Source organism: Carassius auratus, chromosome 47 (genome assembly GCF_003368295.1).
Source record: "Carassius auratus strain Wakin chromosome 47, ASM336829v1, whole genome shotgun sequence".
Taxonomy (NCBI): domain Eukaryota; kingdom Metazoa; phylum Chordata; class Actinopteri; order Cypriniformes; family Cyprinidae; genus Carassius; species Carassius auratus.
In genome coordinates this window covers 10,644,053-10,704,525 of record NC_039289.1, presented here as the reverse complement: position 1 = coordinate 10,704,525, position 60,473 = coordinate 10,644,053, and the positions used below count along the sequence as shown (strand labels likewise).

Here is a 60,473-nt window from a genome sequence, read left to right as displayed (position 1 = left end):
TTGTGAAATATTTCATATTTTCATCATTCATATATATGTATTGAAAATATAAAGTGAAAATACACCTTGGGAAAGACTGTTTCATCTTTCTGTTTATTTTAGCTTTTATTGAACACAATCATACTTAACATAATACATGATTTAATGATTATTGTACAATGTCAATGACAACTTCATGTTAAGCAGATATGTTTTATATGGGCACAGGCAGTTATCAGCAACAAGAGTACTGTAAGATTCTGGAAAACCAAAATTTTTATACAATGTGGACACATTTACCTCGGTATACTGAAACAACCATGAGTCAACCAGAATTAGACATTTAATTCCAATTCTAACACCAACTAACTAACACAACTCCATCAAGCATGTTGCAGTTAAGAGGCAAACTCTGAAATATATTTATCCCACTTGCACATAATGTATCAGTGTTTGTGATGAGTCTTCAGATTTCTCCAGACGCATAAGAAGCTGCTGTAGGTCTTCAGGTCGAGGATTGTGTCCGTTATCTTCAAAAACCTTTATTATGCCCAAGAATACTAAAAAAATAATTTAAAAAAAAATCTCAAACTCAAAAGCAACATTTAACAGACAGGAGCATTATATTTAAAGTTTAGAAAAATCAACTCACCGATCACAACAATAACCAGAACAGCAATAATCAGACCAAATATTAGAGTAAGATTCGGCCATGTTATCTGCTCGGGAGGATGCACTGTTGTGTGATTCTGTGATGAAACTGTGAATAAAATGCTGTGATTCAGTGACCTTTACAGACAGTACTGCATTTATTAAGACATTTCATACATATATCTTCAAAAATATATGAAATGCATTTAATGTGTTCAACTACAGCGGGGCTTAAGTATCTACAGACTGTAATAAGTCAAATAAGCAATAAATGTAGTAGTCTTACCAACTATCTGTGAGGTCAGGTCAAGTCTGGTACCATTGCTGAATTGTGCAGTTCTGTCCATGTTCAGACAGTAATATACTCCCAACTCATGAATACTGACATTAGTTATGAACAGATGATGTTTCGTCTGCACTGAATGTTTCTGTCTGAATGTATAATTGAGGTAAAATGTTGCTGGTGGGTTTAGAGAAGGAGCGTAATATCAGAACTGGAGGATCTGGTGGATTCACTAACTAATGTCACCTCCTTTAAGTCAAGATTACAGTGTATGGTCACATTTTTTCCGAAGTGCAACACTTGATCTGTTAATGTCGCAGCAGCTTGACACCATATGAAAAGATCTACCAAAAAAAGAAAAAAAAAGAAAATAATCACACTTCAAAAAAAAAAAAAAACCTCTGATATTAAAATATCAAATAATATTAGCCGTTTACAAAGTTATTTTAAAGGATGATAAACTCACAGAGCTGGAGCTGCATAATCCTCATTTTATTAAATAAATTGGTCAAGCACTTGCACGATGTTGCATGAGCAATATCTTTGTTTCACGCCTCGTTGGAGATTTTACCTCTGAGAATTCAAGAGCATTGGAGGAATTAGATCAGGAGGGAAGTTAAAGTTATATTTGCTTTGACCACACACAGTCTTTTATTCTTATATACTGACTGTTGAGAAAAAAAAATGTCATCATTTAGAACTAAATAAGTAAATACTGAAGAGTTTAGGACTGTATCATTATTGCAGTGATTAATGCAAAATGGGATACGAAATATAATGCCACAAAAGTTCTCAATTGGATTCATATGCATATGCATTTAATCCACATCAAAAATGTACACATATATAGTTTGGTCTCATATGACTCCAAATTTAGCATTCAGCATTTTGGTGCACTTACTTATAAGCAGCGAGTAGGTGGTGCTTCACTGCTGTCCAGGATCCTATGTGGGATCCTAAGCACAGTACATACATTTTTGGGTTTGACAAAAACTATTTTAGTTAGTGCGAAAGCTGCAAAATGGCACTATATATGATGTCATGCAAAACTACACCATCTGCAGGAAAAAAGAAAAAAATTACAAAAGCTGTCAGCATCACCTTAGACCCCTGAATGTGGCATATTTGTACCTTTTGATATGTACCACCCCAGTGACAGCTTTTTCATCAAACATGCATTCCCATTGCACAGAAGTATCTTTAGTTAATTATTTATTTATTTTTTTTATGGCTATTTTTAATATAAAAATTAATTTTTTTCACTTCACAAAAGTACCTGAAGGGTTCTTTAGAGAGCCATGCTGCCGGGAATGGTTATTTTTAAACAGCATTTTTTTTTTTTTTTTTTTTTTTGATGGTTAAGTAATTTTAAGTGAAACAACTTTTTTTTTTTACACAGATCTACTTACATAGTGTCAAAGATTTAATAAATCCCCTAACAGATTTGGATCAAAATGGACCATAAATTGTGGTCTTGACTTAAAGGAGGTGACATAGTTGCTACATTTACCAGATCCTCCAGTTCTGATATTACACTCCTTCTCAAACCCACCAGAAAGGAAAGCTGTTTCTGTGCTATTGTAGGTTTGCTGAGTTCCTGATACTCACTGCAAAACATCTAAACAGCTGTAAGTGCAATCAGCATTTATTAATTGAAATGGAACAGAACCCAAACATACATTTTAGATTATAAAGCTAAATTGTCTGTCTGTTGTTGTTGTTTTATTTAATTTCTTTTTTTTTTTTATGGATTTACTGAATATGAAATGTTTGTGTAACACTGAGCAGATGTCCATTTTCATACAGTGTATGAGTAGACATTCCTTTATTTCATGTAGCTTAATAGCACACTTTGTAAAAGACTGGGTAAATGTGTTTGTAATGCATTTTCAACCAGTCGTGTTCATTGCTGTCATTAAAGCAAAAAATAGATTCAGAGCTGCTTTTTTACAGGAAATTACAGTGAAATATTGTTGCCACGACAGCTTCACGTGTTTGATGCTGCTCTTTGACATCATAATAAAAGCACATGATTATAGAGTTGCATTTCTTTCTTAATGTATTTATTTTGTGGTTCAGTTATTAATTAAAGAATTACTTTGGATAGTTTGCCTTAAATAAAGTGTTGAGATGAGCTCACAAAATGTTTCACTGGCTTTGCACTGTGCAAATAATAAACCACAAAGTCTCTCTTCGATCGAGGCAGGATGTGCTAGCAAGATTAGCTTACCACTTACTATCTTGGTCACGTATTTATTCACAGCTCTCGCATATTCTTCGCCTGTAAAGGAAAAAAAAAGTGTTTTAAATTGTTTTGTGGACTAAGAGTATTATGCTCGCTCTCTGTGTGTATTATCTGGGCTATAATCTGTTCTTGAAGACATTTTTTAAAAACTCAATATTTTGTCAATGTCATTTGGCATAATTGTTTTAAACGACTCTCTTTTAAAGTCTTCTCTCTCATCTTGGAAGACTTATCAAGTCAATTTAAGGATTAAATGGTCAGAGACCAATAATGTGACCACATCAAGTCTTTCACATCCTACTTGGCTTTAGTTTTGGCCGCTTTGGTTATTACTAGATGGTGTAGAGTGTGGCCATCTGGTGGTCATTATAAATAATAGATTTAATAATAGAATGTATGAAGAATATATGCCTGTGACTATATTTCATAGGCAAACATCATTTAGGCTTCATAAAAAATCGAAATATTGGAGAAAACACAGAAATCCAACCTGGGATTTGCTCATTGTAACACACACACACACACATGTACACCTACATATATATATATAGAGAGAGAGAGAGAGAGAGAGGGAGAGAGAGAGAGAGAAAGAGAGAGAGAGAGAGAGAGAATTTAATGAGCACTTTAATAACTTGAGCAGTAGCTGTAAAGCCTTCGTTTGCTCTAAAAATCTTTGATGCGTAATGTATCATATCTTATCAAAAAGTGAGAAGACTGATACACAAATGTTAACATCACAAAATGTCAACCACATCAAGCACAGGAAGTCACATTTGCTTTGATCACGTTTTTACTAATCATCTCCACTTTATAAGTGAAGATATTATATTATATAAACCTTAAGGTTTACATTTATAGTGCAGCAGGAGAGTGAAAGAGAAAGCTCTTCAGCGGGTTAAAGTGCAGACCTCCTGTCTAGACGCAACACTTTTTCTGAAGAAATCAAACCACAATGCAAATCCACTTGACTGAACCAAGATTTTTGTACACAACATGGAAGAGTCATGGAAGAGTCACGGCTGTAGGTAATCACATCGTGCTGATATACAACCATATCTCACGGTTCTGAGTGTAATATTGCATTTATACAACAGTTTGACGGCATAAGTGGGTGAACAAAAAAAAGAGACTACAACGGAGTGTCTTTAAAAAACTTATTTTGTGCAGAAGTATTTTTTTCTGCCTCAGATTCAAATCTCAGTTTGACATTTCACTTTTACATTGACTTGCTTCATTTTTAACACTTATGAAAACTCACCTATGACAACAAGGAACGAAACTGCATTTATCAGACCAAACATGAGGGAAAGAGTCTGCAAAGATGACTGATTCTGCTGAATATACTGCACTTGTGTGTAATTCTCACACTCAGTTGGTGGAGTTTGTTCTGTAAAGAAAGCAATAAAGTCTCAGTTAATAATCTCTAAATAACTGCTGTACTGAATGACTTAATTAACAAAAGTGCACTTACCAATGATGTACAGTCTGGTAGCATTGAAGTATTGTGGATCAGAATCAGAATCAGAATGAGCTTTATTGCCAGGTATGTTTACACATACGAGGAATTTGTTTTTGTGATAGAAGCTCCACAGTACAACAGAATCACAGCGACAGAACAAAAACACATTAAAAAAATAAAAATAAAAATAAGTAGATAGTGAATGACAATATACAAATTGACAATTGTAGGCAGGTATATTACAAAAAGCAGTTACAGGTATATTATGTGCAAAAATTAAAGTGTACTCTAAGTATGTGTGTTAGATAAATAAGTGTATGTGTATATAAATATAAAGTGTAATGTGTTCGCCATTATTATCAGCTGTTCATAAGATGGATTGCCTGAAGGAAGAAACTGTTCCTGTGTCTGGTCGTTCTAGTGCTCAGTGCTCTGTAGCGTCGACCAGATGGAAACAGTTCAAAGAGGGAGTGTGCTGGATGTGAGGGGTCCAGAGTGATTTTGACAGCCCTTTTGCTCACTCTGGATAAGTACAGTTCTTGAATAGATGGGAGAGTTGAACCGATGATTCGCTCAGCAGTCCGGACTACCCTCTGTAGTCTTCTGAGGTCAGATTTAGAAGCTGAGCTGATCCAGACAGTTACTGAAGTGCAGAGGATGGATTCGATGATGGTGGAGTAGAACTGTTTCAGCAGCTCCTGTGGCGGGTTAAACTTCCTCAGCTGGCGAAGGAAGTACAACCTCTGCTGGGCCTTTTTCACAATCGAGTCAATGTGAATGTCCCACTTCAGGTCCTGAGAGATAGTGGTGCCCAGGAACCTGAATGACTCCACTGCAGTCACAGGGCTGTTCATGATGGTGAGTGGGGGGAGTGCAGGGGGGTTTCTCCTGAAGTCCACGATCATCTCCACTGTTTTGAGGGTGTTAAGCTCCAGGTTGTTGAGAGTGCACCAGACAGTCTGCTCTTTTACCTCCTGTCTGTAAGCAGACTCGTCACCGTCCTGAATGAGGCCGATGAGTGTGGTGTCATCTGCAAACTTCAGGAGCTTGACAGAGGGTTCCTTAGATGTGCAATCATTAGTGTACAGGGAGAAGAGCAGTGGGGAGAGAACGCAGCCCTGGGGAGCTCCGGTGCTGATTGTACGGGTGCTTCCCAGCCTCACTAGCTGCTGCCTGTCTGTCAGGAAGCTGTTGATCCACTGACAGATGGAGGTGGGCACGGACAGCTGATTTAGTTTGGGCAGGAGGAGGTTTGGGATGATCGTGTTGAAGGCAGAGCTGAAGTCCACAAACAGGATCCTCACATAAGTCCCCGGTCTGTCTAGGTGTTGCAGAACATAATGCAGTCCAATGTTTACTGCATCGTCCACAGACCTGTTTGCTCTGTAGGCAAACTGAAGAGGATCCAGCAAGGGTCCAGTGATGTCCTTCAGGTGGCCCAGCACCAGTTTTTCAAATGACTTCATGACTACAGACGTTAGAGCCACAGGCCTGTAGTCATTTAGTCCTGTAATTTTGGTTTTCTTAGGGATGGCGATGATGGTGGAGCATTTGAAGCATGAAGGGACTTCGCACAGCTCCAGCGATCTGTTGAAGATCTGTGTGAAGATGGGGGCCAGCTGGTCAGCACAGGATTTCAGACAGGCTGGAGTAACACAATCTGGGCCTGGTGCTTTTTTTAATTTCTGCTTCCGGAAGACCTGGTGCACCACATCCTCGCTGATCTGAATTGCAGGTGTGGGGGAGAGGGGGGATGCAGTAGGTGTGAATGGTGAGAGCAGCTGATTGGAGAGGTGTTCAGGATGGGTTGCAGGAGATGTTAGTGGTGTGAACGGTTGTGTGGGGAGGTGTTCAAGGCAGGTGATTGGTGTTCTTTCAAACCTGCAGTAAAACTCCATCAGATCGTCAATTCTCCACAGTGCTGGGGGGTGATGTCTTGTAGTTGGTAATCTCTTTCAGACTTTTCCACACTGATCGTTGGAAGTGAACTGAGTCCGCATTTGTACTCATACAGCAACAAACTCCTAAATCATCAATGGTGACATTATTTATGAACAGATTAGAGTTCACTGCATGTTTGTGCTTAAATACTTTGCTGTAGTAACAAGGATCATTGTTTGACAAAGATTTTTAATTTTGTACTGTAATGAATTGTAAACTACTATGGGGAATATTATTTTAAAACAGTGGCCTGTAATTGTGTGCTGAAAAGTTGTAGTACAGTAATATAAAGGCTCGTTGAATGCAGTAGAATTTGGTGCAATGACATCGATCCACATTTCTGCAGTATAACAGCTCAGCAATCAATAACTCGAGGAGTGAAGACCCTGGCTGCTTCACTGCATAGTGTGCGAAACAAGAATAAGCTACACTCTTAGTACAGCCTTCTACAAATGGGCAGCAAATAGTGGAGATAGTGTTCAGTCCAATGTATACCTAGTGCAAATAGTCACTTTTCTCAGTTTAGTAATTTTTTGTTGTTGTCTCTGTAAAAGGATTTTTTTTTCAGGTGCTGCTATTTCTTTATCTGTGTGTTTGCAGTATTGTTAAACAAAGGTAAGTGTAGCCTTTACCACTGGATATGTAATATATATATATATATATATATATATATATATATATATATTATTGGCTGGAATGAAATATTTATTTACTTTATTATTATCAGCTGATATTTTATATTTAATTGTGCATGCTGATTTTTGTGAGTCGGTCTTGACATCATGTGACTTCACAGAGTCTGAGAAGAAAGAGTCTAAGAAGAAAAACAAGACATTTGGTGTGATTCTACTCGGCCTACTGTGACTGCAATATGAGAACAGGTATAGCCTAAATCTATGTTTTATGATGTGTGTTTTTTGTAGTAATTGCTGTTTTCATTATCATTGAAATGACTATTTCTGTAAATAATCAATTACATTAATATTTTTCTTTGGTTGTTTGTTCGATTGAATAGTTGTTTGAACACATTCTAATTGAAGTGTTTCTCATTTTTAGATTGCAGTTCTGTGTCTGTCCCATTCGAAGCATGATGTATGTCATATTGTGTCCTTCCATGCACTCCAGTCTAGTTGTAATACACTGAAACTGTGATTATATTTGGCTAAATTTTGTACTGTAATGAATTGTAAACTACTATGGGGAATATTACTTTAAAACAGTGGCCTGTAATTGTGAGCTGAAAAGTTGTAGTACAGTAATATAAAGGCTCTTTGAATACAGTAGAGTTTGGCGCAGAGACATTGATCATGACATTGTAACCGCTGTAACAGCTCAGCAAATCAATAACTCGAGGAGGAATGAAGTCCCTGGCTGCATCACTGCATAGTGTGCGACACAAGAAAAAAGGACAAGAATAAGCTACACTCTTAGTACAGACTTCTACAAATGGGCAGCAAATAGTGGAGATAGCATTCAGTGCAATGTGTACCTAGTGCAAATTAGTCACTTTTCTCAGTTTTAATTTCATTTCAAGGTTTTCATGTGTTTTTTCAGGTGCTGCTATTTCTTTATCTGTGTGTTTGCAGTACTGTTAAATAAAGGTAAGTGCCTTTGCCATTGGAGATATATATATACACTCACCTAAAGGATTATTAGGAACACCTGTTCAATTTCTCATTAATGCAATTATATAATCAACCAATCACATGGCAGTTGCTTCAATGTATTTAGGGGTGTGCTCCTGGTCAAGACATTGGGTCTCATTCACTAATTTTTGCGTACAATTTTCTTACTTATACGCACATTTGAACTTCTCACGAGAACTTTCCGCCTAATTCACAACACATGCGCTTGTTCTTAAACTCATTCTTCTGTTAGTGAATTTGGAGTCTTCTAAATGAGCGCCCGCGTGCACGAGGTCAGTAATTAGCATAATTCACGCCCAAACCAGCTCCATATAAGGGCTTTCCACAACGAGGCACTTGTACAGAGAAAGACAATTATGGGACCGAAACAAAAGACAAAGGAAAATAACTTTAGCCATAATGAACTCGAGGTTTTGTTGTCGGAGGTGGGAGCCAGGAAAAATGATTTGTTATTTAAAGCCGCGTTTCCACCGCAGGAACTTTACCCAGGAACTAGGGACTTTGGCCTGGTACTCGGTGTGTTGCAGGAACCAGGAACTAAATAAAGTTCTGGGTAAAAAAATGCCCCTCAGAAAGTCCCTGCTGGCGAGGTGGTACTTTTTCAAAGTTCCGGAACTTTCGGGGGCGGGACTTTGGCGCTAAACATTCTGATTGGTTGAGTTCTTGTGTGTGGCGTCGATACAGGATGGCTGCCTCCGTGACGTGCTCCGCGTATGTTTTTGTGTTTTTGTTAGTTTGTCCTGCTTTAGTTATATTCCTGCCATCAGTTTCACCAGGGATGAACTGCTGAACATTCGGCAGAACGCACCACAAGATGTTTTTCCGGATTTCAATTATTCAGACGTTTTAGTGAACATTGTTATCGGAGGAGCAGCAGCGCTGATCAAATGCTTCAGGACGCGCAGACGGGGGAAGCGAGCGGGAGCACTCGTCAGACTCAGGAAGCGCGGATTTTGAACGCCGTTGCCTAGCATCCATCTTGCAAATCTCCGCTCTCTACCCAACAAAATGGACGAACTCCTTCTGCTTGCTCGGACAAATAAGGATTTCACACACTCTGCTGCTCTGTGTTTCACGGAAACCTGGCTGAATGACGCCATACCGGACAGCGCGCTCCATCTGCCAGACTTTCAGCTGTTTAGAGCGGATCGCGACGCAGAATCAACGGGGAAATTGCGCGGCGGCGGGACATGCTTTTACATCAATGAACGGTGGTGTACAGATGTAACTGTGTTAAAGAAGATTCAGTCTCGAAACACTCTTCATTAACTGCAAGCCGTTCTATTCGCCGCGGGAGTTTCATTCGTTCATTCTGGTCAGTGTTTACATCCCTCCGCAAGCCCATGTGAGCTCAGCTTTACAGAAACTTGCTGATCAGATTACAGACACAGAACAACATCACCCGGACTCTGTTTTAATCATTCTTGGGGACTTTAATAAAGCCAATCTCTCCCGTGAACTGCCAAAATACAGACAGCATGTTACATGTCCCACAAGAGACAGTAATATATTGGATCACTGTTACACCACAATAAAGGATGCATTTCACTCTGTTCCACGAGCAGCTTTGGGACGTTCTGATCATCTGATCAGGATATCTGGTTCATCTTATACCGTCCTACAGGCAGAAACTAAAATCAGCTAAACCTGTATCAAGGACTGTTAAAAGATGGACTAATGAAGCAGAGCAGGATTTACAATCTTGTTTTGACCTCACTGATTGGAGTGTTTTTGAAGCTGCTGCCACCGATCTGGATGAACTCACAGAGACCGTAACATCATATATCAGTTTCTGTGAGGATATATGTATTCCTACAAAGACTCAACTAATTTACAATAATGACAAACCGTGGTTCACTGCAAAACTCAGACAGCTCCGTCAGGCCAAAGAAGATGCTTACGTGAAGGGGGACAATGTCTTGTATAAACAGGCTAAATACACACTGGAGAAAGAGATCAAAGTGGCAAAGAGGAACTATTCTGAAAAAATAAGGACTCAGTTCACTTCCAACGACTCCGCATCAGTGAGGAAAAGTCTAAAGAAAATCACCAATTACAAGAAACCACCCCCCAGCACTGTAGAGAATCAACGACTGGCAGACGATCTGAACGAGTTTTACTGCAGGGTTGAAAGAACACCCATCACCTGCCCTGAATGCCTCCCCACACAACCATTCACACCATTCATAACTCCTGCAACCAGCCCTGAATGCCTCTCCAAACTACCCTTCACACCATTAACAGCTCCTGCAACCCATCCTGAACACCTCTCCAATCAGCTGCTCTCACCATTCACACCTACTGCATCCCCCCTCTCCCCCACACCTGCAATTCAGATCAGCGAGGATGCGGTGCGCCAGGTCTTCCGGAAGCAGAAAAGGAAAAAAGCACCGGGCCCAGATTGTGTTACACCAGTCTGTCTAAAATCCTGTGCTGACCAACTGGCCCCCATCTTCACACAGATTTTCAACAGATCGCTGGAGCTGTGCGAAGTCCCTTCATGCTTCAAACGCTCCACCATCATCCCCATCCCTAAGAAAACCAAAATTACAGGACTAAATGACTACAGGCCTGTGGCTCTAACGTCTGTAGTTATGAAGTCATTTGAAAAACTGGTGCTGGGCCACCTGAAGGACATCACTGGACCCTTGCTGGATCCTCTTCAGTTTGCCTACAGAGCAAACAGGTCTGTGGACGATGCAGTAAACATCGGACTGCATTATGTTCTGCAACACCTAGACAGACCGGGGACTTATGTGAGGATCCTGTTTGTGGACTTCAGCTCGGCCTTCAACACGATCATCCCAAACCTCCTCCTGCCCAAACTAAATCAGCTGTCCGTGCCCACCTCCATCTGTCAGTGGATCAACAGCTTCCTGACAGACAGGCAGCAGCTAGTGAGGCTGGGAAGCACCCGTACAATCAGCACCGGAGCTCCCCAGGGCTGCGTTCTCTCCCCACTGCTCTTCTCCCTGTACACTAATGATTGCACATCTAAGGAACCCTCTGTCAAGCTCCTGAAGTTTGCAGATGACACCACACTCATCGGCCTCATTCAGGATGGTGACGAGTCTGCTTACAGACAGGAGGTAAAAGAGCAGACTGTCTGGTGCACTCTCAACAACCTGGAGCTTAACACGCTCAAAACAGTGGAGATGATTGTGGACTTCAGGAGAAACCCCCCTGCACTCCCCCCACTCACCATCATGAACAGCCCTGTGACTGCAGTGGAGTCATTCAGGTTCCTGGGCACCACTATCTCCCAGGACCTGAAGTGGGACATTCACATTGACTCCATTGTGAAAAAGGCCCAGCAGAGGTTGTACTTTCTCCGCCAGCTGAGGAAGTTTAACCTGCCACAGGAGCTGCTGAAACAGTTCTACTCCACCATCATTGAATCCATCCTCTGCACTTCAGTAACTGTCTGGTTCAGCTCAGCTTCTAAATCTGACCTCAGAAGACTACAGAGGGTAGTCCGGACTGCTGAGCGAATCATCGGTTCAACTCTCCCTTCTATTCAAGAACTGTACTTATCCAGAGTGAGCAAAAGGGCTGGAAAAATCACTCTGGACCCCTCACATCCTGCACACTCCCTCTTTGAACTGTTTCCATCTGGTCGACGCTACAGAGCACTGAGCACTAGAACGACCAGACACAGGAACAGTTTCTTCTCCCAGGCAATCCATCTTATGAACAGCTGATAATAACTGCGAACACACTACACTTTATATTTATATACACATACACTTTATTTATCTAACACACATACTTAGTATACATTTAAATTTTGCACATAATACACATGTACATACATAACTGCATTTTGTAATATACCTGCATACAATTGTCAATTTGTATATTGTCATTCACTATCTACTTATTTGTATTTTTTATTCTTTTATTATGTGTTTTATGTTCTGTCGCTGTCATTCTGTTGTACTGTGGAGCTTCTGTCACGAAAACAAATTCCTCGTATGTGTAAACATACCTGGCAATAAAGCTCATTCTGATTCTGATTCTGATTCACGCAGCATTGGTTGAGTTCAACCACCATTTATTTGGATCAACATTTTCAAAATATTACTGTTACTGTGTCATGAAATTTAATTTTAAAAGTATTTCAGGCGAGAATGTAGTTGTTTAAAACTCAAATCTGTTGTTTATTTATAAAGACAGCGCCTATTTAAAAATGTGTTTCGCCGATCTCTGAGACGGTGAGCTCCACTCGATCAGCGGGAGCTCAGTCCTCATGTATCCGCAGAGAGCAGCCTCTCCTGGGATAGACCTTCTGATATGTGCCGCTGGCTCTGATGTCTCTTTAGTGGTTAAACATAAAATATAATTCAGCTGCGGGGTAAATCAAACAGGTTTTCTTTGGTCTGTATTCAATTTATCTATATGTTAAAATGAAAATAAAAAAGGCAAGTCTATATTTCGTTTCATTGTAATGGCTGTATATAACGTTACACATATCCCTGAAGTAAGTACATTTCTGCAGCTGTTATTATGTTTAAATGAAAACGAAAGGAGGCAGTGGTATTTTATATCCTATTTCGTGTTATTGTAAATATACTGAGGGGAAAATTGCTGTAGCCAAAGCCATCTGAGTTCACGCAGCATTGGTTGAGTTCAAACACCATTTATTCAGATCATTTTCAAATATTACTGTTATTGTGTCATGAAGTGTAATTTTAAAAGTATTTCAGGTGAGAATGTAGTTGTTTAAAACAGGCTTGGAGATAAGGTGGTAAAGGGTGAGAGCGGTTGGTGATGTGGCTTAGGTGTGTGTGGTTCCAGTGAGTTGCATAAATCAATGAGGACTTCTCTGGGCAACCTAAAGCGACTGAGCAGCCATTCGTCACTCTCCGCGAACATATCTGTGCGCTCTCTAAAGACACGCTCTCTCCTTAGAGCACGCGTCGCAATGTCTTCAAGCAGTACCAAGTGTGCCATGCTTCTAAACACAAGATGAGACACATTAATCACCGTTTATATAAGGATAGATCAGGTGATTCTTGTTTGGACCTCTAATATTATATATATATATATTATATATATATATATATATAAAATTGGAACTGTAATTATAATTGATCAATAACATCTAATTATATAGGGTTCTTAACACATGCTTATAAGGCCCCGTTTGTACATGATTATTGCGTACGTGTGGTATAAGTAGTTCTTGAATCTTTTCGTACATTTAGAATAAATTTTAGTATGAAAGTTTTTGATGAATCATGATTTATTTGTGAAAACGTCCGTACGCACATTTCACGCAAAAATCTGCGCGTACGCATATTAAGTGAATGAGACCCATTCTCCTGAACTCCAAACTGAATGTCAGAATTGGAAAGAAAGGTGATTTAAGCAAATTTGAGCGTGGCATGGTTTAATGGTGCCAGACGGGCCGGTCTGAGTATTTCGCCCTGGATGTGCATCCCACAAGTCTCCATCAACCTCAAGATGCGATCCTATCAATATGGGTCAACATTTCTAAAAAATGCTTTCAGCACCTTGTTGAATCAATGCCACGTAGAATTAAGGCGGTTCTGAAGGCGAAAGGGGGTCAAACACAATATTAGTATGGTGTTCCTCATCCTTTAGGTGAGTGTGAATATACTGTATATATAAAACATTTGCCTCTAAGAACTGATTTTCTAAGGCTTGTCTCTTATTTTCAGTGTGTCTGCAGGTCACTGTTGAGGGTAAAGTCGGAGGCGCTGCTGTCTTGCTCTGTTCTTCTGTTGACAATGTCCTTAAAAATGAAGATATAACAGTTTACTGGAGACATAATAGCAGTCAAAATGTATATGACATAATTAAAGGAAAAGGGTCAGTGGAGAATCAACAACCAGCGTACAAGAACAGAGCTGAAACATTCCCTAATGAGTATATGAGAGGAAACTTCTCGCTCAAACTCAAGAACCTTCAACACAGTGATGCAGGAACATATATCTGCTACATCACACAGACCAATCAAAATCCAAGCATGCAGCTCTTTGTCAAAGGTGTGTGAATTATGATAAAATAGTCTATTTTTTAAACAAATTTGTATTTATTTAAATATTTCCAACTTTAATACAGTTTGTTAATGACTGATTAAGCATATCTTATCACATTTTTGAGTCGTATTATATTGTGGGCAATTATGCAAAATGCATTTTAATTACAATTAATATGACAACATGTACAAAGGTTTTATTGTTTTTATCTTTAAATGAAGCCTATAGGTGCCACTTTCAGGCCTATTATAAGTTGGTTATTGAATCATTTTCTGTAACGTTTTGTCTTTCAGACGAAGGAAACCATGGAGCAGCAACAAGAGCAGAGAGGATTGCGTCATTTTTAATTCTGCTACATATTCTGCAATATATATGAACGAGCTGCTCTTGGTAGATGGTGATGGTCATTATGGTAATGCTCTTGCTGCGTATTTTACATATTTTCAGTACATCCCACCGAAATATACACTCCCATCAGCGCTGTTTTGGAAGAGCGCTCTCGCACTAATTTGCCCTGTTTAGATAATCTGGCCTTAAATCACTGCAGGTGGTCCCATGTGAGATGCCATGCATGGTCTTGCTTCCACAGGAGATCTTTAATACATAAAGAGGGCTGTGAGGTTATATTCACATTCATCTCAATGGAAGTTGCTCTGTTGACGCACTGAGTATTCAGACTTTTTAACCCTCATATTGCGTTCGGGTCATTTTGACCCGGAGAGGATATTCTTTCTCCTGAAAATGTTAGTTAATGTAATCGCATTGGACTAAGATCTACTGACTTTGTACACACAGGGTAGAACTGCTTTCACCACAAAAATGTTTCATTTTTGTAAAACACTTTTTATTTTATCCAACATTTTTACCAGTCAAAAATAACCGGCCTACAAAAAATAGCTTATACTAAATCTCTTGTTATGCTATATTATCACCAAATATGGGATTCAGTCATTTTGTCAATGTATTTTATTTTCAGTTAGGACTGGTTTTATATTTATTTTTGGAACTGATTTATTGAAGGCCTCATTAATTGGAGCTTACACGCCTCGGTTTTGGAGCGAAAAAGCATTATTTGTGAATAATTTTGTCTAATATTAAATAAAATATGTTGAAACAAATGTGCACTGTTCTTTACACTTGCATGCTCTAATGTTTAACCAAGAAAACAAATGTTTTGAAATGTATATCTTGTCAAAAATAATAATAATAAAAATAGCACAAAAGAACACATGTGGTATTGCTGTTTAAAAATGACTGGCCTACAAAAGATATTCGCTTAATTTTGGTACTGACTGTTTGTAGGCCTTATTGATTAGAAATCTGAGAAATATTTAGTGTTCAGAAGCATATTGATCATGTTCACATATGTATTTTTGCCTGGGATAACATTCTATATGTGAAAACAGTCAATGGAAACCAAAATCACAAAAACACTGTAGGCTGGATCACACTAAAAATCAATGTAACAAAATAAAGTTACAGGCTGATCCAACCAGCATGAAGTTCATCACAGCAACAGTGTACACTCCAAACCTTAATATCCAGGAGGTTCTCAGTTGGATTTCAAGTGAGGTCCAGTCAATGGCAACAATGGCAGTGTCATCTATAAACTGTGTAAGGTCTGACAGCGACTGAGGATTTCATCCTGGTACATAACAGCAGTAAAGGAACGATTTCCAAACACCTGTAGGCCTGTGGAATACCCCATGGAAATGCCTCCCCAGTACATTACTGACCCACTGCCAAGGTCCCACTAAAGGACATTTAGCCATTACTCCACCCTTAATAAACAGTTTTGACAGTTTGGTTTAAAACATACTCACTATGGCCTGCTGGAGGTCATTCTGTAGGGCTCTGACAGTGCTCATCCGATTCATCCCAGTACAAAGGAGCAGATACCGCTCCTGCTGCTGGGTTGTTGCCCTTCTACAGTGCATCCCTACTCAGCTCTCCTCATGTAATGGCCTGTCTCCTGGGATCTCCTGCATGATCTTCAAACTGTGCTGGTAGACATCGCAAACTTCCTCATGGACGAGCTGGACTACCTGTGCAACCTGCCTGGGTTACAGGTAATGCCTCTTGCCACGGAGAGTGAGAACCCTAACCCTAACCCTAGGCTCAGATCAATGAGGCCTATGATCAATCGGTTTCAAAAATCAATAAAAAAACCAGGCCTAACTGAACGAAAACTAGTTGACAAAAAAGACTGAATCCAATATTAGGTGATAATATTGCACAAAAAGAGATTTATAAGCCATTTTTTCTAGGCCGGTCATTTTAGACCGGGAACACCACAAGTGTAAGTCTTTAGCAATTTTTCACAAATTAAAAGTTTTCTAAACTAATTTATTGGTTAAACATTAAAACATACTATTTTTATAAATAGTGCAAATTTATTTTTCATATTTCATTTAATATTAACCACATTTTCCACAAATAATGCTTTTCTCACTCAAAAACTGAGGTGCATAAACTCAGATTAATGAGGCCTATGATAAATCAGTTCCAAAACTGAATACAAAACCAGTCCTAAATTAAAGAAAATAAGTTGACAAAAAGATGGAAACCAGTATTTAGTGATAATATTGCAATAATAATATTTACAAGCTATTTTAAAAGACCGGACGTTTTTGACCCAGGAAAACCACAATGGTTATAGGAATGTGAACACAACCTGAAGGTTAATGCAGTTATAATCCAAAACAGCGCTGATGGGAGTGTATATTTCTGTGGGATTAACTGAAAATACGTAAAGACGCAGCAAGAGCATTACCATAATGACCATCACCATCTACCAAGAGCAGCTCGTTCATATATATTGCAGAATATGGTGCAGAATTAAAAATGATGCAATCCTCTCTGCTCTTGTTGCTGCTCCATGGTTTCCTTCGTCTGAAAGACAAAACGTTAAAGAAAATGATTCAATAACCAACTTATAATAGGCCTGAAAGTGGCACATATAGGCTTCATTTAAGGATTAAAACAATAAAACCTTTGTGCACCTTTGTACATGTTGTCATATTAATTGTAATTAAAATGCATTTTGCATAATTGCCCACAATATAATACGACTCAGAAATGTGATAAGATAGGGTTAATCAGTCATTAACAAACTGCATTAAAGATGGAAATAAATTAATAAATAAAAATGTGTTACTAGTTTATCATAATTGACACACCTGTCTGCGTGCTTGGATTTTGATTGGTCTGTGTGATGTAGCAGATATATGTTCCTGCATCACTGTGTTGAAGGTTCTTGAGTTTGAGCGAGAAGTTTCCTCTCATATACTCATTAGGAAATGTTTCAGCTCTGTTCTTGTACGCTGGTTGTTGATTCTCCACTGACCCTTTTCCTTTAATTATGTCATAAACATTTTGACTGCTATTATGTCTCCAGTAAACTGTTATATCTTCATTTTTAAGGACATTGTCAACAGAAGAACAGAGCAAGACAGCAGCGCCTCCGACTTTACCCTCAACAGTGACCTGCAGACACACTGAAAATAAGAGACAAGCCTTTGAAAATCAGTTCTTAGAGGCAAATGTCACCTCCTTCCCTTTTATATATATATAAAAAGATAATGAAAACCACAATTACTACAAAAAAAAATTTTGTGCACAATGCTGCACTTGTCAAGAAGACCAACCCACAAATCTCCAACGTCACCTCACTGTACTTGTTCACGCATGTGCAGTTCTCACTGTCAAACAATATAACACCAGTTATTGTACATTCGTGTGTGTATTAATTGCATCTATAAATAGAATTATTAATGATCTACAATGAAATATCTAGTGTCTCTGAGTGTTCTTTTATCCATTTGCAAATCAAATGAAAACACCAACATCGAACAGACGTCTCTGTGGTGTCGGATGCTTAGAAGCTAATTGCTATGTTTTATTAGGGCCCGAGCACCGATGGTGTGAGGACCCTCTTATATCTGCTCCGTCTATTCTTCTTCTTCTTCTTCTTCTTCTCCCAAATTAATCACATTTTTGAGGGCTTAAACATGCTCAAAAAGTCATTAAACTTTGCACACGCTTCAAACCTGGTGAAAATTTTCGTCTGATATAGGATTCAGAAGAGGGTGTGGCAAATGGCTCGACAGCGCCACCTATACTAAGAAAATCAACAGCCTTCCAGCTATATTTCACGTACATGCACGAAAATTGGCACACATATGTAACACACCAATACCTACAAAAAAGACTCTTGGAGCAAAATTCTAAACCCAACAAGAAGTCAGTTATTTTTAATATTATGAGCAAATTTCGTGTACTTTTTGTCATTTCCATGCGTTGTATTTTAACGAACTTCTCCTAGAGATTTATTCAGATCAACACCGAATTTGGTCAGTGTAATCTAAAGGCCTTGAGTTTTCGTTGAAGGGCGTGTCCGTGGCGGCCTGGCGAATTCCGGTGATTTGCCATGAAAAATGAAGTAGCTATAACTCAGACATACAATGTCCAATCTGCCCCAAACATCACAAGTTTGATAAAACTCTAGAGCTGAACAGATTGACATGCCCATATTCCTTTATAGTCATAGCGCCACCTATTTTCAACAGGAAGTGACATATTTTACACTGCGACAAACTACTCCTAGAAATTTTATGACATCAATGTCTTTTTTGTGGTCAGTCTAATCTAAAGGCCTGTGTGATGATCTTGAGTTTTTGTTAAAAGGCTTGTTCATGGCGCTGCGACGAAGTTCGATGTCTCTCCATGGGAATAAAAGATGTTATAACTCATGCATAAAATGTCCAATCTTCCCCAAACTTCACATGTGTGATAAAATATTATCTTTTTTTTTTTTGGAGGGGGGGGGGGGGGTTACTGTTTTTAATTCGGTCTTATTCTTAAGTGGAAATTACTGCTTCTTTACATTTTCTGTACATTAATAATGATTTATTATGCACTGATTCTATCAATCTCAGGTTGTATCTCAGTTAACAGCACAATAATAAAGGCTTTTGAGTTTCTCCTCGCAGGATTCAAACCAACAACCTTCCAGTCAACATCCCAGAGCTTTAGCCAAGTGGACATTATAATCATTGATAATTTGACTTAAAATACTGTTAATGATGAAAAGTTTCACAGGTTTTGAGCAGAATGCATGTCAGACTTGTGGGGGAGTCGTGGCTTAGTTGTTAGAGACTTCTAATCCTAAGGTTGTGGGTTCGAGTCTCGGGCTGGCAATACCACAATAAAGGTGCCCTTGAGCAAGGCACTGAACCCCCAACTGCTCATTATTTTGAGGGTGCATGAGTGGGGGGTGGTGGTGTCGTCATGTGACACACAGCATCCACAACAGCATATTGGCAAATTATTATTAATAATTTATTTTCATTTTTATTAGACACATTATGCATTAACTATTGTATATCATGAAATATCTCGATTCTCACCTTCTTAGATTATGTTAGATAGCATGCGATGGTGAAAGTACCCTAATAATGTAATCTATTAACTATGCATATAAAAACCTGTCTGTTTACTTAAATAACAGATCATATGGGTGTCATGCCATAACACATTTTTTTTATATATGACGGACCTCATATTAAATATGAATTTAACATTGAAAGTTAATGTGATATAAAAATGGCTACTAATCTTTCATTGTACAGAAAGAAAGCAAATAACATTTACATGATCAAAGATCATTTTCACTGACAGTCTAGAGTTCAATCACTCTCAGAAACTCCCATTAAAATCACTGAAGCTGTTAACACTGTGAAATCAATATTTTATTTATAGATTTGTACACACATCTGCACTTTGTTGTTTCTGACGAGAGAATTCACCAGAAAGAGGTATTCAGTCAGCGAGCGAGTGAAGGAAGCACCAACATTTTAGCGATGACTCATCAGAACACCTCTGATTGGTCATTGCTTTCACAAGCTCAACAGAATCATGTGTGATTGTGTAAATCATGCCTTTGAATGGGCATGACACCGGAAAAAACCACATTCATCTAGTTGACTTCTATGCTTCACAGACCCAAAGAGAGCTCGGACTACAACAGGTTTCTGTTTGAAAATGGTCAGAGAGCCTTTATATTTCTGACAAGAAACAGTGCACATGAGTTTTCATATGTGATGGTTCATTATTAGGTCTGATTCTGCATTCTGTCTCATTTGTTTTTGCTGTTGTTTTTTATTGTGTGTGTGTGTGTGTGTGTGTGTGTCTGTATAGAACAACTTGTAAAATTACCATGAAATGATAGTATAAATGATTTAATGAAAAAAAAAAAAACATAGCTAAAAAAATAGCTACATGTATTAAAAGTGCTCATTGACTGACTAAACGTGTCTTATATACTCTTATATACAGTGATTACAGTCTACTGACCCCTGGTGTTCACACAGAGGTTTTTATTTCCTGCTGCTTCACTGGAATATCTTATCTGCCTTGAAGAGATGCTGACGTGTCTTCTTCACCTAAGAGGAGTTGTGTAAAATAAACCTCGATAGTAAGATAGAAAGCCAAACTGTTCCAATATACACATAAATGTTTGTGATGTTCAATGACAGTAAATGGTTATAGAGTTGGACTAGTAACCCAAAGATTGTGGGTTTGAGTCTCAGGTTCAGAAGGGATTGTAGGTGTGGGGAGTGGGAGTTTTCACTTTTAGTAAAATATGAATATGTGTAAGATCAAAAAATGCTCTTTTCTGATTTATGTTGGTGATAGACACTATTGGTGTCAAATCCCCAGAGGTTCAGTATGTTGCTCATTCAGTTTACAATAAAACATGATAATACTATCTTTTGATTATTGTTAAATGTTGCTAATATATCACAAAATGTGATATTATTACATAAGTTATTTGTTTATAAGGCCTATTGGATATACAGTGACTGGTGAATATTTTCACCGTTCAACCTTTCACTGTTTTTTTGGCATATCGATTACTATTGTATAACCACAGTTTTACTACAAATACCATGGTTAAACTATGGTGTAGCAAAACCATTGTTAACTATGGTAACCTTTTCCTTTCCAGTAGAACATCATTTCACAATTGGTATTTATAAAATAAGCAATATTTGGGACTATGTGTCTTTAGGATGTGCACTGTGTGAAAAAATACAACAGCTTGTCTCTGGGGCAGTACCCTCAAAGAGACAACTTTGACCCTTCATTACCTCTAAAGAGTGCATATTTAGTAGCTTAAAGTAGTAATATTGTGCACATTTTTAAATAAGTCGGTCTATGATAGGCCCATACTCCAATATCAAGTGAGGAGATGGATGTCACACTTGTGTAGATGAAAGGCCCTTGAAGACGAAAGGTAATCCACACAAGAGTTTAATAAGAGTCATTAACCAGCCACAGACTAAACAGATCATGAAGTACTTATACAGAAACTAAAAGAGGGAACTAATAAGATAATAAGTGAACACAGGTAAACAGAATGAACTAATCAGACACAAGAGAAAACTATAGATCAAACAGGAAAGACAATGATAGACACCGACTGAGAAGCTGTGATTTTGATGAGAAATTCAAATCAGTGTGCACAGAAATGGTGAAATAATGTCTAATTTTGGTGAAAAAAGTTAGATCGACACCATGTAACTAATAGTTTGTTTTAACAGAAAGGAAGTTAAAGGGATGTGGATTTAAATAACTTACATGGTTGGTCAGGTGTTCTTAAAAAAAATACCATGTGATTTACTTTAGGTCAGACTATGTTTTTGTGAACCGCAAATCCTGTTTGACTGGATCTACCCCATCTATATTTGCATCTGCTTTAAGCAGGAAGACTTTAAGTCTACAGAGTTATGAGTTGAAGCTACTCGAAACCTGACGAGTAGAGCACTTGAACGGTCTGACTCTGTTGATCCAATGCTCAGCAGCATGGGTAAGAAAACAACATCTGATATTTTGCATTGCTGTATGAGACTTGATCTTACGTTGCAGTGTGTTGATGATGAATCTGAGGATGGCTCTTCTGTTTTAATTCTAGATCACAGTTTGAAAATTGTGTTGTTTGGAAACTCTGCTGCAGTCCAGTTTCAACACGACAATGTTCTACTTGGAGAAATGCAGCCAACTATTGACAATCTAGCAATATCCAAGACCGTTCCCTTGCAGATGAAGAAATCAGGACGCCACGTCTCAGTCATTAACCTGATTGGTTTACATGAAACTGCTCTTAATCTGGATCCTCTCACTGATCACATAATGAATGAAAATGAAATCGTTGCTTTCATCTTTGTTGTGCGACTGGGCCAGTTAACAGATTCTGATAAGATGGGTATTGAGTGGCTTCAGAGAGTATTTGGTGACCGAGTTCTTCAGTTTGCGATGATTCTCTTCACCTATGAGAGCGAGGAAGAGTCTGACTCTATAATCGATGACCTGAAGAAAAACTCTGCTCTGGAGCGGCTGATTGAGAACTGTGGTGGAAGATATCACACCTGTAGCAAGAACATGAACAACCAATCAGAGATGAGAGACCTGATGAACAGGATTGAGCAACTGTTTACTGAGAATAAACAGCAGTGTTATACTAGTGAGACGTACAACACTGCGTTAAGAGAAAGAGGAGACATGCAAAACAGGACAGGTCAGTGGTTAGTGGTTAGAACACAGAAATTGATGTTATGTTATTTCTTTCATATTTATTTGCCCCTGACTCATATATAATAATAAGTGTGATGTTTTGTTAAATTAGACAATGTAAGTGGGTTATGTACCAGCCTATAATACATTAGTATTTTAAAGTCGTAGTACAAAAAAATGTACCTTAAAATGAGACATAATGTGAGAAAACTAGTTATACCAGTCTTCAGCATTTTTTTTAGAGCATGGATTGCATTATCATAATTCCAGTGCCGATTTCAATTTCATTTTAATATTTCTCTCTCCTTTTCTGTCCTTTCACAAGACCAACCCACACTTATTGGAAAGAGTGTGGACTTCACCTTGACAACAGAGACAAGAGAGACTCATGTGGTAAGTGTTGAGTGTAAGGTTAAAATAGAACATGAAAAAGGAAGTTACAAAGAATTCCATGAATGCACACATACAGCTTGTAGAAATAGTTTCTAACTGGGTGGTTCCTGATCATGTAGTTTCACTTGACATTTTATGGTTTTGAAGTTAATTACTGGAAAATTTACTTCAACAAATCTTCTTAGGTGTTTTGTCAAAGTAGCAGCCAGGGCTATGAACCGGTTCAAGGAATGAAAACCAAAACAAACAAAAATTTTGGCAGGAACAGAACCAGAAACAGAATTAAATATTATAGTTCCAAACAGAATAGAAAAATTTGAAATTTGAAATGGCCATTAACCGGTTAATAACGTTATTTTATCGTTCCATTTAATATTTAAAATATTTGTAACACAGTTCAAGATATTTTAGATTTAGTCTGAGAGCTCTCAGTCCCTCCATTGAAACTGTGTGTACAGTATACTGTCCCTGTCCAGAAAGGTAAGAAAAACATCATCAAAGTAGTCCATGTGACATCAGAGGGTCAGTTAGAATTTGTTGAAGCATCGAAAATACATTTTGGTCCAAAAATAACAAAAACTACGACTTTATTCAGCATTGTCTTCTCTTCAGGGTCTGTTGTGAGAGAGTTCAAAACAAAGCAGTTTGTGATATCTGGTTTGCGAACGAATTACTTGATGTAACCGGATCTTTTCGCGTCTCCAATACGCATTAATCCACAAATGAATTAAGCTGTTAACTTTTTTTAATGTGGCTGTCACTCCCTCCGAGTTAAAATAAACCAATATCCAGGAGTAATGCATGCACTCAAACAGTACACTGACTGAACTGATGTGAAGAGAGAACTGAAGATGAACACCGAGCCAAGCCAGATAACGAGCAAAAAATTGACTCATTCTCGAGTCAAGATTTGGTTGCATCGGTTCTTTTCCGCATACAGGTTCTTTTGGACAGTTCAATTCGACTTTACATTAAACTGGTTGAAGCTCCTTGGTTCTAGAATCGGACGCGTCTGACAGAAACGGTTCTTGACTCACGAGTCAATCTTTTGTTCGTTATCTGCTCAGTGTTCATCTTCAGTTCTCTCTTCACAGCAGTTCAGTCAGTGTACTGTTTGAGTAAATGAATTACTCCAGGATATTGGTTTGTTTGAACTCAGAAGGAGTGTCAGCCACATTAAAAAAGTTAACAGCTTAAGTCATTTGTGGATTAATGCGTATTGGAGATGCGAACAGTTTCAAATGATTCAGTTCAATTTGGTGAACTGGTTCAAGAAGATCCGGTTACATCGAGTGATTCGTTCGCGAACTGGATATCACAAACTGCTTTGTTTTTAACTGTCTTACAACAGAAACGGAAGAGAAGACAATGCTGAATAAAGTCGTATTTTTTGCTATTTTTGGACCAAAATGTATTTTCGATGCATCAATAAATTCTTACTGACCCTCTGATGTCACATGGACTACTTTGAAGATGTTTTTCTTACCTTTCTGGACATGGACAGTAGACCGTACACACAGTTTCAATGGAGGGACTGAGAGCTCTCAGACCAAATCTAAAATATCTTAAACTGTGTTCAGAAGATCTTACGAAGATAAACGGAGATCTTACATGTTTGGAACGACATGAGGGTGAGTTATTAATGACATAATTTTAATATTTGGGTGAACTAACCCTTTAATTTAGCGGGTTGTTGGCTAACTTTACAAGAGCTCTCTTTTTTTTTCCTTTTCTTTTTGAGTAAAGAAAATGCTGTACTTTATTATTATTAATATTATTATTATTATTAGGCAAATTATAGGCAAATAAATGTTTTTTTTTTTTTTTGCTATTAACCTGTATTTCTTCCACCCAAACTGGTTTCGGAACGGTAATAATATCAGAGGAACACAGAACAGAAACGTTACAATATCGATTCTGCTCGAAGTGAACCGATTTATTTTTTTTACCGTTTTCAAGCCCTGGTAGAAACACTTTTATATATATATTAATATATATATATATATATATATATATATATATATATATATATATATATATATATATATATATATATATATATATATATATTACTGAGACAGTATAACAAAACAACAAAGTTTCTTTATTTGTGCTTATAGGGAATCAAAGAGAAGTATTCTTTAGATCAAAACAGATATGAAAGGAGGAAAGAAATAGAGCATCTATTTCACAGACTTCATCTTGATAAGCACCCCTCCAATCTAAGAGCGGAAGATGTTCTTCAACTAACGACACATTCATTGCAGTCCTACGAGTCTTGTGCTGAGAAGGACGTGATTCAGACTTTCCTACAAAAACTACTGATGATGAACTACAGAGCAAGACACATTAAAACTACAGAAACCCAGCATGACGGACAACAAAGAAACAATGACTTACTTGAAGATAACAGGGAGGCTGATATTTTCAGCGAAATGTCTTTAATTCCCGAAGACACCAACAGGAGTGATGCTATTCACCCAATGGATGTTCAGATGGCCGTGTTTCATTGTGCAGATAGTTTCCTGAAGCAGCTGATGGTGACTAAACTGTCTCAGTGTCAGTACGCTCTGCCTCTTCTTGTTCCTGATCCATTCACTCAAGAAATTGAGTTTCCTCTTTGGGTATTCAGACAAATCAACAAGAGCTGGAAGATGAAAGACAGCAAAAATGAAATAATTGGTCAAATCCAGCCAGTCTGGAAGGCAGAAACACCTATGGTGTCTTTCTTCAGGTTCGGCTCATTGTCCTCATCCAAGTCTCAGCTGATGAACAGTCTGATCAATGAGAGACACAACACGTTCTTCCACAGGAACTGTCCAGGCAGCAGCAGCACCAGACTCCTGATGGATGGAGTGGTGGAGATCACCTGGTACTGCCCCTCTGGGAACGACACAGATAAGTTTACTCAATGTATTGCATTCTGTAACCTTCACGGTGATGCAGGAGACAATGAGAAACAGCTGAAGATCCTCACTGGAATGGCCTCAGTCAATGTTGTTATTCTACCACGACTCGACAAGAGGGACAGATGTGCAGAACAGATGCAAAACCTGTACAAGGGCGGAAAGCCACTTATTTGTCTTTTTACTGAGGATACATCTAGTGTAACTAAAATGAGGAATGGGAAATACAAAATTGGACTGAAAAACAGAAATCAGTCAGATGTATCTGAAGAACTCACACAAGCTATAAATGAATGCCTCTTGCTCTCATCTTCAGAATCATCATCATCATCTGTTTTTAGACTTAAAGATGTGTCCGAGCACTCAAATATCAGAAAAGATGAGGATCTTGACAACGACTGCAGAAGAGGGAAAGAAGCAGCCCAGCAGATGATGGGTTTACTGAAGAAAAAAGATCTGACGGAAATCAAAGAATCGTTTCTGCCCTGTCAGGGGAAGCTGTGGCATCAGTGGTGCGAAAAGAACAAAGAACTACATCGATCTCAGGCCAATGAAATGGACTTGGAAATAAAACAGAAACAAGACATGAGGGCAATCCGTGATCAGCAGCATGTGTTGGACATTGGGGAGTTCATGAAGTTGTTTATTACAGAAATTAATTCACAATCTCCAAATGAGAAGATATTTTTTCTTAAATGGCTCGCAATCCTCCTGGATGAATACACCTCAGTTGACCTTTCTGCTCTACATTACAAGTATGATGAAAAATGGTCAAATGTCTTAAAACTGAAAGAGAATAATGACAGATCTGAGCAGCTGACTGCAGCAAATTTGAACAAGGAACAAACAGAACTGGATAAGATTTCAAAAGAACTTCAAGCTGCAACCTTTGGCTTGGAGCACATCTTAAGGGAGATTGGTCAAATCTATGAATCGTGTAAATCAGTGAATAAGAACAAGGAAGGCCTGCCGTGTGATTATTCTTCTCTCCCGGGTCTTGCTGCAGAGATGATGATCTCTGGATTTCCACTGGAGCTGATGGATGGAGATGCTGCTCATGTTCCTGTGATCTGGGTTACTGCTGTTCTACATGAACTCATCAAGAAACTGGGAGACCAGAGAGTCTTTGTGCTGTCGGTTTTAGGGATCCAGAGCTCTGGGAAATCCACTATGCTGAACGCCATGTTTGGACTCCAGTTTGCCGTCAGTGCTGGCAGGTGCACCAGAGGAGCTTTCATGCAGCTGGTCAGAGTTTCAGAGGAGATGAAGATAAAAGAACAGCTGAAGTTTGACTATATTCTGGTTGTTGATACTGAGGGGCTTCGCGCTCTAGAACTGTCTGGGAGGTCAACAAGACATCAGGACAATGAAATGGCCACATTTGTTGTCGGTCTTGGTAATTTGACATTGATTAACATCTTTGGGGAAAACCCATCAGAGCTGCAGGACATTCTTCAGATCGTTGTTCAGGCCTTCATGAGGATGAAGAAGGTCAGACTGAATCCCAGCTGCATGTTTGTTCATCAGAACGTCTCAGAAGTCACAGCCGGAGAGAGAAACATGGAGGGAAGGAGACGGCTGCAGCAGACGCTGGATGAAATGACAAAACTCGCTGCTAAGGATGAAGTCTTTGATGCAGAATGTTTCAATGATGTCATTACTTTTGACATACAGAAGGATGTGAAATATTTTGCACAGCTGTGGGAGGGCAGTCCACCAATGGCACCACCAAACCCATCATACTGTGAAAACATCCAAGAGCTGAAGAAAACGTTTTTTAGTCATGCCTCAAAATCCGTTGGTTTACAACTGACACATTTAAAAGGTCGCATAAATGATCTCTGGGAGGCTCTACTGAATGAACGATTCGTGTTCAGCTTCAGAAATGCTCTTGAAATTGCAACATACCGAAAGCTGGAGACCGAATACAGCAAGTGGTCCTGGAGTCTCCGCAGAACCATGCTGGATATAGAGAACAGACTTTACATCAGCATAGAAAATGAAACAATCGATGAGGTTTCAGGAAGTGATCTTCAAGGAAAACTGGAAGTGAAAAGCAGAGAAGTAGAAAATTCCATGTCAGATTTCTTTGAGAAAGACAAAGATAAAGACATATTGGTACAGTGGAAAGTGTCATTTCATATCAAAATCAAAGATCTCCGGGAAAATATTGTGAGAGAAACAGCAAGGAAATTAAATGAGATTCTTCAGCAGCGAGATATGAAGAAAAGGATTGATGCTCAGAGGACATGTCATGAAAACGATCTCTTGGAAAAGAGCAAAGAACTTGCGATAAAACTCAAAGACAAAGCAAATGATGAGACAATCTTGAAAAAAGAGTTTGATACCTTTTGGAAAGAGTGTGTTAAAAAGATTACTGCCAAAACTCCTCAAATCAAAAACATTGATGTATTAAATGATATGAAACAACTCCTTAGTAACTATGAAAGTGTCCCTATAAATGACTGGAAGAAGAGCAGGGATATTTTCTCTGTTCAACGTTATTCAGATTATGTACAGAAACTCAGAGGAGTTACAGGAGATACCGTCCGATCAGCTAAACTGAAGTTTGAGGTTGAGACCCAAATTAGAGCCTTAGTCAATGACATCGCTCAACACGCAGACAAAATGATCATGTCATATAACATTTCAAAGACGGGTTACAACAAAACCTACATTCAGGAACTTGCTGATCATATCAAAGCAAGAGTAGTAGATTATGAGCAAGGTTCCAGGAACTTTACGTTCACCAAGGAATTTTACATGGATTTGGTCATGTCAATCTGTAAGAGAGTAAACAAGGTAATTACTGACCAACACAGAAAGTTCAGGGAAGCCAACGATCCCGTGTTATACTTTAAACAGAAGAGCGATGAGTACTTTAGCATTTTCCAGAAATACTGTCAAGGTGCGACATCGGCTGCTATTTTTGGGGAGATCATCTGTCAGAAACTGAAAGAGCCCATTCAACAGAGTGTCTACAAAGATACCGCTAGAGATATGACTAATGAAATCAAAACAAACTGTGAATCATTAAATGGAAACAGATCTAAACTAGAGAAACACATCCTAAAGACTCTGGCAGAACAGGAAAATTTTGTCAGATACTTGAACTACTTTAATCATCCCAGAGACTACTTAAAAAGTTTTGTCAGAGATGAAGTCAATCAGTACATCTCTGATAAGTTTGAAGACAGCGTTCGGCCCAAATTGGAGGAGAACATTAAACTCCTGCAGCAGAAGATCATGGAAGCGGCTCATAGAGCGACTGCACTGGTCAACGCGACCGGCGGAGATGTTCAGAAGTGGCTGAATGATTTCGCTAGTCAGCTCTCAGATGTGCTAATATTCTCTGTAAAGGACCTCAGTGGAGTGAGTCATGAAGGTGTTGATGATTTCAATCTCCTAGAAGATGTCATAAGCAAACTACTTGGTTCGGTATCATCTGAAATACAACATAAATTGAGCACAGAGACATTTCCAGAAAATCTGGAACATAAAGACAGACCAGATGAGATTCTGATTGATCATCTCTGTCAGTGCTGTTGGGTTCAGTGTCCATTCTGTGCAGCCCCCTGCACCAACACTGTAGAAAACCATTCTGGAGATCACAGCGTTCCTTTCCATCGAGTCGATGGACTTACTGGTAGCTGTTATGATGAAACAGAATGTCTCAGTGCAGATTTTTGCACTAGTTTAGTGAGAACTAGTAAAATGTTCTATACAGGTCAGTGGTTTCTGTGCAGAGAGTACAGAAAAGCGGGAGATGTTTATGCAGAGTGGAACATCACTCCGGACTTCTCTGAGCTGCCGTACTGGAAGTGGTTTGTGTACAGATTTCAGGAAGATCTGAAAAACCACTTTGAGAAATCATTCCACATGTGGGACGTGTTTTCATATGAATGGAGCGGATACTCAAAAGAGCAAGCCATCGAGAGTTTGGATGAATACATCTAATGACAAATGAAAATGACTCACTTGCAGTTCTTTGATTCATAGATAACCGCTTAAAACAAGTTTGCAAAATTGAGGGGTTTTGAGTTGTGAATCTTCAAGATTTGTATCTCTATCTATGAATTCCATATATGAATGTTATATATAAAATAGGTATTTAGAAATGTTTTACCCCTTTACTTCACAGCTCTCCATACCTAACATTAGTTTTTTATTAACACTCTTCAAAACTGTGTGAAAACTGATGTGATGTTTGCTGAAATCGTTTCATAAAACTTTAAGATTAATCTAGGGGTGATCCCGAATATTCAGAGGAGCCCGATTCGAGACAAGTCTCACAGTCGAATATTCACAGGCTGTTATGATCATGCCATTTTGGCTATATGTGTGACTGGTTGTGTGTGTGTGGATGGTTACTCTTGCTTTAGTCTTGCTTTACTGGGCCTGGGACAGACAAAACGTCATCAAAGCATCAATATGGCTCAGAAATCAGCAGTGAGAGATGTGGATTTACATTTTTACAGAGTGATCGTGAACATATAGTGGAATAAAATTCAAAATAAAAAACATTAAAGAAATAAAGTAAAAAAAGTGTCTCATATTTTTGTATAAATGAAATACAGAAAAGGAACAAATAAAATGGCGCCGTTACTCTGTTCAGCACATGTGAGCATATGGCACGTGTTAATGCTAACACTTAATTCGGCTTATATTTTTACACAGAACATGACAAATGTGAATATAATACATAACTGGGACAAACACGACCAAAGGCTGGTTAGTGTAGGCTATCAAAGCATCAACGTTGCTCAGAAATCTTAAATGACGCAGCGCTTATTGATGCGACTTACCAGCAGTGAGAGACGTGAGGATCTGCTGGTAATTACGTAACTCCGCCCACAATATCACCCACACAATTGCGAGTGACACAATAGCCAGCCAATGTTGCGTTTCCCCCAATTAATGCATGAATTTAACATCATTATTTAAACTCCGTTACATATGGAGGTGCTCAAATGTCTGATTTCACATATTTCACAACTACTGGTTTTCTCCCAATAAATTATTATACAGCCTATTACGATAATGCTGCACTGTTAAAAATATTCCGTAAAATATACGGTAAAAAATAAGGTAAAACCGTTTTTTGGTTTAACGGTTTAATACCGTAAAAAATACAGTTACACTGTTGTAGGTTTAACGGTTTTACTTTATATTTACATTTTAATATCATAATTTAACTGATATAATATTAATATAGGAACTTATTGAAGCACTGAAATCAGTTTTGTACCTTTGTATTACACTGGTAACCACCAAAAGCAGGTGGTGATGAGAGAGTCACGTGGTGAAACAAAGCCCATCACAAGCAGCTTTTAAATAATAAGATACATAGAAAGTACACGGTGTCATTCACACAAGCACTAAACAACATCATGGTGAGACTCATTAAACTGAAATATGCAATAAACATTAATTTAACAACATTTTATGTAACATAAAAACCTAATAAACATAACAGATGAGAAAAAATTAAGAAGAAACATTGTTATTTCAAAGAAAAAACATCAAATTCAAAAATGCAACGCAGAGAATTATGGGAATGTAAGTTTACGGTTTTTCCCTGTAAAGTTTACAGGAAATTACCGTTAACCAGTAAACGGGTTTGTACTGTAGCATTTTCACAGTTTTTTACAGTTAAAATCACAGTCATTTTTTACAGTGTGTAAATGAGAATCTGAAAAGAAAGCAACTTCAAATAAATATTTTAACTACATGAATAAATCCAACCACCCCTACAGATTCGAGTTAAGTTTCACTATCCATAATCCGTGACTAATAGAGGAGCATCTTGGCGCAGCAATTTAAAACTTTAACAGGACATAAATTGACACGGGTAGAGTGAAAGATTGGATTTTTTCGATCAGGTAGGGTAGACTAGAAGTGATTTAAAAACATTTTAGAGGTTTATATATATCGAGTATCTATTTATCTCATATAAGATACAGTTGCGTCTGTTACACATTTTCCCTGTGTATTAATGTAATTATGACTGTCGAATCTCTGACTTGAAGCTGCATCCGAAAACTTAGGCTGGTGACTTGCTGCCTTGCTGCTGTATCAGGCAATGACTTTGCAGGCAGCATTTTAGCACGAAGGCACCTCATGAAACTAATTTCGGACAGGCTTCTGAGGCAGAGTAATGGTTTAATAATAATAATAATAATACGTTTTATTTATATAGCGCCTTTCCAGAGCTCAAGGACACTTTACAATAAACAAACAACAGTAAAGGCAATTGACAAAGAGAGCAGACAGAACAACAGTAGGCAATTGAGAGTGCAAGTACAATAAGTGAGAAATTGGGTAGATGGGGCAGCAACCAGCAGAAAAAAAGAAAAGAAAAAAAAACTAAGAACTATAACATTCAGAAAATAGGTGTGTTTTGAGCATGGATTTGAATTCAGAGATAGTGTTAACAAAACTGAGTGATCGGGGGAGAGAGTTCCACATCTTGGGCGCAACAACACTGAATGATCTGCCCCACATTGAAGCAAGGTGATGCCGAGGGACAACGAGAAGGCTGGAATCAGCGGATCGTAAAGAGCGAGTAGGGGTTAAGGGGAGAAGCAGGTAACAGAGGTAGGGGGGAGCAAGGCCGTGCAGAGACTTAAAAGCGAGAATTTTGAATTTAATACGGTAAGCCACAGGAAGCCATTGAAGATCACGCATAATTGGAGAAATATGTGCAGAACGCTTGGTGTGGGTGAGTAGTCTGGCAGCAGAGTTTTGAATGTATTGTAATTTGGAAATGGAGCTAGCTGGTAGTCCAATGAAAAGTGCATTGCAGTAATCAAGATGTGAGGTGACAAATGCATGGATGTCAGTTTCAGCATCTGAGATACTGATAAAGGGACAGAGCTGAGCGATACGACGTAGATGAAAGAATGCCAATTTAGTGATGGAATTAATGTGACAGTGGAAAGATAGAGAGGAATCAAAAATTACACCAAGATTTTTAACAGTACTAGATGGTTTGATAAGAGAGCCGGCGATCTCACAGGTGAAGTTAGTAGGAATTTTATTAGTGAGTGATGAAGATCCAGTGAAAATAATCTCAGTTTTGTCCATGTTAAGTTTTAGAAAATTTGAATGAAGCCAATCTTTTATTTCATTTACACAAGCAGAGATTTTGTCAGTTGTGAAAGATAAAGTTGATGTACAGGTAGTATATAATTGAATGTCGTCAGCGTAAAAATGATTATTAAAACCATGACAGCGGAGGATCTGACCAAGAAGTATTATATAGATTATAAATAATAATGGCCCAAGAACGGATCCCTGAGGGACACCTTGCTTCAGGGGGACAGTGGGTGAGCGAAAATTCTGAAGTGAAATGTAGAACAGTCTGTCAGAGAGATAAGAGGAGAACCAGGAAAGAGCAGCACCAGAAATACTCACGTCTGAAAGGTGCATAATGAGTAGTTGATGGGAGACGGTATCAAAGGCAGAGCTGAGGTCGAGCAGCAAAAGCATAGACAGAGAACCAGAATCACCAGAGAGAAGCAGATCATTAAGTACCTTAACTAGTGCAGTTTCAGTACTATGCAAAGGGCGAAAACCAGATTGAAAAGGATCAAAAAGATTATTTTCAACTAGAAAAGACTGAAGCTGGGAGGCAACAGTACTTTCCAGTAATTAAGCTATGAAGGGGAGATTTGAAATGGGACGATAATCAGATAAAACTGAGGGATCAAGGTTGGGTTTCTTGAGAACAGGGGAAACAGCTGCAGTTTTGAGTGACAGAGGAAATGAAGCAGAGGTAAGAGATTCGTTAACGATCTACAGCAAAATATAGAGAGCTTTGGTGATAACTAATTGGATATTTAATTTCTGCAATATTAATTTCTTGCTAGAAATAATATAAAAAGTGGAAAACGTTGATCAAAAACATTCAGTTACACACAAACTGACCACTCAACACAACTTTCAGACGCCATCTTTATTTTTTTTGCATAACTGTCACGAAATGGAACGCACAGGATTGTGGGATATCAAAGGCAGCGAAGGATACATATATGCTGAAATATTTGCCAGATGAAGGCATCTCAGCAGACAGGAACTGAAGATAACATTAAATTTGGATGTGCCTGTTCCTACCTTGGAATGTGTCCTCCAAAGGCATAATTTTTCTGTTTTCTGATGCAGCTGTGGTAATGCATTTTGCCCCGCCACCAAACATATGATTCGACTATCATTCAAACATCGGAAAGATTTGAAAATTCTGATTCGACTATCCTTAGTCGGGAGACCCCTAGATTAATCATTAATCTACAATTCTGTTATCTTCTAAGGACAGATTAAATTCTATATGTTTTCAAAAAAAAATGATAACAGACCAAAAACATTATTTTATGAATTAATTAAATATATTTGTATGACTGTTTTTAATATTATGTTAAGTAAAAAAAAAGAAAGAAAATATATGCATAATTTATGAAGAATAAATGTTCATAAATTTAAGTGTTTGGCCAATATAAAAGCAAATAGGCCTTGAAATCAAAGGAGTCTGTTTAACTATCATGAATGCCCTGCAGAGGCAGCAGAGTTGTTTTACTAAAGCTTCAATACAACAGCTGAGATTTTGGATTGTGGCATCAGATCATGGCTTTATGGTTGAGATTATATCACTACCGTTGGCTTGACATGTTCTTGACAGTGCTTCATAGCATGATTTTGCATTTTCAGGTGGATGGAGATTTGTTGTTTATAAAAAATACCTGTGTACGTGTCCACATGGCCTTAGAGCACTGTGAGAAATTATACATTGATGTATAAAGGTTTTGGAGAAACACCGCACTCATTTGAAATCTTAGCTCTAGACAAAGGTCAGTGACATTGTTTGTTGGCTGTCAATTGACCCAACCAGTGGTTTCTGCTGTTTGGTTTAATGCTTCAGCTGAGTTTAACCACATGGTTTTTGCTGAAACAAATTGTCACAATATATAATATTTAAATAAAAAATATGTAATATAATAAATAATTATTAAAAAAGAAAAAATGTCCATTACTCATGCCAGATTGTTTCCAAAGAACCATTTCGCAAACATACATTTACATACTAAAACCTGACTGACTTATTTCCTGACAATTACACTTCGATATTAACAAAGATCATTAATCATTAAATCTGACATGATGCTTAATGTTTTATTGAGTTCATAGGGTCATAGACTCCTGGAGTTTATATTTTTAACTAATAATGGTGGAAATACTAGATAGTCAACACTTTAATGGATGTTCTCATAAAGAAACAGACTTTATAATCACTTTCTCATTTTTATTGGAGTAATAAGTGTGACAACAAGCCCCAGTCTCTCCTATACTCCTGATTTATCATTGTAAAACAATTAGTTCAGGTCTTGACATTAAACACAATGTAAACCACATGATATGCTGTTGACTTGGCAAATATATTTACGCAGCAATGTAGTGTTGGAGCAAGCGAGGACTGTAATTCAGATCCCTTTGCTGGACTTGTTTAAACACTCAATCACTCAAACCACCAGCACCTTCTTCTTCATCCAGTGACATACTCAGATGAGACAGAGGAATGCAGTGGGTTCCTGTTTCAGTGCTCAGTATTTTTTTTCCCACAGAGTGAGCAAAAATCACATACATCGTCTCCTTACTGTCAGGTTGAGCATTGCAAGACTGATCTGGGATGCCGATGGTCCAGTTACCAGCTCACTTATGACATTTAAAAATTGCTTTAAGGAGGTTTGTGGACAGACTGCAACTGCTGTCCATGCACTATCAGCTTTGCCATTTATGTAAAGGTAAATCCTCAGTCAGTAGGTGCGTTTCCATTACCCTTCAAATTGTGCAAATTGAAATTGCGAACTGAAAATACTCCTAATGGAAATGCCTACATTTTGCAAAAATAATAATATATCGCAAAAAAGTTTTTACGCTCGCGTGGGGTGGTTTTTCAAGTAATGCGAAAAAGGAATAATTTGCAAAACTGCAATGGAAACTTTTTACAAATTTTCGCATTGACAGGTCCCATGGCGTATGTAAAATGTATATGATCATTCTTCAATGTCCTATGACCTCCAAGAAACACGTCTGCTGTGCAGTGTTGCTCTGATACGGCAACTGAAGCTGATTGCAGCCACTCGTTGCATGTGTTTATGTTTTTATACAGTCTATGGTTAATTCCAGCAGCACCACGCACATTTCTGAAGCGGCTCTCTTTGCTGCTTCTGTAAAGATACATGCATACAACCCCTTTGAATAAATGTAGCCAAAATCCCACCAAAATCTGTTGCCATTATTTATTGCGAGAGGCAAAAGGTTACGTTTTATTCGCATTACATTAATTCATGGAAATGTTGTCAATTCGCAATTCTTTTTAAATACTTTTTTTATTGACATTTATAAAGTAGAATATCGCCAAAGTATTGAGCAAATCTGTAATGGAAACGTCTAATGACTGTGCCCTGCAATGTTACCTGTCGGTCACCACACCCACCATTGATTACAATTTAACTACCACCCATGATTGCACCATTGATGAGAACTGCTGTTGTTATAACCACCTATCAATGATCTGTTCTAACACAAGCCCTCATCAATTCTAGATCGCTGGCAACTTAATCTCACTTGTCCTCCTTCCAAGGCTGCATCTCAAAAAGAGACCCTGGAGTCAGAGTCAAAACACATGATATTTTGAAAACATGTTTATAGTCACACATAACAGGTGTTGGCAAATATATAAAAAAAATTCAGCAACCTGAAACAATATCAGCATTTAATCTGCAGCTGAAACCAAATTAAATTAAAGTCTGTTGTAGTTTGTTGGAATAACAGTTCATCAGGAATCCAATATGATTAATGGATGATATTAATGATGATTTCATTTTCACCCAAGGTCTTTTAGTCTTGAGGCTGATATGTGACTCTTTTCTGCAGTAGATCAGCATCATGAATGTGTTTTTTCAGCTGAAAATAAAACCAAGAATTCTGATTGAAAATTACACATATAAAACAACAGTCCAAAGACTAAATCATCTGCCTTTTAGAGAAGAGCATCAGACTGATATTTTTATAAAATCAAACTCCGCCTTTGTTCATAACCCCTCCTCTAGCCCCAGCTGGCCCGCTTTGGCCCAAGGTTTTCGTCGGGCCAAAAAACCCTGGCCGATGGCCCCGAGGAAGCCCCGTCGAGGCACGATCAAGCCCCGGAAGTGACTGTGGAAACGCGACTGGCCCTGGCACGCACTAGCACGCCCGGTCCTAGCTCGATAGTGGAAACACGGCTACTGAGGCTCTCCTATGAGGAGTTCAATCACAGCTGAGCGGACATTTCACTCGCTGAGATTTGCATATGACTCCCAATCGAAGGGTTGTGGGTTCCAATCTCGGGCTGGACGGAATTGTGGGTGGGGGGAGTGCATGAACAATTCTCTCTCCACCTTCAATACCATGACTTAGGTGCCCTTGAGCAAGGCATGAACCCCCAACTGCTCCCCGGGCGCCGCAGCATAAATGGCTGCCCACTGCTCCGGGTGTGTGCTCACAGTGTGTGTGTGTGTGTGTGTGTGCATTTCGGATGGGTTACATGCAGAGCACAAATTCTGAGTATGGGTCACCATATTTGGCTGAATGTCACTTTCACTTTTTTTTTTTTGAATCGTGATTGGTTGACAGCAAATTTCAAATATTAAATGGAACGATAAAATAACGTCATTAATCGGTTATCATTTCAAATGTTCAATTCTGTTCGGAACTATAAAATTTGATTTAGTTTCTGTTTCTGTCAGAATTTTGTTCATTTCCGGTTTTTGTTTTCGTTCCTTGAACCGGTTCAGAGCCCTGCAAGTAACTGTTAACTACTTTACTGCAGTTACCCCTCGTACAGCTTCAACATTTAATCCACCGCTGTTTCAGGTTTGCTAAAGAGCTGCACAAACTCAAGCAGAGAAAGTCTCATGAGAGACGTGAAAGAGCTGCAGGTGAGAACAGACTACCATCATCTCTCACACATCCACAGCGGTTTCTATACACATTAATGTGTGCTCATGTATGATGTTTTGTCTGTCTCTCGTGGTTTCTCTCAGGTTTCTGAAGCGGCTCTGCTGAAGCGTCTCAATGGCAGCAGATCTTGTCACACCGTCTGCAGCTTCTCTCTTCTACAGTCAGTAACAGATGGAGGAGGATCAGAACGGATAGCATGACCACATGATGTAGCCTTTGCTAAAAACTAAAAGTCATATGATAATATTTATACAAATACTACAAGTAAAGCCATATGTTATGCATAATGTCTAAGTTGATACTTGTTCAGAACAGTCACTTTTGCAAAGTCTGTACTTTGTTTATTTTGATTAAAGAAATTATTTTTGTTCAATCAATATGGGCTACTGTCATTACAATATCTTAATACAAAACATTTGAAAAACACAGAAACAGTCTTGTTTGAAAAACATTGGAGTGGATCCCGTGCTTTAACATAGAAATTACAGTAGTAACAGTAAATCATATGTTATTAAAATATATTATTAGTGTCACATTTCTGTTTAATTATTATCTCTACGATGGACAGCCAACTGAATAGATGATATTTACCATCTGATTCTATCCATGCAGTATTTTGATCATGTTGATTATTGTGCTAATTATAGTTATCTTTTAATACCATATTTTAAACATCTTTATTAAAAGCCTGTCGCTTTAATTACATTGAACAAAACTGAAATCTGATCACTGATGACCTCTAGTGGACAGCAGAGGATAAATAACAGATGCCATTTAAAATCAAGCTGGCGAAGATTATTATTTATTTACTTTTATGATCAGCGTTTGTTTTGAGATCGTATCATAAATCCAGATCATAATGATGCAAACAATCATTTGGATTAGAATAAAAACAAAAATGCAGCATCAGTTTCCACGTGTGCGCACAATAAACAATAAGTCTGACCCCTAGATGGCGCCAAATGGAAAGGGATTCACTTTATTCTTATCAGGTCACTTCAAACTGTGTGTGTGGGGGGAGATAATGATATGTGTGTAAATTAAATTGTGCATAAATTATTAAATATTAGCAACATATTTAACGAAGAGCTATAATATTGCACAGACACTTACTGCTTTGTTTTCCATTCACGCACAATCGCAAATGATGTACATAAAGAAGAAAATGAAGAAAGAAACATGAGTGATTTCCTGAGCTTTTTTTTGACAATCTTGGTGTTTATTGTAAGTATTGCAATTTATCTCACAACTTGAATCAGAGTGCATGTTTACAAAGAATGGCCACGAGTTCATCAGGACCTCTGTTTCTTCCGGGAGGAACCCGTTTCCCCCCCACCCCGAGTCTCTTGATATACCACAGATGCCGTCTCAGGATCAGTTCGGCGTTTCTCTCTTCCTCCGGAGCGACTGAGATCAGAGACGCGGGACCAGCACCACTTCTCCGGGAAGTGTCCTTGAATCCGGGCCTGGATCGTGCCTCAACGGGACACGGTCCATTCTCTTCAAACCAAACAAAAATGCACTGGCATCTCAGAATGGGCCTCGGCTTTAAATAGTGCAGATTCTTAAAACAATAAGATGAAAAGGAGGGACAATAAGAGACAAAAACAAGGTGTGCTCTCTGTGAGGAGACAACAGAGGTTCTCGTCTGTGGTTTGGCCAGGTCTTGATAAAGCACCGCTAACTTCAGTTCAACGCACGACCAAAGGAGTTTGTTCTAAACGCAATGGATTTACACCCACCTACTAAACCTCTCTTTAACACGGGTGAGTACAGCCCCGCACATATGGGCCGTTCAGCAGCCAGAAGCATTTGGTTGATGCTGGACCGGGACGTCCAGCAGATGTCTACTGCTGGCGGAGCGCTTACACAGCAGACCTGGCTTTAAAACACACTACAACACAGCTCTGCGTTTAGGGAGAAAATATCAAAATACAAATCATAAATCACAGACGGAGTGAGTTTGCGGTTTAGAAGAGATTTGGGAATCGTCTAAAAGGGAAGGGAATGCCATCAAAGATATGGCGAGCGAAATAAGTTAACCCTTTCCACCGATTTCAGATGAAGGGGAGAAAATAAATACGAATTAAGGAAATTTAATGCAGCCTGAATGCTTTGCGTTTTTTTTTTTTTGTTTAGTTTTTTGCCGCGCATGCGCCGTTCACTCCACGTGCACAGCGCACGATGCTAGTAGTGGAATGGCTTTCAGCTTTCAAAGAAATACAATTCTGAACATAAATCGAATAAATAAAGAGCGCAACTCAGAGTTAGCACGCCTGCGGTCGCTCGTTCTCGTGTGTCCGATTTTAAGTACTTCAATGTGTTGGATTTCTTCTGGTCGTTTCGTTTTTTTTTAAAAAGTCGTTGAATTCCTCGGGCAGCCACAGAATTAAAACTACTACGGTTTCATCCAGCATAATGAACAAATAATACTGTCCATGCCGCCGCGAAAGACTCTCAAGAGGAAGATAGTCGATCTTTGCAAAAATAGAATTTCAAATGCACACAAGACATAAAGCAACAGAGGCAATTTCTACCCATGGGTAACTAACCTTTTTCTTTTTCAACTTTCATTTATTAAACTATCGTATTTATGTACAAAAATGCGCACGTTGGCGTCGCTCGTTTGGACGGACACAAGCGTTGTGTCTCAGGAGTCGGAGTGCTAATTTGTTGATCAGAATACAAGAGTTTATTGCTTATTTCTGCCAGAAGAGACGTCGAGTTAAACACAGGGGTGGATATTTCTGGGCCAGCTCTACGGAGGGCTCTATGCGGTCGAGTGCAAGATCGCTGGGTTTTAGCTGCTGCGTGGAAAGTAGCTCCACGGTTTAGATGCACCAAAGATTCCCACAGCCATGGGATCATAGTTTTGCTGTTGTCTTTGAAGAACGCAGTAGATACTTCTGCTTTGTTGGTTTTTTCACGTAGCACCAATGACAGTCCTCGTCAGAAACATTAGAGCGGGTGGGAAGGAAATCAACGGGTGTGAGCCTCCTGGTGTTTGATATGGAGTCACACATCCAATTTGGGTGGGTTAAAGTCAATGTTTCACTAGTGACCAGTTCACGACCCTTTCATGTAGTGAATTAACAATCAGGGGTTTGGATTAAAAATTAAATACATCTAGTTTTATACATCTTAGCTTTCCTTTTCGGAAAAAAGGGGTTTTAGATAACGACAATTATCAGAAAAGTCTCTTATCGGGGAATAAAACCATCTACTAACCCAATTGAAATCACAATCACAGATTGTTTCCATCTCATTCGTATTCTTTTAGATACATTCACCAACTTTCATTCTATTGGGGGAGGGGCGGTGTTCTGGTCACCTGACTTAAATAGGAGTCTCTGATTGGTCGAGGAGGGAAAGGTGCCTATGAGGCAGGACTCATTTCGAGGGCTGGGATAGTGTGTGTGTGTGTGTGTGTGTAAAGGGGAGCTGGTTTTATGAGCTGAAGGCCAGTTTGATGCTGCAGGAGGAGTAGCCCTCATCGCTGGCAGTGCTCTGTAGACTGCTGTGGTCGTCCAGATCGCTGGTGCTGGCTGTGCTGATGCTGTCCAGCTCTCCATGAGAGAACTCTGTGCTCTCCACGTCCACCTCCATCTCTTCTGTGTCTAAAGAGAGAGCGAAACAAAGTCAGACAACGCTATCATAGCTTCAGAAGTTTATAACCGATTAGGATGAAGCTCAAACCTTGGTCGGAGTCGGAGCGGTCGGAGCCGAGGGTGGAGCCTACGCTGTCAGTGTGTATCCTCTCGCCCTCCAGCGCGCCCTCCAGCACGCCCCCGCCGTCCCGCAGCAGGTCCAGTCGCCTCTGGAGGTGACGCTTCTCTCGCTCCAAACTCTCCAACTGATACTGAGACTTACGCTCCGCTTCCTCCAGTTTCTGTGGGAAGACAAAGAACGGTGACTCACGGGTAATTACAGAAGATCACCAACAAAAGAATTCACTTGTGATCAGAGGTTATTACAGCTAATGCATAGGTGAAGACATGTTCGGCGTTACAAGACCTCTCATTTATCTAGTCCCTTTTTATCACTTCAGGATTGGGAGCAGTTGCGAGCCAGATTCAAACCTGCATTGATTTGCAAAGAACACCGCCCGTGTGTTTTGTCAAGCTTGTGTGACTGATGGATTTGTTTACTACAGCTCTGAAGCCAGTTCGGATCAATAATACACGTGACCTTATAATACATTACGCTGGAACAATGCAGCATGACCCCCAGCTACAACCACACACACACACACACACACACACACATAACTGGTCAGGACAGCTTAACCTGTTATTGGGGGAAAACCAGTAGGACTTAAGAATGAAAGCTAAACTGAAAACACAGGGTTATTATCAGATACATATTTTCAACAATAGAAAGTATCTGTCTGTACTGCTTGACATGCGTTTTACAAAAAAAAAGCTCTTAAGGGATAGAAACTGATCGGTCACGTGAAGGGACGTGGCTCTGCTCACAGGAAGCTGTTGTAAGGTGTTGTCTAAATGTGCGGATGTAAAAAATGTGAATAGTCTTTTACATACAATAAATCAAACTGCTTTTATTTGACTACTGATACAGTCATCTTTTTTAAAAAAAAAAAACCTGTTAATTTCTTGGTGTCTCTGAACTAATTTGAACTGGTGTTCCTGTGGCTCAGTGGTAGAGCATTGCATTTGCAGCGCAAAAGGTTGTGGGTTCAATTCCCAGGGGACACACACACTGGTAAAAAATGTATAGCTTGAATGCACTGTGAGTTGCTTTGGATAAAAGCGTCTGCTAAATGTAAATATGATTGTATCAGCTGTCCACCAATGTCAAAATGTCAAATTTAACAGGCGTGTGAATTGCAAACATGAGCAAAATGTAAAAAAATTTAAAAAAAACAGATGTAGTGATACCTGAGGTGAGGTTTTTTTATTCTATTGTTTAGAGTGGACAAGTCATCACTACAAGCAGAGACAGGGGTAAGCACCAAGGCTCAATGTGTCTGAGCATGTGTGCAAAGCACTAGGCCACAGCTCTGACATCACTGGCTTGATTCAGTAGCTCCTCTGAGGTGCGTTTACCTTTATGTGTGCTTTGGCCTTGTTGAGCAGCCCCAGAGTGGTGTGACGGCTGGACTCTGCTCCCAGCGGGATGAGAGCCTTCAATCGCTCCAGACACAAGCGAAGATGGGCTCGCCTGAAACACGACAACCAGAAACATCAGCCTCGTCCACATACACTCACATGAAAAAAAAATATATATATATGAAATGAACTCGCTGTTACTGAATCGGTTCCTGAGTGATCTGACCAACAGCACCTCTTTCTCTTGCTTAAACACAAAGCACGCTCACACGGACTACTTCTACTTCTATTCCAGTTACTCAAACGCCTTGAGGTTGCGATTGTTCACTTTCTGATGCAAGAGTGTGTATATCCTCTGTGTAGATCTCATTCAAAATATTCACAAGAACTATAATAGTGTATCGGTGACACTAAAATAACACTGACATCCAACAGTGTAGGCAAAGAAGACTGCTGCTCTCTTTCTTACACACACACACACAGAGTTTGTCTGGTCTGTGACAATGGTGGTTGATTTATCACAAGTCTTATCGCTCTGTCTGAGCACCACTGAGAGGGCACTGTTATCAGGACACCCATCGCTCTCTCTCTCTCACACACACACACACACACACACACACACACACACACACACACACACACACGCCTGTCGCAGATGCTCTACTGTCTCCGTGTGTGTGGACATTGATTGATCAGCCTGGTGTGTTAATGACTATACAGGGCAGACTGGTATTTTAGATTTACTTGTAGCTCATACAAATTACTGCACCAAGCCTCAAGTTCGTCTACACCCATTTTGCCAAACAACCCCTTCACAGTGGTGTAACCCAAATATCTTTTAAATATTTCTCAAGCCATGTATCGGCTTCCAGACATGAGCGTCACGTCACACACTCAAGCAGTGCTTGCCGGGAAGGCGGTATGTCTGTGTGTATGTTTGCTTTCGTCTGCGTGTGGCGTGATATATGACTTTCTTTCAGTCGGCAGACAGAGACCGTGCCAAAGAACAATCACTGAGTCTGTCGTCTCGCAGCCCGAGTCAAAAACAACATCTTCAAAAGACCCAATTATGACATCACGCACTAAACAGTTAAAAAAGAGATCAGTTGCATAACACGTGAAAACAAAACACGCAGAGACAAAAGCTAGACGTGAAAAGGTCTAGGTAAAGTTAGTTGTGTTTCAGTTACTATGAATAACTTGCGGTGTCAACAATGCATGCACAGTAAAGTTATGTAACACAGATTAATTTTATCACATTAGCTTTGCTGCAGAATCAAGAATCACTGTTAAAAATAAGTTTTTTTTTATTGGCATCAATGAAGAGCCTTTCCATGGCACAATGACGTTTAAAATATTCTTAACACTAAGAGAGAGAGAGAAAAAAAAAAAAAAGTGTATATATATATATATATATACACATACATACATACATACATACATACATACATACATACATACATACATATACACACACACACACACACACACACACACACACACACACATACATACACACACATACACACACACACACACACACACACACACACACACACATAATTCATTATGTACTGAAATGTTCCTTGGGGAACCCAAAAAGTTTTTCTATGACATTTGAAAAATTACTTTCGGAACCTATGTTTTAAGAGTAAACAATCTTTGAAACTCTGAGAAGTGGCTGATTTGGAAAAACGTGACATAAACGGACACAAATATAAACAGCCCTCCGCCAAGGGACTTTGATTCCAATGGAGTGCGATGACATTAGCATGCTGCTAAGCTAAAAGCGGAATGCTGTGCACAGAAATACTAAAATGGTAAAATGATAATTTTTATTGATACTTTTTTGTTGCATTGCATTCTGGGATTGTCTTCTCCACAAAGGAGCCTGTGACTAAAACAAGTTAACTATAATGCCTTAAAATGCTGCCTCTGTAGGCAGTTCATTTGGTTTTGGAACCGAGTAAATGAATGGCCCTTGATAATTGTGGGAGTGCAGAATCTGTGCTGCAAAGCTGCAAGTGCGAGTCTATTCTTCTGGTGGAGATCTGGCACTGGCAGAAGATGCCACGTTTTATACTCCTCTGCATTAGTCATTAAGAGAACTCTACAACTCGGTTTAATAATAACTCGAATCAAACGTGCCTCTTACTTTGGAGCGTGTTCAGACCTGCTCTCTCTTACACCCCGAGCAAGAATTTTATTATGACAAAACATCTTCACAATTGCTCATAAAAATAAACACACGCTCATAGTCAGGGCTGTCATGATCGTGAATTGGTTGGATTACATTTAATTATCAAACAAACAACTGAAATATATAATGTGCATTCATGTTTTATTTTTTTCCAAAGATTCTCTGTAGTATTGTTTTCTCCATTGCCTCACATAACTGCACAGATTACAGAGCGATGAACAGGCTCTGGGTTCTCAAGATCTAGTTCGGGATCTAATCAATACAGCAAGATTTACCCGCTTATTTAAGCCTTGTTTTATTCAAACGCTCGGCCACATCATTTCTGATGTCACAATGGGTGAGCACGCAGACGTGTCCCCTTCATATCAATAACAGTCCTGAGTTCTCGAACAGCTCTCAGATTAAACGAGAGCGATATCCTCCCCCACCACGTAAACACACACAGATGGGAGGTCATTATTGGAGCTAGTCCTCCGTTCTAATGTAATCTTGTCAAAAAAACTGGATGAAAAGCAACGCCAGCATGACATTAGAGAGACGTACCAACCTAAAAGCAACATACATTCACAATGGGAACAAAAGCAGCCTTCAAATATGAAGAACAAGGGAGGGAGAAAGAGGGAGAGATGGTTGCAGATGTAAAGTTAAAGGGAGGGGGTAGTCAGGATCGAGGGAATGAAAGGGAGATAAGTAAAGAGGTAGGAGGAAGAGAAAGATACCAGTGGAAAAAGAGTACAGAGAGAAACTATGATTGTACTCTACATAACATGCTTGCAAACAAAGAAGCCTTTGAGCCATGCATGGAAAACCAATGACGGCTTACTGTACAACACACAAAGCAGGGTGGATGTGCAAAAATACATATTTTCAAAATCTACCAGTGCATGGGTTGCCGGCATACAGCTAGTCAACTGACTAGTCTCATTCAAAATCAACAGAGCATAAAGTAATGGAATGGGCTACTTGGACTACTTATAACATGATCCACATCATGACTGCAATTTTCATGGTGGGATGCTCAAAGAAAATAACCTACAGACAAAAAAATGTGGATGTAGTAGTCTCTTATCCAACTGACTAGTCAGTTGTTGTAGTCAAAAGTTAAAACCCATCCATTGTAGAGGGATACAGATTGAGACCTATATCGGACCAAGGATATACCCTTGAGGTACCCCTGGCTACACACGCACTACTGTTAGAGCAATGGCTACAATCCACAGGAACATAAAGGAGCATATACAAATTTAGACAGTACCAGCTGTGGTGGAGCAAGGCCCACTCTGGCCCATCAGTAACTCATGGATTAGTTCACACATGCTGAGCTGTAATCTGCTCCACACTGCCCAGACTAGCAGACCCCACTCACATGCCCACCGAGTTTGTGTGTGCGTGCTCATGTGATTGCTACCCCCATCACAAAAGCTCCTGCAGATGGCTGTGTGCATGGAAAACACAGATTCTCTATTGTAAGGCTCTCTTTTACGTGGGTTGCAATTGGCTAGAAGGTTGTGGACACTTTAGATAATCTAATAAACACGAGGCAATCCCAAAAACAAGCGGGACTAAATCAGAAAACAGAAACATCCCCAGATGTTTGGATCACACCACTCTCTCTCAGAAAATCCACTCAATCCACTTTACTTTCCTTGCACGGAAGGACACCTGATCCGAACACACACAAAAATACACACACAGTGGTGGTGGAAGGGCAAACAGCCATAGGACTCTTCTGTGATAAGATCAAAGGCCATGACACATAAAGCAAAGGAACATAGGTGTTGATCAATGTGGCTGGCTATGATTGGATGACCTTCAGGGGCTTTGATTGGATGGCTGGATAGTATACCATTGTCCCGCCTGCCATGATGATTCCCTAGGCCAAGCATAACTCAATATATGACACTCTGTGATAGGCCTCAGGGCCGTAACCACCACAAACACTGAAGAGTACACGTCACCCCAATATTTCGACCGCAGTGGTTGAAGGATTTTTTTCAATGGCCAATTGTTAAGAAATTAAATTTGGTCCTTGTGCCAATCTTGAATGTTTGGTTGCAATCTTGGGACTGCAAACGGTCATATTTGACACAATGTAGAAACAAAAAGCAAATGTCATTATCAGGTTTTAAGGGTGTTGCTGGTGTCACCTGACAGTATCATCAAGGAATGTTACTTGCTTCCTAGATCTCTGCCTGTATTTCTAGAATTTTGTTGTACTAGTAAGGAGGAGTCTAAAAACATTGGGTGTGGATGTATAGCAAGGTTAATGATGCCATCAAGGATATGGGTCTGTTTGGGTGTTGTTTCTTTAACCTTATACACTAGTAACCATGCGTGTTGCACTTGAAGTGAGATTGGGACTCTCGGTGCAATGAAACGTGGTGTTCTTTTACAGAGCACAGTAAATGTGGGGCAATACAAAGGCCTCTGAATCTCAAATGTCCTCTGGTACACTCTTCAGACAACCTAAAGACTGCTACAGGGCTGTGTGTCCTTCCTGACTCATCCAAAACACCCAAAGCTTTGTCAACCTTCCATAGCATGAGTGTGCATCTACGTGTGCACTGCGAACATGCCCTAGCACGTGTGCAAGTCTACATTGCTTACTTGACCAAAGATCACGCTTCCTAAGCAGCTTTTGCTGGCCAAGAAAAGCTTAAAAAGGCATCAGGTCAAGGAGAACAGCCAGTTTCCGGAATTCCCAGGGGAAGGGGAATGTTTTGGCTCCAGCTTTCTCTGTAGCGCCGTAGAAAACCAGGAGGACAACATGTAAGGTTATCGGCAGCGAGTTCTTGAGGAGCACTCTTCAGCAACAGATGACGTTGAATCTTCTAAACACACTTTATTCCTAATGATTGTGGGTGGAAGTGTGTTGTAGCCAATCAGCCCGAGCTCCTCTACGTTCTAGGGCCTCTGGTCTATTTTCAGTAAGCCAGCTTGGCAGCTTTATTCCTGAGCCTATGCTTTCTGACTGTCAAACACAACACGGCCCACACATCTATAACAACATGCTTAACACACAACCAAACACCTTCGCTTTCATTCATACCCAATAATTAACAACCACACGTCCATAATTGGAAATAAAATCAATGATTTCCTTTCAATTCGACATTTTCCATTCTGACATCCGAAATGTGCAACCAAACCCAAGTTTAGGAAGTTGAGGCTTACCACATATGTTCAAAGGCATCATAAGATGAAACGGGGGCATGCTTGCACGAACACACGTGTGTTATCTGTGTGGTGGTTTGCGAGAAGCCGGAATGTGGTCACAGCTTTCATTTCCTTTCTCACGTCACAGCTTTCTTACATCTTCATCAAACAGAAACCGACACGAAATGGTCACCGCTTACTACCTGGGACTGCAGGAGGGCTTTGGTGAGCAGGAAACTGTCCCCTTGTGCTTCCAGTCGGGCCACTTAAGGCATGATTGGGGGGTTGAAAGGGGTGTATTACAGCTTTGAGCTGAAAGGGGTGTTAGGTGTCCTATCCTCCAGAACTCTAAAATTCATATGGAGTCAGGAGTAATATGGTTTGGTGTTGGGTGTGGCTACTGACTGTACCTTCGTCATATAGTGCTGTGTAATATTTGTTTGTGCTGACACTAAAGGCTTTTTTCAACAAGCCCTGTCCTCTTTATCTATACCAAACCCATACAACCCCACGCCGGCGCACTGACAACCCTTCACATGTATAGACATTATCTGAAAAACCCAGCTGGTCTGGGAGGAGATGAGTCTACTTGCATGCATGCGCGCACACACACACACACACATATATGGTGCATTTAAAACTACTCAAGTAAAACTGTGTGCTTTGGTCCACCAATGATTCTCCAGCAAAGTTCACACCCACGTCGCATCCAAAATGACTGGCAAGCAAAACTCCATTAATAGGCTGTGCTTAAGAAAAGTTAATAGAGCTCCAGGTTTTCATGTAGAGGGTCACAAAGAAGTTCCTGTTAGTCTAGACAAGAGTTATTTTCAATCTTTAAAGTGGAGCCTCCAGTATTTGCGTGCACCGAGCCTAAACAGCGGGCCCCGCACAGTCGGAGTCTAATCAGATAAGCACTCGTGAGACCAGAACATACAGTCCATCATCCGTAAATACGCGCGCATTATGGTTAGTCCACACATGGGTGGTTATTTCAAAGAAAAACACCGCCTATGAGTCCGGGGAAATTCAAAGAAATCACACATGTGTTCTCCTAATAAATGTACACCTACAGTAATTACTGGTTTCATTCTGTGAACTTCCTATTATGCAAATGACATTGTGAAAGAAGGGATATACGAGTGTGTGTTTCTGGTTTCTTTCGTCTCTCTGGACTCCGAGTAGTAATCTGACACTAAGGCTGCAGTAGTTGTGCAGAAACATGGGACGCGTGAGCCTTGAGGAGTGGGAATGCCCTTATATCAGTAGAAATGGGTCACCTCTTACTTTAACTTTTAGTTACTTGTTGCTGCAGGGACCAGCTGAAGACAACTGCAGGACAGTCCTTCTGTGTTTCTAACTTCCTGTTTGCGCCATGTAATGCCATTTTTATTTTTTCATATCTTAGGAATTTTGAAAAGTAGCTTCAATACTTGAGTCGAAGGGGAAAATGATATATTGAAGCACTGCAATATTATTCCTCATGATACTTTTTTTGTGTGTAACTTTTATTTTTATAACTTATGATCACCATTGCATAACTTTACAGTGTGTAAAGTGTTTACAATGGTGACTGCAAGTCTTTTCCTGCCATGACAAAGGTCAGCTCTTCCCTCACATAGCTTTTACTGGCACTTGCATGCCCATGCTTTACAAAAAAAAAAAAAAAAGCATGCAGGAAATAAAGCAACCAAACTGTAAAGCTCCCAACTTCCAATTTTGATTGTGAGTAAAAGACTGCAAGACATCTGTTTTCAATCACAAATAAACAAACAAAAAACTAAAGCAATGTTCACATATTGGGACTCCTTTCCTATTCTTAATTTTTCATAACCACTGGCAGTCTTCTCAGTATTACACTTGTAATATAGGGTAAAAAAATATGTAAAAATCGTACTTACCGATTTTTCTCTAGCTCATTGTGTGTGGACCTATAAAACAAAGCAGAAACAATAAATGAGCAAACATCAACGTGCTTCTGAGTCAATAAAGATACAATTTTTAAGATATTTAAAGTAAAATATCCAAAAACCACTAGGCTCGTGTTATATATTTTGTCCAGCTGATTACTAACAATATCGCTAATGTTTTCAACTACTTGTAAATCATGATAAAAATTCCCATTTTAAACTGTGACACGGGGCAGTGCAGTCGCCTGTCAATGACGTTACTTACCCTTTTGTTACCGCCTTTACTGACATAGAAACCACATGACAACAGTAGCTTCGTGACAAACTTCAACTAGAAAGAGATGCCGATCTCTCATGTGCTTTACTCGACAGGTGAGTTGTTTTGATTCATATCTTTACAAAAAACGTATGCTATTGTAACGATCAACAAGATTAGTATTATGGGGCATACACGCCAAACGCGGGGCATCGCGTCTCTAGACCCACGCGAGGACGCGCGAGATCCATCGTCTGATCGCGTCGTTGCATTGACTTTGTATGTAATCTACTTGCGCGAAACGTTGAACTCGCGTTAAATCCATGATTTATCTTTCCGTCTGATTGATGGCCGTCAGCGGTTGAGTAGAAGACAACAAATCCCATCATTCCACGCTCCTAGCGTCATCAAACCACGCGATTGTTTTGGGAGTGAGCCCTCTAGTGGCAGGCCCTACAACCTGTACCTTTAAGTGCAAGGTTTTTATCATAACCCTCATCATAAGAATAAGCTCATTTCTTGAGCACTTATCTCCTTCCTTAAACGTCAGCTCTCATTGTAAGATCAGAGAACAGAGAAAAAAGCCTGGTCGCTCGTAAAGCACAAGGCTATGCATCATTAAGGATTTACTAATTAATCTTTATTGGGGGGTTGAACCAGCCACAACAAAACCAGTGGCTCCAGAGGGAATTATAAAGGCTCCAGTAAATGACCCACATGTCACTGCAACTCTTTGTTTGCAAGGAAAAGACCGAGAAATGAAGTGTGCAGAGCAGAGAAAGCGAGCACAATGACCAGCCTATCTGCGAGCACGTGAGAGAGCTCTCCTCCTCGTACAATGAGTGAGTGCCAGTGGACGCACTCTCTTTCTCTCTCTCTCTCCGAGAGCACGAGTCAGTGTTACGTTGATAATGTAAAGTGAATCAGTCGTCCCCCTAAGAGGCTCTTTGTGTAGCAACACGCTGAAAGCTTTTCCAAATCTCTAGATGGCCGGCCAACCCGGTGCATGGCAATGCTGGTTGCAGCGGCAGCAAGACGTGGCTGCAGCGAGGGCCTACTTCTCCGTGGGTCATGTGACCACTTCCCTTACTGGCAACTATTAATACCAAGACCGTGTTTTCAGGCATCCTGTTGGTGACCTTATTGCCACTTCTGCAAGGGAGGATGCTTGCAAGCTCAGGGGGGAGGAGGAATGGAGCAAGGGAGGAAAACACAAGTGAAAAAAACTACAGTACAGCTGTGTTTACATAGTTTTGTTTGACAGTATGTGTAGTGTCAAGAGATATACACTCTAGGAAAAGTCCATTCAAATGGGACCATGAAATGATTTGTCAAGGTTTTTTTTAACTGTAGTTTGAATTAAACATTGCATTGCGTTTTAGGGTTAAAGGAAACAATTTTTAATGTAACTGATAATGTACTGGCAGAAAATTGCTAGTACGTTTTTCCATCACACTGGTGTATTCTGTAGTTAATATTCACAGCATACGTGTGGAAATCTTGTGTTTTAATGCTCAAAAATGTGGGTTGCCCACATATGTTATTAAACGTATGTGGAAAGGTATTTTTCCCTACAATCTTTCCACCATCTACATTTCAACTGAAGCGGCCTGAATGAACTCACCTCAGGAGACACACACAAGCATGCCAGATGACCAGATAGTGTTTTCTTTACATCCCCCCATCAGTGCTCGCTTTGTGTACAGTAACACAGACCTGAGATCAGTCATCAAGATGTCTGCTACTTAGAAATCCAATGAAACAAAACAGAGACAACTCACACAACACTAAACAGAGTCACACGCACACTGTCTGAAGAAAAAAAAAAAACTCCTGCGAGCTGTTTTTGGTCAACTCAAAACCGATTGATAGATGCCATTTTCAGTCAACGTAAAACCTGTAGCTAGTTGGCATTTTGAAAAACTCAAATTCTCTATTTAGATGCCATTTTTGTACAATGTAAAACCTGTAGCTAGGTTAAATTTTGATAAACTCAATTTCTGTAGTTAGATGCCATTTTCGGTCAATGTCAAACCTTTAGCTGTAAGGCATTTATTATAAATGTAAAACCTGTAGCTAGATGGCATTTTGCTAAACTCAAATTCATAGTTAAATGCCATTTTTGGTCAACGTAAAACCTGTAGCTAGATGGCATTTTGAAAAACTCAAATTCTGTAGTTAGATGCCAAACTCTGGGCATCTCGAATCTTAGAGAACTACCTACACATACAACATTGTAGACATCTCAGAGAAAAGTCACCTACCTAGATGGCATGTTAAACGTGAATTAACCTACCCTTATGAAAATTAACCAAGGTTGTATTATAGTAAACGCATAGTGAACAATGGTTTTACTAACTAAGGTTAGTGTAGCAAAACCATGGTTTAACTATAATAACCATGTTTTCTGGTTTAATTTGTAGTAAACCCATTGTAAATGTTCCCAAGGGTATTACACTTAACCCAGTTGGCAATTCTGGGCTTCACAAAACCTATTGAGCTGCCTACCTGGATTACTTTTTTTGGCCACCTCAAGAGCTAGTAAACGGTCTACCAACATAAAATAGTTTGGAATCACATCATTTTCGTGATTTAACAAAGCACCTGTAAACAGACAGATTAAACGCCTGGTATCGTATTTTCGATTAGTTTGTTTCATGAAATTGACATTTGGCGGAAAAAGACATTTTCCAAACCATGTTTTAGAAGGAGAATTACATGGAAAATTAATTTAATAAAGACGCCTCAGGCTGTTCACCTTGGCAGCCTGAAAACAACAGTTGCTGTAAATAAGAGCCGTGTGTTCAAGGGACAGGGGCAAAACTAAAGTACTCCTCTCTCGTGAGAATAAATAGTGCAAACTGGATTGTTTTTTTTTTTTCTTGTTTTTTTTCCCACTGACTGTCTAGCAGACATTTACAAAATAAACCGAGAATATAAACACTGCAGGGTTTCACTTCAAACGAAACCCAATGGCGCCCGAAGACGCAAACAGGACGTGAGTTTTCACACGGTCCCTAACCTCACCGCAGCAGCAGTCCAGTTTGACAATCAGCTGATGAGAGCTCCCCTCCCCCGAAACAACGAAAAATAACAATACACCTTCTTTTAAATATTTTAATATATATCTGATAGGCTTTGCTCTATTCATACAAGGCATTTAAAAGTTGATATTGGTTCTTAACATAACAAAAACAAGCCATAAATTAAATCAAGGCGACTGGAAGATTAGCTAAAAACTGATTCAAGTCAGTATTAATGCAAGTGGTAGTGCTGACAGATGTCATAGCATTAGTGATCTATGCACACGTCTCTCTCTCTCTGGCTCTTCTCCAGCTTTTTTTTTTTTTTTTTTTTCAATGTCGTGGAGTCATGTGCTTACCTGTTGTGATTGTTGCTGCACTTTTTATTTCGTAGTTTCCTTTGTCTCTGGTAGCTGGAGTGCTCAATAGACGGAAAGGTCGAGGCATATCCGTGTTCAGACTCTGAAAAAGACGCCGCAGAAACGTGTCACACGCCAGAAACGAGCCAAGTCCCTTTAAAAACCCTCAAACAGTTCAAAACACAGTCGATCCACACCTTGCTCTGCACGACAGGACAGTTTGCATGTTATAAAAAATATCAATACCGTGTACCTCTTTCTCTCCTTTCTATATATTCGGCTGCTTCCAGTAACCTCTGGATATTCAGCACAGCAGTCATCGTCTGAATAAATCTAGATAGATGTGTTTCTATGTCTAATTTGGGATCACGATGACAGCTGTAGCATTGAATATCCTCCGACGATTCACCTGTTTGGTGTTTTTGTTTCTCTTTGCAGAGCCGTCGAGACTCGAGGTACTTCCTGCACTGTCACCAAACTAGCTACAGGAAATTAAACTCAAATAAAACACCCGATGCCTGAATATCAGAGTGTTAAAAGTGCTTTAGGAAAACAGTCGAATACAAAGTGTATAAAATGAATAGAAACAGGTACAAAAGAGTCACAGAGAGCCCAGCCTGCGAAGTCCCTCCCTGCTGCTTGGGCTCGATTCCCCTCCCCTCAGTTTGTTTACCTAACGTTACTGCTTTTAACAGCTGAGAGGATGGAGAGCTCAGCGCGGGGCATTGTGGGAAATGTAGGCTTTCACTAGACGGGCCCTTTAACTCCGAAAGGACAAGCGGATTTATTATTACGCTATTTTACGTACTAAAAGAATAACATTGATTGAACAGTTAAATCTATCATTCATAGTAGTTTATAAACATATGTTTCATAGTACATTATACGGGTATAAAAAAAGTCTACCTTATGGATATCTCGCATATATATATATATATATATATATATATATATATATATATATATATATATATATATATATATATATATATATATATATATATATAGTACATTATACGGGTAAAAAAAGTCTACCTTATGGATATGTCTACCTTATGGATATATAGTACATTATATGGGTATAAAAAAAGTCTACCTTATGGATATATCTACCTTATGGATATATAGTACATTATACGGGTATAAAAAAAGTCTACCTTATGGATATCTCGCATATATATATATATATTTTTTTTTTTTTTTTTTTTTTTCAATTTACTATTATATTATTTTTGTGAATAACAAATGTTATGAAAAAAAAAATATTTTCCTATATAGATGTACAGTCCAAGCTACCTAACTAGTCATGTAACAAGCGAGAATGTGTTTTGTAAAATTTGCGTTACATGTGTATAGTTAACTTAAAAAAAACAAAAAAAACAACTCTGATTTAATGTTGTGTTCCTCGTTTTGATATTCCGTACTTCGTCTCCCACAATCCCTCACTTCCAGCCCGTTTAAGCCAGGCCCAGCAACATATGACATCACAGCACCGCAGCGCCGTGATTGGTCAAATGCCCCAGAAAGCAACGGCCGACGCAACACACCCTGACCAATCAGAGCAGCGCAAAGTGCTCCATGTGGATGTTAAGTAAACACACCCCCTAGAAAACAGGAAGGCAGTTTGGAGAACTCTTTTGAACTAGACTTATGCAGTCTGCATAAAAAAAAATAATTAAAAAAAATCTGATTTAAACGGTGTGACTCGGGTTTGCTGTAAATCGCAATAAATAACTAAAAATAAGAGCGATATCGCGAAAACATTATAAAATCTATAGTTTTTTAATTGCTTCATATTAACCTCTTTTATATATACACAACCACCAGTCTTTTACATTAACATCAATAAATAAAAAAAACATCGTTGCCAAATAGATTTTTCCTACCTTGCCAAAGCACAATTTAATGCTCAAACAAAAATAGCTTCATATGTTTAAATGCCTTTATTTGTAAAATAAACGTTTAATCGTCACGCATAACGTTACTCTCTTCTAGCAGGTGCGTAATGGATAGTTTTAGAAGCATATAACGGTGTAGCCCAGTAAGAGGTGACGTCAGCGTGTGTGTCGTGCTAGAATATTAGTGGGTTTATTTATTTATTTAGTTGTTTATGTTCCTCCAGAGAAGGAGATTCAGCCTAGCATGTGTGACAGAGTCTGAACTGCCCCATGTGACAGTGCATCCCGTCTTGGGACAGCAGTCTGCGATTTGGGACATATAGTGCAGTGCAGAGGGAATTTTTCACCTGTTTCTGTGTCTCTGACACTTTAAATGAAACATAAAGACGTGAAATGTGGCGTTTAATGACTTCGTGCCGTTCAAATAGCCATGAAACAATTCAAGTTTCTGCATTATAAAAATGTTAAAATATATATAAAAAAGGTCTCCTTTTACATTTTGGAAACTTGATCCTTTAAAAGCATTGTGGCTGTGCATTGCATATCGGGGCACTGCATCTCGTCTGATTGTTCGTTGAACTGGATCCTTTGTTGTCTGAGTCTATCGACAATGAAACAGTTCGTCTGCATTATAAAAGAGTCGAGGGCACTCAGAAGTGCACTATAATTTGACTTACTTCCATCCTTTCTCTCGGCGCTCTCAATGTAACGCGCAGCCTCCAGTAAAACCTGCACATTTTCCAGGAAAGTGTTTATCACGGAAGAGTCTCTGGAGTTGAAGACGTCATTGAAAGGACAAGTAGACATCTCAAAATCTTGTTGATCTAAAGATGTTTCGGACTCCAGAAACAAGTCCTCGGCCCTCATCTCTCTTCGTTGCCTCTCACTCCTCACCATGTTGTTCTCGTGCGCTGAATATGGTTGGAATGGAAACTGTATGTGACTTATTGTGCTGTACTGTGCTCACTGGCTCCACTGAATAAATGAGGGCGATGTAATGGATGAGGAGATAAAACACCTCGGCATTCCCGGGTCCTAGTGTCCGCCGCGTGCCGTCTGTCACGTCTACGACGTGCACCCCAGATAGTGACGTCATCCACCTGCGCCCGTGCAGTCCTACATTTTATTTCGTGTAACATAAAAAAAAAAACACTGAGAGAAACATACAAGTTTTCTTGTAAGCAAATAAACCCTGACCCAAAGTTAATCTACTTTCGTAGGTCTAACGTCTTAAAAGTGAGTGGAACGTACATTCAAATAGTACAATACATTGACTTTTGAATAAGTTATTCCTTTGTAACTGTTTAAAAGTTTGTTTTATATAGTATGGATGTAATCCTGATGTACTTCTATAGTCATGTTGTCATTGTCAAGTGATCTTTTCTATTATATAGTAGGGAAATATGCAATTTTGGATTCAGCCATATCAGACATAAAAAGCATTGCTAAGCTACAAAAACAGTGCAACGCTATGTGCCGCACAGTGATATGGCTCTTACAAACTGAAATTAGTCCACCATCGTCCCTTACTTAAACAGTTAAAGACTTTTTATGGCTCATTAACTTTATCAAGCATTATAGAGCCCGAACAACATGTCGCGTTTTGGTTTGGTTAGAAGAGAAACTTTTTGTCACGCCCAGTTTAAATGAGCAGCCATTAAGCTTGTTGTTTATTTCCATTCATTTGCATGCAGAAACTGGAGACTGGAAATGCGAGCTCATGCGAAAATAAAGTTTGGCTGCTTCAGTTTTGGTGAAATTTGACTTGTGTATCGTTACATCACATTGTGACTCCTTAGCATCAGCAACTGACAGGGAACCAACATTCTTCAAAATATCTTCATTTGTGTTGAACATGTAAAAAAAAAAAAAAAAAAAAATACAGGTTTGTAACAATTTTTGTTATAATTTGTTATAATTTTTGTATAATTTGTCAATATGAAATAAATGCTTACTGAAATTAAATGGAATATTTAAAACATTTCAAATATTTTATTTAATCAATATTTGCTATGGCAACATTTTTAATTTTCATTTAGTTTGAATTACTAAAATAACTAAAATTATGAATAAAAATGAATTTAAAAAAAAAAAAAGCACAACAAAACTACTTAAATATTAACTAAAACTAAAGTGACAGAAAAAAAATAAATCTAATTCAATATATTAACAGAAACTATTATGGCACAATCAATAATAAAAGCACAAACACTGCCTACGTAGCTGAATACAAAGAACACAAGCTTCAAATCCACAGGTTTGTAACATTTCAGGAATGTGTAGATTGTAAATTCTTATATTTATTTTTATACGTTATATGTTGAAATTATTTTGTTGAAATAAGGCGCCGCAGAGCATGATGTTATTCTTCATCCATTGCAATGTCAGATTAAATTTGCATCTTCAAAATATAGTGCGACTGCCATTGTTATATTTAATACCCACGTATGAGTGTCCATTCACACTGCCTGGTCTATCATTTAGGTTATGAGTGATTCTAACTAAACAAAACCTGGAAAGGTCCAAATCCTGACACATGCTCACGCCATCAGTCGTGGCTGACAGCAGCACTAAAACACCATCATCAAGAGAGAAATACGTTTCAAAGACAGCGTTCGCTGCACAGGGAGGGCGGAGAGGCTCGAGTTCACTGTCCGTTCCCTGCGGTCTTTGACTTTTTTACCAGCGCCAGCACAAGGGGATGGCAGAGCTCAGCTCTCCCGGCACTTCAAAGCCAGCGCACAGGGCTTCAGCCGTTTGATGTTAAGTTCACAGGAAACTTGAAAGTGGAAAGCACAAGAAAGCCAGCGAGCTGTATGTCTAAAAGGACAGGAATTGGTAACGTGGCCTTCAATGCTTGCTAGTCACACACCTGATGATGATGCAAGGCATTGTGGGAGACAAGCGGAGCTGAAAAGGCTTGTTTTGTTGAACTAGTCCTTGATGTTGTCAGCAGAAGCCCGTGAGTCATGAACTGCACCTTTAGTCTGAGTGTTATTTTAGTTTTTGGTATTTGTATATGCTTATAAAGTCTTTCAACAGACTGCATTTAGTTGGTGACAAATACAATTTAAAAAGTAATTGTGTGAAATATTATTACAATTTAAAATGACTTAAAATAAAATAATACTCTTTGATGAATACAACTTAGGATGTTGTATTATCAAAAGCAAAACGGATCTGAGATCTCCTTGTTTGAGGGTGTGCCTCGTATTTGGATAAGACCAAAAAGGTCGCGACCTTTGCTCAAGTCCCACTCAAACCTCTCACTCCTTTGTTTTAAATGGGCATGATGCTATTAATGGCATTTTACAACCCCCAGCACTTCTATAGCTCTCTACAATCAGTCACGTTTAAAAAGCCCTTTGAGACCTTAATTAAAGAGGAGCCAGGAGTGGACCAGCGCTTTAGTTAAAGCCAATGCGATCAACCTTCACTGCAGGCTATCTAGGGGTCAGACTGCCTCGTTAGGGCCATGACAACACAACAGTCACCAGCCAATCCCCCGCGCCCAGCCTCCAGACCACATCCACCTGCTTAAATATTTAACACGCTCATTCACACGACCCGCAGCCCAGGCTCCCACAAACCATTAAAAATGTATCCTCTTGCTGGGTTGGCAGCATTTGAAAACAATTAGCCGTGACTGTAAGTGTAGTTATCGCTGAAGCTCTGGGGCACAACAATAGCATTTAAACATCTCTTACAACATGTTTAAAAAGTCTTCACGGAGGAATCCAGGAGCTCTCGTGCTCAAAGCCATATCAGTTATGTAACTGTGATGATAGACTGCGGATGAAGAAGTAGCTAGTATTGTCAGAATGGAACTGGTAATGGCGGTCTCCTCCCACATGTGTTCATACTGACGGTGTCTCTCCACCTACACGCTCACTCGGTGACATTCACAATAAATGCCAACAATCTGTGGCACTCTAAGGGAAAGCTTCACTTTAGGGGGTGAGCGTTTGATAATTAGCTTCGAGGCCCACCGGTGTGGGACAAAAAGAGTCTCAAAATGCGTCAATACAACTGTACCTTTCAGTAGTGAAGTTTAGGCAGTTTATTAAAATCCTCTTTATTTTCATTACAGAAGTATTGAGTTTAGTCTGCTAATGCTAAAGAAGTCAACTCTATGACAATAAAAATCCTAAACGATCCCGAAATTTCAACCTTATTCATCTTATTATTAAAAATAAGCTGTATTAGTTATTTCAACAAATTGGTTAAAATAATTTGATCAGAATATCATAGCGATAGTAAGCAACCCACCTTAAACGTCTTAGCAATATATGCTAAAATCCACACTAAACACCTAAGCAATCATTAAAAAAAATGTGCATTGTGGCTCCAGGCCTTTGCAAGAACTTCTAAATGTACACACTTCGTTCAAACTTAGTTTTGTAGATACTTTAAAGGGGTCATATGATGCATTTTTTATAAATATCATTATTTTGTGTATTTGGTGTAACAGAATATGGTGACATGCTTTAATGTTCAAAAAACACATATATATTTTTAAATACTGT

General features: G+C 39.1%; 2 protein-coding genes across 4 annotated transcripts; one reads left to right on the top strand and one right to left on the bottom strand.

Moving 5' to 3' along the window:
- The first annotated feature begins 21,450 nt into the window (after positions 1 to 21,450).
- On the top strand, positions 21,451 to 31,097 carry LOC113065085 (interferon-induced very large GTPase 1-like). Of its 2 annotated transcripts, XM_026236251.1 has the most exons (4): positions 21,451 to 22,079; positions 22,185 to 22,787; positions 23,109 to 23,176; positions 25,297 to 31,097. In XM_026236251.1, the coding sequence occupies exons 1-4, from the start codon at positions 22,064 to 22,066 to the stop codon at positions 30,037 to 30,039; spliced, it is 5,430 nt and encodes a 1,809-aa protein (XP_026092036.1). In that variant the 5' UTR covers positions 21,451 to 22,063; the 3' UTR covers positions 30,040 to 31,097. The 2 variants fall into 2 exon arrangements, with proteins under 2 accessions (XP_026092036.1, XP_026092035.1); XM_026236250.1 differs by having other exon boundaries at positions 21,451 to 22,787.
- Positions 31,098 to 39,273: 8,176 nt separating this feature from the next.
- LOC113065098 (max-interacting protein 1-like) lies at positions 39,274 to 56,947 on the bottom strand. 2 transcript variants are annotated; one of them, XM_026236279.1, is made up of 6 exons: positions 56,625 to 56,947; positions 54,050 to 54,152; positions 50,403 to 50,432; positions 43,143 to 43,257; positions 41,773 to 41,965; positions 39,274 to 41,693 (listed from the first exon to the last, which is right to left on the bottom strand). In XM_026236279.1, the coding sequence occupies exons 1-6, from the start codon at positions 56,842 to 56,844 to the stop codon at positions 41,524 to 41,526; spliced, it is 831 nt and encodes a 276-aa protein (XP_026092064.1). In that variant the 5' UTR covers positions 56,845 to 56,947; the 3' UTR covers positions 39,274 to 41,523. The 2 variants fall into 2 exon arrangements, with proteins under 2 accessions (XP_026092064.1, XP_026092065.1); XM_026236280.1 differs by lacking the exon at positions 56,625 to 56,947 and adding an exon at positions 54,303 to 54,725.
- Positions 56,948 to 60,473: the final 3,526 nt, after the last annotated feature.

Coding starts and splice junctions, on each gene's coding strand:
- LOC113065085 (XM_026236250.1), top strand. CDS start 22,064: ATGCTCAGCAGCATGGGTAAGAAAACAACATCTGATATTTTGCATTGC. Junction 22,788..23,108: donor AGACATGCAAAACAGGACAG/GTCAGTGGTTAG, acceptor TCCTTTCACAAG/ACCAACCCACACTTATTGGA. Junction 23,177..25,296: donor AGACAAGAGAGACTCATGTG/GTAAGTGTTGAG, acceptor TTGTGCTTATAG/GGAATCAAAGAGAAGTATTC.
- LOC113065098 (XM_026236279.1), bottom strand. CDS start 56,844: ATGGTGAGGAGTGAGAGGCAACGAAGAGAGATGAGGGCCGAGGACTTG. Junction 50,433..54,049: donor TGCAGCAACAATCACAACAG/GTAAGCACATGA, acceptor TTTGTTTTATAG/GTCCACACACAATGAGCTAG. Junction 41,966..43,142: donor AGGCCAAAGCACACATAAAG/GTAAACGCACCT, acceptor GTCTTCCCACAG/AAACTGGAGGAAGCGGAGCG.